This window comes from Gymnoscopelus braueri, assembly GCF_963280865.1.
Source record: "Gymnoscopelus braueri genome assembly, chromosome: 14".
In the NCBI taxonomy this organism is placed as follows: Eukaryota; Metazoa; Chordata; class Actinopteri; order Myctophiformes; family Myctophidae; genus Gymnoscopelus; species Gymnoscopelus braueri.
The window spans coordinates 21,221,059-21,293,147 of NC_137619.1; the positions used below are offsets into that span (position 1 = coordinate 21,221,059).

The following is a 72,089-nucleotide window of genomic DNA, read 5'->3' on the forward strand; positions in this document are numbered from 1 at the left end:
TGCGCGCGCGCGTGCGTGCGTGTGCGTGTGTGTGTGTGTGTTCACACATACACGTACATACACTCACGCACGCACGCACGCACGCACGCACGCACGCACACACACACACACACACACACAAACAGGATGACTCCTCCTCTGGTGTATTGCCATTGGATTCTCTTGTGACGTCATTTTTCGACCCTCCTCCCGGAAATCATTGTTGCCGCGGAACAGGACGACGGGACCGCACGCCACGAACCGCCACTTTCGTTCTTTCAGGTCCAAAACAAACAAGTAGATAAAGTAAGTAATAGAACTTTATTTCGTGTAAGACACTGGTTATTTTTGTAACAATGACAGCAAAGAGCGTGGCTCCGATTCCTCGTCAAACCACTTTGGTTGAAGCCGAAACACTTGTTTTGCGTTCATTCTTTTAACTCTTATCTTTAGGTTGCTAGCAGCAAGCTATCACACATAGCCATACCTCCAATCGGAACCGAGATGATGTTCCACAGCGTAGGCTGCCGTCAGATGACGACACCGGCGAACGGTGGCCAATATTGTGGATTCTTATGTTTTTCCGCACATCGTATCCAAAAAGTAAAGGTCAGCCCCCTGCTCTCAGATGTTTCACGTTTTAGCGGCCAAGAAAATCTAAGCCACGGGTTTAAACAAGGGTTTAAATCGATTTTTGAGTCAGCCTGTGGCCAGTCAACCCCCGTCCGCACACGTTAAGGTTGCATTGGGAGAATATGCCACAGGCTGACTAAAAAAGGCGATTTAAACGCTTGTTTGAACCCGTCACTTACATTTTCTTTACCGCTAAAATATAAAACATCTGAGAGCAGGGGGGGGCGACCTTTACTTTTTGGATACAATGTGCGGTAAAAGGTAAGAATCAACAATATTGGCTAATATTCGCCGGTGTCGTCATCTGCCGACGCTGTGGGACCTCATCTCTGAGCTATTTAGCGGAGGGAGAGCTTCCAAACGGGATTATAGCAAAAGTTCGCTATTGTCTCAGAAAGAACATCCAAGTTGGACGCATATCTATATGTTTTTTACTTTATTATCCCTTGGCAGATAATATGATCGGAAAACGGTCTTATTCTATGAAGATGTCAACAACACCAACACATGGACCTGGGGAGGACGGCTCTCCCAGCAGCTGCAGTCAGGACAACTCACCCTGCAAGACAGACGACTCGGAGGAAGGGGCAAGTTTATTACATGTGATGTCAAGGACCCCCAAATTGATATGTATATGGCTGCGGACCCCCCCCCCCCCCCCATCTGATTTTTTTTTTGTGCCAGGGACCCCCTAGAAGAGAAGATTTGAGTTTTAAAAAATATCAAAATTATTACTTTATTTATAGTTTGCAAAAAAGGCACAGTGTATACAAAAGGATTCTAAAAGGATAACACAAAAAAGCCCATGGCTTATCGTGTATTCAATTCATCGAGACATAAAAGGCCTTAAAAAACAAGGCTCCAGACATCCCAAAACAAACTGGTCCGGCTACTGCTTGGCCTCACACCTACAACTCATCTAACCCCTGCTCATTTTGCTAGGGTGCGATGGCTCAGGGTAGAGGACAGAGTACAGCAACTTGCAATGGGCCTGGTCTACAAGATACACTACACCACAAACAAAGACATCCATGTACCTGTCAAACTACTTAAAAAACGTTAAAGATGTTCACAAACACAACACCAGAGGGAGCTCCACAAATCACGTTCAACTCAGATTTGGCTCAAACAAGGGGTTGAATTCGTTCTACTGCTATGCCACAAAATGTGGAATGCCCTACCAACAGTCATAAAAAAGTGTGAATCCTTACTCTCCTTCAAAACCGCTCTAAAAGAGCACTTATAGGTGGCTGCAATTCAGAACTGGCCCCTGTAAAAAGTCCAAGCCAATCACCTGTGTTCATTTAACTCTGATAGTGTGCAAAAATGCACATTGTATAAAGATCTGTTTGGGCCCCAGGTGGTCCTCGGACCCGACGTTGAGAAATGTTATGGTTAAAATAGAGTGTAGAATAGTTATTGTCATTGTAACTTTAGCAGGTGTTTTGAGCATTTGTAAGTTACACTAATACAAATTTACAGTTGCGTGTATGGTTTTTGTATGAAGCAGACTAGCGTTAAAGACCCACTCCACCAATGTGACTTGTTGATTGGACAACACACCAAGCATGCATATGCTTGTCTTTGATGATTCTTTGATTGTTTTGATTGTCAATTTGTGTGACATCACACCACAGTCAAACCAGTTTTCAGTGAGTGCCAGATTTTGGTTATGAAAAAAACATATTAATGCTATAGAGAATTGCACATTTCAAGAAAGCCACCAGGGCTTTCATAGTTAAGCTTTTTGTGTTTTTTTTTTTTTTTAAGTTAGCGTTTGTGTCAAATGTGCCTTACAGATAAAAAGCTGACTTGATTAACGTTGAAACATTGCCCTGGATTGTTTTTGACTCTCAGATCTCCCTGATCCAGTTCTATCCATATATCCGTTGTGCCCTCTGCTTTGGGTTTCTAATTGATGCCACCACCATCACAGAATGCCCACACACATGTGAGTTTGGGTTATGGGCTTCTTATACCATGCACAAAATAGCACTGTGAGTTTATGGATTTTCTTTTTTTAGAAAGCACAGTTCAAACATACTCCACCCGCTGAGTTAACCCATTAAGACCTGAGGCCGATTCTACAAATGCCTTCTAAACCAGTAGTTCTCACACTTTCCAAGATTTTTAAAAAATGTTCAAAAGTAGCAGATGTACAAGCTTGCAGCGCGGCACGAAGCGGCGCCCTGCGTGAGCTTGTATATCTGCTATTTTTGAATAGCCCAATGCAAATATCTAAAATGACACAGATGGTTTTAATGTACCTAGGCCTGCAAGGGCAACTAACCAAAAAACATATTGAAAATTTGAAACAAGTATTTAGAACCAACCTTAACACATTGATTGCCAAGATCGCATCGATGCGTTCTTTCAAATCCATCGCTTGAATGCCAGCAATTCAAAAGAACGCATTGAATTTTCATTGTTTAATCTGTGATCGCACAGCTCTGTTTATTTCTCATCAGCACTTTCGTTTTCCACTTACGTCACACTCACCTAGAGCCGGATGTAAAAATCTGCTATTTCCACTATTGGCCTATATGTTTTTTATAATCGTAATCAAGGCAACAGTTTGAAATAGTCATAATATTGATTTGAGATCATATCGCCCAGCCCTAAATTAACCCCATATGTGAGATTGCTTGCTGGTTCATATTGGGGCAATCCATTGAGTGAGACCAGACTCTGTGCTAGCCCATTTACAGGTCAATTTATGCATTTGGTCTGCGACCTGTCGACAGCGTTTCCACGAAATGTAAAGAAGAAAGGGAATGTAGTGTTGTGCATCACTGTGTAACTTAGGGATGTCCCGATCCCGTTTTTTTTTTGCCCCCGATCCAATTCCAATCACATTTTTTGTATCTGCCGATAACGATCAATTTCTGATCCTGCATTGAGAAAAAAGAAAGCATTGAAGTTGTCCCGTAAGTTTCTTTTGGTTTATTTAAACAACAGTCCTATCCACATGGCTACCTTTTTATATATGTTTTTTATCACCAAGTCAAATTAGTGCAGCATTGGTTCAAAACGACTAAACTAAATTAATATCTTGGCTTATCTAAGCGATAGCTTAGTGGTGCAGCACAAAATAACCATGTAAACAAAATATTACATTTTAATATCCTGTCTTGAACAAACAAGAATATGTCTAAAACAATTATGTACTCACAAGTACCCGTATCCTCCGTATTGTTCAATAAAAAGCATTTTAATCCGATCGGTGGCCATTTTCTCATAGTTATAATGTATCAGAGTGCAATACACATACTCTGAGAGTCCTCAGCAACACGTTTTTGGTCATTTTTATGTCCCCTTTGGTCATGAATTGGAATTAAATCGACTCTTGTTCTTCATGTCATTTCATTACAGTTTGTAAGAGCTGCATTGTGAAGCACTTCTTTAACAGCAACAAATGTCCAACATGCGGCATCGTGGTCCACCAGACACAGCCACTTTACAATATCAGGTAGGTGTGTGTTTCGCCACAAGTCAAAGTAAAGTAACTCTGAGTGTTCAATTGTAACCAAATGGACCTGGAAGGGTCCATTTGGCTACATTTGTACACTCTCCGAGTTGTGAATGGATAGCACTCTCCAGCCTGTCCAATGCAAAACATCTTGTATGTATTGTTACATACAGACTGGGCAGACCAGGCACTTCTGTTATGATGTTGTTGTTGTTATCATCCTAATTCTGTCTGCTCTAGTAGCTAGGGTTGTGTTTGTGTGAAGCAGAGATTTTGCAGTCATCATACACGGTAAAATCATGAGCGTTAATTTACTCTCTGGGAGTGTACAAATGGACCAGTTATGGGTCCATTTGGTTACACTTGTGAACTCTCAGGATTTTACAGTGTACTTTATGTTGTTGTTCTGTTGCATCCGTTGAGAGAACATCTCCATCGTCAGTGTATCCACTGGATAATGCTCTAGCAACCAGTGTTGTTGCCATGTCTGCTTATTATAAGCTTGGTAGTTGTGGGTTGCATTTTTTGGGGCTTGTTTCTAAAGTGTAGTTGCTTATTTGGGTTTGTTTCCTAATGTTGTTTAAACCAGTGGTTCTCAAACATTTTCATGCCAAGCACCCCCCCCCCCTAAAAAATCATAATATGTATTTGTCCGCAGACCCCTCCTCCTCCTATTTTGTGCCAGAGACCCCCATACAAGATTTGTGTGGATTTGAAAATATTCTTTCCACAATTTTCACTTTTTTTGAAGATTTCTCTTAGAAAGTAGCAGATCTACAAGCCCACAACGTGTCGCACCACTGAAATGGCTATTTTCAAATGGCCAATGTATATAGGGTTAGAGTGCTCATGTGGCCTATAGTCGCTTCTTTTGGGCTCGTTTTCATAGACCTGGTTGCTTATTTCTCTCGCAAAATCTGGCAACACTGCTAGCAACACCACAAGCTGCTGTGACACACACACATTGGAGTCTGCCCCCCTCCAGTAAATGCAACCATACTGCAGTAGCACCCCATAAACAACAGGGATGGATTCATTGTTAAAAAAAGGTCAATTGGGGGGGGGGGGTAAACATGTTTATTTACAAAAGCCGTAAGCATTTCATTCCGAAATCGAACACGTCCAAAATTGAACATTTTACTCTTTTGTGTGTGTGTGTGTGCGTTTCTTTTTGCGAACGCAGCGGAAGGAGGCGCGCCTCCGCGCAAGTGGAGCTTACTATGACACCGTGCTCGGCTTGTGTGTCCGCGTCTCTGTGTGCAGTATTGTGTGCACTGCCTGTGTGCAGCCAAGTAAATGTCCAATATAGACATACCATACATCAAATGAAAGGTCTTTGAAAACTGAACACACCTGGCAAGGTTGCGTTTAAGCCCGCCCCTTGTGTGGGTGAAACAGGCACTTCAAACACTTTGTTGAATTGTTCAAAAACATTCAAAGTTTTTTTTATTGTGAATTTGTATTTTTCTAAGATGCTCCTTTTAACGCAGATTTCTTTTGTATTTTTTATATTTTTTTTTATTGGTTACTTTTTTTTTTATAATAATTTTTTCATTATTATTTAATTTTTTGGGCGTTCGCTTCCCGCGTTCGCTCGTCTTACTTGTCTTGTTGACTATTACAAAATAAGTAAACATTAAATTCTTAATTTAAATTTTGTTACTTTGTGAATAATGTCACACTCTAGTATTTCTGTGTACATGGGTAGATGTGGGTCTAGATGTTTACACCACTGCTGGGATGATTAAAGCTCAGGGATTTACAATACACTCAAGTCTGTAACGAAACTGTCAATGTTAAAACATATTTAATGTGCTCTCCATCTTTTTCAATGCAGACCCGACAGACAACTGCAGGATATTGTCTACAAAATGATTCCCTCTCTGGAGGAATGTAAGTGTGAAATATATGTATTAATTGAACATTGGTATAACCTAGTGACTAATTCATACAGGCAAGATGAGAAACACCATGTGGCTCATAGAACATCTCTCCATAAAGCGATTGGCTATATTTTGCCAGTACACATCATATTTATGTACTACATAATATCTGACTTAGGGACAGTGGTGTGTTCTAGATTTTTTTGGAGGGTATACTATAACTATTCCCCCCCTAGTTCCTCCCACACACACGGCACGCACGCACAAATTCAGCCAGGCCCACTCAGGCCCAGTTTCTCAGTAACACTGAGTACACTTACAATATGCTTTGTACTGATTTTCTACTGTTACTAATGTTAATCACCCTGTAACTCAACCACTTCAAAGCTGCTTCTAGCCTTAGATGCATTTTTTTTTTATTACCATAGAAGTGCAAGGATTGTTATAAATAAATGCTGGTTAGGCTTATCAGATATAATAGCAGCGTTAACACCGAGCATTCCTGTATCTATTACAGAATAGTATTAACTTGGCATTGAAGACACAAACTGTATTAGTAGAGGACCTGGCTAAGATATGTATGCACTTAATTTAGGAGAGAATATCTCAACTGTTCTTGGCTAATATGACGGCAGGGAACAACTTGGGAACTGTGACTAATTCTCTATCCGGGACGAAATACCCGAAAATGACCACGCCCTTTCTAAAATGACCATAACCGGTGCATTACGTCCAACATGGCTCTATCTGCTAAACCGTTGGAGCTACAGATTTACTGACGTGCTCAAAATGTTCAGAATACTTATGTTTAGGGAAACATAGTAAAGTTTCTAATTTGATATTTTCTGACAGAACAGCTACGCAAAAGAAACTGCCAACATATTACAGTCCAGGGCTATAGGAATAATTTTGTGTGAATCAGTCTAGAAGAAGCACCTAAATTGATGTAACCCAGGACATGCTCTAATGATTTAGCAAGGGTACCTGAGCCAGCAATGCTCTGGGTCATCATTGTGGCCAAATCCAATATGGCCAGCACCTAAAAAAGGTTTTGGCTAAAGCTTTTGAACCAGATGAGCTATAATTGAGCAAACTTGATGTCTAAATCATGTTTTTTGACAATTAGAACATGTTGGAATGCTTATCTTTATGACTGGGTGTGACTGGACCTCTATTTTGCCTATTTCAAAGAAATATTAGTTTTGCAAATTTGTTTCACTTACCTTAATCTTTGTCATTTTTGGCAAACTTTGTGTCTACTTTAGGCTTTTTGAGCATTAGAAACACATTGGAATGCTCATATTTATGATTGAATCCATCTAGAGCACTCTGACTTGCTTATTACAAATATGGCCACTATACCAAACATGTTATGTAACAAAGTTTCATCCAGATTGAGTGTATACAGTAGTTGTAGGAATGAGTTAAGATCAAACTGAAGAAAACGATGTAATTTTATCGAAACAACATAATATGACTATAGAATCCAAAGGATACAGCAACAGCCAGTACAGTATGCACATCAATGCTCAGCATAAAGTGAATTAGTCAAAGGTGTATGGAATTTGAACAATATGTTCAAATTCAGAAAAGTGAATTGCTAAACAACAAATCGTTGCTAGGAATGTGTCTTGGTGTTACTACAACAACAGAACAGCTCTGCAATAACTGATACATACTGCACACACGCACGCATGCATGCACGCACGCACGCACGCACGCACGCACGCACGCACGCACGCACGCACGCACGCACGCGTACATTTTATGCTGAGCATTGTTGAACATACTGTATTAGCTGTAGGCCTATCATCATAGGAATTATGATACTGTTAAATCATTCTTGTTTCAATAAAAGTAATCGTAATATACATTGGTTGTTTCATAACATAGTGGCCATATTTGTGATAATCAAATTAGTGTCCTCTAGATAGATTAAATCATAAAGATAAGCATTCAAACATGTTTCTAATTGTCAAAAAACATGATTTAGACACCAAGTTTGCATTATATATATATATTGAAATATGGTTCAAATGTTATAGCCAAAAACGTTGTCAGGTGGTGGCCATATTGGATTTGGCCACTATGATGACCCTGAAGGTCGCTGGCTCGGGCGCCCTTGCTAAATCATTAGAGCATGCCCTGAGTTACATCTGGGACAAACGTGGTGCTCTTAGATTGATTTGCGCAAAAATATCCCTATGGCCCTGAACTGTAATACGTTTCTTTTAGCTGTTCTGTCAAATATCAAATTAGACATTTTACACTTTACTATGTTTCCCTAAACATAAGTATTCTGAACATTTGGAGCACCTCAGTAAATCTGCAGCTCCAACGGTTTAGCAGATAGAGCCATGTTGGAAGTAGTGCACCGGTTATGGTCATTTTAACACATTGGGTGCCAGAGGTTTATTAAAATATTATACGTTGAGTGCCTGCATTTCTTCCATCCACTTGCGTTATACGTTTCGTGCTGTAGAAGCCCCGACGCGGAAGTGCATGTAAACAAAGCGTGCGTGCGAGACGGCGGAGGATCCCGACTAACGCCTGGAACAATAATATTTCCAACGCGATCCTCCATTGCAGCGTGATCGCCGATCGAAAACGGCTCGTTTCCACCACGTTAAAAAGAAATGGAGATATTAAGCTTTTAGTCAAGGAGATAACATTGAAAACGCCGACCGGAAGGATTTTTGACATGGAGCCACATCCAGCCTCTTCTTCTCAGAAACTCCTTGGGTGATGTCAAAGTTTCGTTTTAGCACCCCACGTGGGCCACTCGTATAAAAATAGAATTGGGTCAAAAACGGTCCGGACCGTTTTCGGCACTTCTCGTTTGGATCCTCAAAAACGGTCCGGACCGTTTATGGCACTCGATGTGTTAAAAGGGCATGGTCATTTTCGGGTATTTCGTCCCGGATAGAGAATTAGTCACAGTTCCTAAGTTGTTCCCTGGGGTCATATTAGCCAAGAACAGTTGAGATATTCTCTCCTAAATTAAGTGCATACATATCTTAGCCAGGTCCTAGACTATATTGAAGATTCAAGATTTTGCTGTGCTATGACGCGCAATTTGAATACTAATGAAGTACTCAATTCAGTGACCTACGTTCAATGAAGTGAATGGCAGATCGTTGAAATGTGTGAATTCCTTCGCCAGTAGCCATTAATTATCACCTCAAGAACAATAGCCACACACATGATAAGCCATCAACTCAGAGTTAGACTACTAGACCACATTCTTGCTGTTTGTATTGCTGCGCCCCCCCAGCCCAGCCACTCCTGGGTGCATCGTATCAGATGCGTATCAACGTATCAGATACGCCGTTTCGAACAGTTTTTGGATGTATACGGTGGCGACGGAAAAAATCTGAAGGTCATACGCCGTATACAGCATACCGCGGTAGAACACACCACTGGACAGGGATGATAAATGTAATTGACGATATTACATTTTTTAGCAGATTTGTCAGAGTGAGGACATCAGCTCATACAAAAGGCAGCTCACAAAATGTGTTCGGCTATCAAGTGGGCTCTTGTGAATTTGATTAGAGCATCTAAAAAGGTAGCTCTCAATGTTTGTTCAGGGGACCAGGCAAACTCACAGTAGTCTGGGTTTTCAATTTCTCCATTGTCCTTCTCATGGAATTTGCCTTTCTCAGCCCCTTAGTGTGCAGAAGACCTCAAATGGGTTGGTTCTCAGTGTCTTTTTTTGTTGTTGTTTCTGTATTAGAAAATTCCAATAAAACTTCTTGTTTCTTTTTGCTTTGCAGCGGAGCGTCAACGAATGGTTGCCTTCTACAAAAGGGAAGGTCTGGAGGTGCCAAAATCAGGTACAACAGATGCAGTTCATTGGGTCAAGTTATGCATTGTTGCTCCTGTCAAGAAGCGTTCTAATGGCACATTTGTTAATGTTTGGTCTGTTTTATTGTCTGTCTTTGGTGACAAGGGGCCTTTCTTTCATGCTCTCTGTAACTCATTTTCTCTCTGACATCCATTAGAGGCTACATATTTTCTATTTCCTGAAACTTAAAGGGCAAGACCACTTTGGTAGAGGTTTGGGTTGTGTAGTTACCTTGCCATGATGTAACTCCAAATCTCGACGAGAAATGAAAAATAATTGCTCCATTGATTAGAACTCGATAATTCAAAATATGCTCCTCATTGACTTGCATTGTACAGTGAAAAAGTTCTCAAGGTCACTCTTTCAGCACATAAACAAACGCAAACAAAGTTTATTCAGACAATCTAGATCACCAAACCCAGTACTGTTTGTTTTAAATAAAACTTCCTGTTGATTTAGGCATTTTTATTAGGAAGAAAACCCGGATACGGATCTTCAAATGGTAAAATCAACAGGAAGTTGTCATTTTTATTTAAAAAACAAACAGTACTGGGTTTGATAAGGTTCTATATTGTCTGAATCAACTTCGTTTGCGTTGAGAGCTGTTTAGAGCCGTCTCACCATACAATGTAAGTCAATGAGGAGCATATTTTGAATTATCTATTTCTAATCAATGGAGCAATTATGTTTTTATTTCTTGCTCACCTTTGGACTTACATCATGGCAACTACACAACCCAAACCTCTACCAAAGTGGTCTTGCCCTTTAACCACTTAGATCCTCTATAGGGAACAATCTGAGTTCAGTTGCCACTGTACTTGGACCACTTTTTTCTGTGTACACCAAATCGCCAATCTACAAGCTCACAACGCGTTGCGATGCGTTGTGAGCTTGTAAATAGGCTATTGGTGATGGTTAATGGTGAATGTTACCCCAGAATAGTGCTGCTGGGGTTCAAGTGGTTCAATGTTCTTTCTTTTATTGCAAGGAAGGCATACTACCTTTTGTCTCTGTCTCCTCTTTCTTTCCTCCACTTTTTCTCTGGCTCTCTCTCATACACACTCTCTTTAATCTCTCCACACTCCTGTCCCTCCAGTGACGGCGTCCCGCCCATGTCCCACGGCTCTGAGGAAACAGAAGAAGGGCATAATGATACCACAGACTTTGTTTAGCATTCCCCCTGAGCTGGATGTGTCTCTAATGTTGGAGTTTGTAGGGTGAGGATCTCATATCAAATGTTATCCTTTGTTTTATGCATGGATTAGTTGTACTGTAGCTGTGTTAAATGTTCAATGCCATTTCTAATGCCAGATATAATGCTCTGCTATACTTGAATGTCACCAGTAGATGCCCCTCTTCCCTTTGTAGTGACTTTTCCCACACAAAATGTTAACCACTATAATGACCATTGTTTTGTTTCTAGGGCTGAAAAGGGCATCAACAACTACAAGGTAATGAAGGCGTTTTTTATGTAACCCTTTATATACTAAACGGTGTGTTTGGCTTTTCACATCCTTGATTTCGGAATGCAGGGATCCACCCTTTCTACACTACCAAAACATTTAATTCAGCAAACTATTTGAAACACTTTTGATATGCATTTGATGTATTATCTTGTGTCCTTGTGTACCGGTACTGTAATTCGCTCTGGATTAAGAGCGTCAGCTAAATGCCTAAACTGTAACTGATAGTGATAGTAAAAAACTGTGCCCTCTGGATATTTGAAGATTGCGGTAGTCATTTTTGTGATCATAGTTGTTTTATGATATAATTGTGGACCTGGGGAATCGTTATGCTCCAGCTGAGTGCTCAAGACACCTGGTACTACTGGTTTAGGTCTTAACTAGTCCCAGATTAAGCTAGAATTACACGGACAACAGGTGAATTAAATGAATGTCCTGGTAAAGTAGGTGCAAAACCAGAATCATGGAAGATGGAAACCGCAGTAGATATCACTGCCATTAGACATTTGTTCAGAATTTAATTCATGTGTCGCAGCCCTCCCAACCTCCAAACCAACAGCTCCCCATCTCTGTCTCCTACAGCCCCTGGAGAGGCGTTACGTGCGCGTGTCAGGGGAGGCCACCATTCGTCACGTGGAGCTCTTCATCAGGAGGAAGATGGAGCTCAGCCCCACTTGCAAGGTCGGTTCACATGGGACTTAAAACCTAATCACACCAGGAAGTGACACAGGCTGTAACCTTGATCGTCACTGATCGTGACTGTGAGACAGACACCGGCAGCATGACTGCAAGGGAAAGAGGGTTATAACTGTGTGGGAAGATCTTGCAAGGGAATTATGCAAGGGTGGAAGATTTCCTAAATTAAATATGCTTTTTAAATAGCCAAACATTCCTTTCAGGACAGAACAAATGTAAACTGTTCTCTAGAGGACATGTTTTGTGGAATTTGTGTTTTATGCAAGCCGATGATGGTGCGTAATCTGTGTAACACAAAACAAACAAATTACCCCTTCTAAACTAAACTATATTAGTAGCCTACTAAACTATTAGAGCTGTATTAGTTGAAGCATAATTGAACATTATGCCATTTCTCTATTCAGACACAATGGTACACTGTCAGTGTTGGTACTCCATGCAACACTACAGCATCAACCGGTGTGTCAATGACTGGCATTAAAGTACCTCAGTCCAGGAGCATATTTAGCCGTAACACACGTGATCAGGGATTAAGAGCTTAGACTGATTTCTTGGCTCCAGCCCTTTGCTTCCCCTGCCCTGCCCTTTCTAGTTTAATTTCCTCATTAAATCATTGAAATTCAACGTGGGTTAACAGTGATTATAATAGTTGCTATCTATATTTCTTGTTGCAATGTTATTTGTTGATTTGGTACGTTTTTTTCTTTTCTTTTATTTACAGTTTGTAAATAAGATAATTTAACTTGAATCAAAATTTTCTCTGTGTTCAGGTGGATGTGGTTTGTGGAGAACAGCTTCTGGATCAGTACCAGTCACTACAAGATGTTAAGACCAGCCTAGGAGAGGACGCAATACAGGTGGGTTCTGAAAACCACACACATACATTCACAAACATAGCATCAGTATCCAGAGACCCATATATAGAGGTAAGCAACAATTATACTTCCAGCTCAATTGTTTTGTTGTCCAATTTTATTTTTGTACATTTCTTTCCCCCCAGGATGGCCTTTTGGTGCTTCATTTTGGCCTGGTCCGGCACGATCATCCTTGAAGGGCCTTATGTGACAGGGTCACAGAAAGAACAGAAACTGTTTTAGTGGAATTTTTATTTATTTATATTATTAGCCCTGCTGTCATGCACGGTGCAAAATTCTGTTTCCTGGGTAAAACTATAGCCAAACACTGCTCAAATATTCCGGGCTACACTCCGGTTCTCCTTTCCTTCCAGGTGTGACACCAGGACAGTTGAACAGTTTGACAGTTGAAAAGAGATACTGCTGGGATGTATAGGTTTCATAGTGCCAAGTTAGCTAGCAAGTTGGTAAACAGCATTATGATTGAATATCTGACAAACTGCAGATTGCTGTAAAAATATGTTGTGGGCTGGGATACAATGACCCCGGAAAAGGGGGAAGTGAGTAATAGTTAGCTTGAGCAACTGTGCCACTCTTCTGTTTTTTTTATGGATGGATCGTAGATCTTGGACGTGTTTCTCGCTTTGTGTATGAGAATTAGATTGTGACTTTTATAAGGGCTTGAAATGAAACTGCTACCAGAATACTTCCAGATAAACCATAGAATCCTTTTTGAGTATATAACATGATGGAAGTCATTTCTTTGTGTGATTCTTGAATCTGAAGCGTCAGGTAATATCTACTTTTGAACAATGCTTGAAGTGGATTCATATTACAGTTATTTTGTGTTACTGTATATACCATAAGGATGGTCCACCCCTCAGTGTTTTTGTTTTTATAAATACTGTGATTGTTTCATTGCTGCTCGTGGTACTACGTTTTATACCTATTGATTGAATCATTCTCCTGTCCATAATCACAATGCACCCTCAGGTGTTACTAGTAGTGTGTGCGTGTGTATCAGGCTTAGCCAATTTACTGTAGCTGTAGAACTTTGACAGTACATTTTTGAATTATTTCTACAGTTAAACATGATTATACTCATTGTTATGGGTGTTTTCAACCTATAATGACTGGTATAATTTCATTTTTGAACAACTGAAGACATGGTTTGTGTAGTTTTGCTTCAGGCTACATTTCTGTTAATAATTAAGTGTATTTAATTTGTTTTCGGAGAGAAAGGGCTTTTATTGCTACCAAAGTTGTCTACTACTACACTGTATATTCTGATTTAATTGCCTCACAGATTTACATAAGTTATATTTTTTACAGACTTCCAATGATGCATATATCTATAGATGTGTTTATATGCTTCCTGAGCAAGTGAAGCAAAAATGTAATACCATGTATTTATACATGGTAGTTTGGCACAATTTTCATAAATTTGTTTATGTTAAATAAATGGCTATGCAGATCTTGAGTCATGTATTTTAATGTCTCCATTGTGTTTTAGAGTTCACCGTAAAATCCTGGGTGTTCACTGAATTGTACAAATGGTTCAATTTGTGCCCACAGGATTTTACTGTGTTAACTTTAGGCTCTGATCTGTAGAGAGGCCTACTGTCTGATATACACACGGTGACCTTCAACATGAAGATCTCAAGATAGATATACAGCTAGAAAACATGCCTTATCCAATGTCGGTACACAGTAAAATCCTGATTGTTTAATTAATGATTAATGAAATTATCCAAATATGTAAATTTAACTCATTCAATGCCCAGCTTATTTATGGAATTTTGGCTCTGAGTGCCACAGCCAAAATTCATTGTAAAAAAAAAGTGCTTAGGAGCCGAGATACAGCCTTTTTCAGTAAGAAGTTAAACAAAGTGTGAATGGAGCAGCAAATCTTCAAATCATCATATCCTGCGTTCTGAACATGTTTTTCCAAAAAAAAGAAACGTCCAGTGGCACTCAGGGCTTATATCAACGGACGTCTTAGACGTCCAGTGGCACTGAATGAGTTAATGAACAAAGGATTTTACTTACAACACGCGTTTCACCTGGGAGCTGTCAATGCCTTATTCCTCCCCAAACACATTTGTGTGTTGTCACTGTTGTTGTATCCTACTGGCTTACCTGCCTGTGAGGAGCCCCCACTTGGAGGACGTAGAGAGTCTCTGTCTTACTCCCGCCCACCTTCTGACAGATGCCACCCCAGCCTGTAGGAGTACGTGCAGTGACATATCACGCAGCCTGCGCGGTTTCCCTCCCCCGAGCACAGGCATTCTGTATAGGCGCTCGAAAAAGCCTCATGCACCACCGCGGATTCAAACCTTCAGACTCTGCGGTGGTGGGCAGGTACTTTTACCACTGCGCCAGTCTTGCGCCTGAGCAGCCAGCACACTTAAACCATTCAAAGTTTCTTAAACCCTCTAGATTTACTAAACTGGACCTGAGTTGACTTTGTACTTGGACAGCTTTTTCCGTCCGAAGAGATTTGGTGTAGACTACACACCAAATCTCTTCATCAAAATTAGCCAATCTAGAAGCTTGTAGATCTACTATTTTTGGCTAATGTTCCCCCCAGAATATGAATGCTGGGATTGAGAAGCAAGACACAGGCTTATCCCCAGCTCAAAGGGACCTGAATGTGAACCAAGCCTGAGCGTATACATGTGTCTGTTATAGGCCTATGTCTGTGTCTATGCATTTATTATGTTTGTCTAGTATGAAACTGAAAGCTGTGAAGAACCTGTTGGGCATTTCATTTTATTCAAGTTTCATTTATTTTTATATTTCACAAATGATGTTCAGTCAGTGGGAAGACCACTGGAAATTAGTATTTTATTATACTTTGTTATACTTGGTATGATTTATAAATTGTATATATTTTAGGAATAAAATCAATCGATCAATCACTATACCAATACACATAAATGGATTTAACTTTTCCTTGTGCGATTTAGTAAGGAATTTTCTTCTAATGGCTACCATACAGCATATAGTATATACATTTAAATGACACTGATGTTGACAACAGAAACAAAACACTTTACACACTAAGGTTTTCACCCACAAAAATATAGAAATAAGAAATATGGACTTTATCCTAAATATATTTACTTCATTGTATCATTACAAATAGGCTTCAGTGCAAATCTCCTCCCACACAAAACTTTGACACCATTTAAGGAAATACCGTAAAAAGCCTTCTAGAAACATTAAGTGGTCTAACACAGGAACCAAAATATTTGTTAGACGTCAAAGGAAACATTTGTTTTAGTGTGGCGTATACAGAATACAACACATGTCTCTGTATGAATAGGTCAATGTCTGGTTTAGTAAATAACTTAAACCTAAAGTATGTGGTGAAATCCTCAGTGTTCATTTATCCATTTGTAACTCGTTCAGAAATTACAATGTGTTAATCAATAATTGATCTCTTGATCTTCTAGTCAAGGATGCTTAATTTAGGAAGATACGCCATCCCACGCTTCGGCACTAGATGCAAAATGGTACACAAATGGAAAGATGCCATTTTAGTGTCCGAATGTTCGGAAGATTGTGTGACTTGTGAAGAATGGGTCCAATATTTAGTTCACTGACCATGGAGAGAAATCGGTCAGAAGCTGTGTTCATGTTCAGTTCTCCCATTGGAATTAATAGTCTCCTAAAGAGGCGGCCACCTACGTCACACAGATACGAGAAGTAAAGCAGAGATGGCGTGTCTTGCTGTTCTATTGTTAGTCTCAGCCGTAGTCCTGGGTTTCCAGAAGGAGGCATAACCATTTCCTGTTCTATTTCCTAGCTTTGTTTGATTGGCTCTGCAGCAGATTTGAACCGGAAACACATATGAACGTGTTGTGTGTTTCCCATTCAAATCTGCTGCCGAGCCAATCAAACAAAGATATGGGAAACTGAAATGGAACAGGAAACGGATATGCCACCTTCTGGAAACCTGGGACTACATTTATGCTCAGAGCCTATGGCATAGCTTTGAAACACTGTCACTTGAGTAGGGCCAACGTTTTTATACACTGCATGTTGATGTTTGAAACCTTTTTTTTTCTTCATAAATGTCCCTCTTTCTCTCTTTATCTCACTCTCTCTCTGTCTCTTTATGGCCGTTGGAGTTAACATCTGCCTCTTCATTCTTCTCCACTTTCACTTCAGAAGTCTCCTTGAGGCTCTCCTTCCGAGCCGCTTCCTTCCTCCGGCTCTTCCTGGAGGAAGAGGAGGAGGGGAGGGAAGAGCCTGCTGAGAGGCGGGGCAGGTAGCTGTAGTTGACACCGTGATTGGCTGCTCCATATGACATCCCTGTGCTGAAGTGTGTCTCCTCCCCTTCCAGCAGTTTTCTGAGGATCAAAGGAGATGTCAGGGTGGATATTTTAAATATAACCTGTGCATGAATTACAGGGTTCAAGATTGTGTATTCGATTGAGTTGATTTTATCAGTTGAGCAAGTACCTGTAGGCAGTTATCTCTATGTCTAGCGCCATCTTGACATTGAGTAAGTCCTGGTATTCCCGCAGGTGCTGGGCCATCTCACCTTTACTGTTCCTCAGCTCATTGTCCAGGTGGACTATGGTGTCCTGGAACAGTGAAAAAGAGAAGGGTCAGAAAGTATTGTTAACTCTGTATTTTGATTGATGATGTTACACGACCAGAGTCTTGGTCTACTCAGTAGACCAAGACTCTGATGGATGGGACACGGTTGTGTTTATCTGTGTGCATGAAAAGTATTGAATGATCGGAGATGGAATCACACATTGGGATACTGCTGACGAGGGGTTACTGAGAATCTGAGGACAGACAGACAGACAGACAGACAGACAGACAGAGAGAGATGAGGCGGAAATGAGAATGTGAGAGGAGAGAGAGAGAGAGAGAGAGAGATAGAGAGTAGTGATAATCAGGGTGTCTCACTACAGGAAGTAAGCTGAGAAATCATGACACTGAAACCTGGCAGAGTATAATTACAATATGTTGGTATTAATTGCTGAAACTCTGCATCATACCAGCAGTGACCAAACAAATGAAGGGTGGCGCTGGGGCTTTATGTTCCTTTAAAAAGTAAAGGAACATAAACATAATGGCCTTTTTGGATGGAGGTTTTAATTTTTATTAAATAGGCTAGTTAAAATTCTATATTCTGATTGTAATCGCTGTTATAGTGTTTGTTCAGTGAAAGGGGTGTCCCCATCTCTCCAGCTCTTTAGTAGACACAAAATACATTTTCAGTTTGGTTGCCAATTTCATCCAATCAAGAGAAAGATTGGATGAAATCAAGAGAATCAGAAAGAGAGAGTTAGGTTAGGACTTTGACAGGGGCCATTTTCGAAATTGCAGCCTGAAGGTGTTTCTTTAGGGCAGTTTTGAAAGTGAGTAGGGTTTTACACTCCTTTACTCCTTTTGGTTGGGCATTCCACATTTTAGTTGAATAGCATGAGAACGAGTTCATTCCCTTTGTTGAGCCAAATCTGGGTTGAACATGATCCGTGGAGCTGCCTCTGGTGTTATGATCGTGGACTTTATTTACGTTTTGGAAGTATTTTGACAAATACAGGGGGATCCCAATGTTGTGGTGTATCTTGAAGACCAGGCCCATTGTAAGTTGCTGTACTCTGTCCTCAACCCTAAGCCATCCGATCCAAGCAAAATGAGCAGGGGTTAGATGGGTTTTGTGTTTGAGGCCAAGAAGTAGCCTTACTAGTTTCTTTTGGGATGTTTGGAGCCTTGTTTTTAAGGCCTTGTGTACAGTAAAGGTCCAAGTGCTGTACTGCTATGTTTCCCCTGATTATGTCTACACTGCACTAGAAGTCTAGAACATTACCTTTGGCCTCACAGTGACTTGAGGCTCTTGAAGCTGTTGATTCCTTTATACTGAGCTTTGAATGTAAGACAGTTACAGTTGGCTTAAAATGGACTGCACGACAGTGCACGTAGCGACCTTGGCTCACTGATAGCGTTTCAGCACCATGGACAGGGTAACTAGTAGTTCATGATTCATTTACTGTAGTTTACAACAATCGTTTCAAAGTAGGCTACCGTAATCGTTTAAAAAAATGTACAATGTTCCTGCTTTTACACCTTTTGGATTTCAACTTATTATGTGCATTAATATGTCCTTTTAATAATTTGGCTTTATGCTCATATGAGCAATTGAGCATAATTCGTTAACAGTAGCATTTCAGATGGGTTAATCTTAATTATTAAGTTAGTTAGTTAGTTAGTTTATTTATTTCAGTCATGATTTAGAAAAACAAACAGTTGAACATACAGAATATTTTCAACAATATAATTTTGGCCGAAAAGGTTTGGGCTGAAGCCAAAGCTTATTATGCCCACCTTATTAATATTTAAATTAAATGAATTGTCACAAAAGAAAAGCCTATGTCTAAGTCTATGCTATACACTCAATGACCACAATCCATTAGTCCTTGCTCAGCTCTGGTCCATAGCATTAGGAGTTCTCCTTATCTCCTCACGCTATATCGACCAGAGGAGCTAGGTCTAAACCATTCATAATTTACAGTAGGCTATGGAACAGGTGAAATTACTTCTTTAGGCCTACTACATGCTACAAAAGGTGTGTCTTCTCATGACATGGCGTTTAGCTTACCTGCATGGCAGCTACTTCGGCATTGTGTACGTCCTCCATTTCTCGGATCTGTCGTTCCAGAGATTCGACGGTGCCCTTCAGTGTCTCCATTTCAATGGTCTTGGACTGCAGCTGCCTCCTGAACTCGTTGATCTCCTCCCTGCCGGAGCGCATGGCCTCGTTGCTCCGGGTGGCCTGTTCGTTCAGACTGGCGAACTTGCTTCTGTACCACTCCTCGGCGGACTGGAGGTTCTTGGTCGCGATGGATTCGTAGCTGTGCCGGATCTCTTTGAGAGCTGAGGTCAGGTCCGGTTTGGACAGCTCTACCTCCACGGACGCATGATGTGACGCGGCCTGCACCATTCCGCTCAGCTCGTGGATCTCCTCGTCGTGCACTTTCTTCTGGAAGGAGATCTCGTCCAGCAGGGACTCCACTTTGCGCTCCAGGTCCAGCCGCGCCACCGTGGCGTCGTCCACGTCCTTCTTGAAGGACCTCAGGGTTTGCTCCGCGTCCTCCCGCGCCCTGACCTCGTCCTCGTATCTGATGCGTAGCTTCTGGAGGTCCTCCTCGATGCTGTCCCGCTCCATGAGGATGTGGTTCTTCTCGTCGCTCAGCTCCTCCGCCTGCACCCGGAGATCCCGCATCTCCTGTTGGTAAAGGGCGGCGAGCCGGGATGGCTCGTGTTGTTTCTGTCGCAGCGTGACCAGTTCGGTCTCCAGCGCCTTGTTCTGCTGCTCCACGTTCCGGACCTTGTCGATGAACACGGCGAAGCGGTCGTTGAGACCCTGGAGCTGCTCCTTCTCGTTGGTCCGGTTGAGTTTGACCTCATTGTTGAGGACCGAGGTCTGGGCTAGGTCGAGGCTGTCGCTTGGGACGGGGGAGAAGGACAAGGGCCGGAATGACCCTCTGTAGTAGCCCGAGGACGAGGCGCTGTTTCGGGATGAAGCCAATGACCTGAACCCCGAGGAGGAGGTGGAGCACCGGGTCGAGCCTCCACTCAAGCGCAAGGGGGAGGCTGACAAACGGGGAGAATCTCCGAAAATCTTTCGGTAGGACGACGAGGAATTGTGGTCTCCGTAGTTCATCTTGTCTGTCCTCGGTTCCTCAGGCAGAGATAAAGACTGGGAGACTTAAGAGCTTTGCTGGAGCTTATATACTGACCTGGACCAAACACATTACACTGTAAAATCCCCAGTGTTATTTTAACTCTGAGAGTGTAAATGGATAAATTAGCACAGTGGGTGGGTTTGGCACGGCGTTTTAAGGCAGACTAATATAGCCTACATTCATTGTAAGTAGGCTATAGAGGCTAAATCTAAAATTCCATTGCTATTTTTTTTAACCATGCACCTTATAGCCTATTGACCTGTTTACATTGTAACTACTCTCTTCCCCTGTATGTATTGAAAACTGCAAATGATGGGAACTCGACAAAGAATTTCACCCTTGAACTGTAAACCTGTGAAGTGACAATACAATTGTAATGTTTAATAGCCTAATAGCTGCTTGATTATGCAAATAAAACAACTGCTGTTAGGATATTGTCCAGAATAAATGTTGCGTTATTTCCTGTGCATAAAGCTTGTGTATTTATAGTCCTTTAAGGTGTGCAGTAGGCTAAGTGATTTTATTTTGTTAAAATAAGTGTAGCCTATATACAGCTCAATAAGAGCAATCATTGCTATAGAGTATAGATAGAGTGTTTGTTCAGTAACAGGGGTCTCCCCATCTCTCCAGCTCTATAGAATGAAAATTAATTTTGAGAGATGAAACGAAGAAGTGAACAGACAATCTTTAAACTGGAACAGTGGATATAACATTTAAGCTGATAAAGAGTCTACTCTCCTGCATGCTTGGATGAAATTGAAAATGTATTTTGTTAAAGACCCCCCAAAACTCTTACGGGTCCATTTGTTTCCATTTGTACACTCTCGGAGTTACAGACCTGTAGGGTCCATTTGGTTCCTATCAATCATTTAGCTGGGGAGGGGACCCCTTGTAATCCACTCAAGGACGGGGGGGACCTCAGTCTTTTTCATGACATAGCCTACCTAAGGACCCAGATAACTATTGTATTGAAGAAAGAAAATCAGAAATATTCAGAATTTGCAGAAATATTTGCTATTTTGTTATATTATTTAGCAATTTGGCCAATGTTTGACCAGTTTTTAGAGTTTATTGATTACTTTTGATGCAGCTGTCTCTTTCTTTCTTTTTTTGTTGTTGACATATTAAAAAGGTCCTTAAATTGTCATTTCAATGTCATCATTCTGGGGACTCCCCCAAAGCCATGACCTCCACAGGTTGTGAGAAAATAAGGGCGTGCGAAAAGAAAAAAAAGAGCGAAATTGAGTCTCGGCCACGCCTCCAGATGTCTCTTGTTGGTTCTGATTGGTCAGAAGTGAACCCCTCGTGCAGTCAGTGGCAGCGTTGCCAAGTCCGTTTATTTACCGCAACTTTGCAGAGTTGTTGTGGGGGGGGGGGAAACGCGGTGGCTTCTTTGGCAAATCTAACAAGCCAACATTTCTTTGATGTATATACTATAATAATTCCACATAGGTTTGTGGAGGAGTGTGAATCACATTGACTGACAGAATTGGTCTGGTGTCTACTTATTAAGCCCTGCTCAAGTATGTATGTGTAATGTTATAATAAATAACCAAAATATAAATGGTTATATCACCTACATAGTAATTATAATGATATATGCATCTAATATTTTTTTATTAGGAATATATGGCCTGAATGGCCATATTTTGGGGCTTGTTTTTCTAGGTGCGATGTTGCTTATTTCTCTAGCAAGATTTGGCAACACTGGTCACTGGCCAGACCTACGCAAATTTCAGTTCAGTCGTCTAGGCGCGTGTTGGTGGTAGTGGTAGCACATGGTCTGACGAACAGGTGCGTGTTTAATGATGGAGGACTGGGAAGAAGAACACAAGGGCGGTGGTGGCCCCGCCATCCAGAAGTTTGGCTTCCGTGGGGGTGGAGGAGGAGGAGGTGGGAAGGAGAACGTGTGTTTCGGTAGAAACGTCCCCAGGTTCGGAGGAGCTTCGCCGCCACCGAGGAGCGGCAGCGACGGTCGCCCAGGAGGAGGTCGTCGGGAGTGGGACGACGACGGAGCTTCCGACCGCCGCTTCTTCTCCCGGAGCTCGGACGGTGAAAGCGGCCGAGGAGGAGGCTTTAGAGGAGGTGGAGGAGGAGGCGGTAGAGGAGGAGGTGGAGGCCGGGACCCCCGTGGCGACGGGACCGACTCGACCCCATCGGTTACTTTTACTGTGGAAAATGACTCCGTTGGGAGAGTCATTGGTAAGGTTTAATTTATATACTATGTAGCACATCTACAAACTCACAAAAGTGTTGTGACGCAGGTGTTTTTTGAAGCATCCACTTAAAGTGGAACGGCTAAATGTTAATGCTAACCGAGCTGTACAGAAACAAAGCCTAGTTGGAGAATTCACCTTCAACATGAGGCAAGTAAGGGCATTTGGACGTCATTCGGTAATGTGTGTAGAAATGTTAAGCTTTTGACCACAAAATAAATACTTGTGCTCGTTAGTGAACCGGAATGATTCTAAAATGGCCAGGTGCATGCGCCAATTATTAATTGGCGTAATACCACGCGCGCCCCAACGACTATGCAGAACACCTAGCTGTAGAATACAACTCTCGTAGACGTATTTATGATTCTGACGTTTTCAATCTGAGAGTTGTAGGGTTCACCCCCCATGGACACAGGGACTTTAAGCACTATACCCCGTAGACACTCCAAACATGCACAAATTGAAAATAAAGGTGCTTACCCCCACGCCTGAAATGTTAACTCTCGCTACGGGGTAGTAGTTTAATGTAATAATCCATATCTTTCAATAAAGAAGTGTTTTAATGCCGTCTGTGGCCGATTATGTCGGAAGTTCCCAATCGGCGGTAGTGGCGCGCCCACCTGGTGAAACCCGGAATTACACTCAATGTAAACAGGAAGTAAACGAGGGTGAAAAAATGGCGTTCGGCCACAGACGGCATTAAAACACTTCTTTATTGAAAGATATGGATTATTACATTAAACTACTACCCCGTAGCGAGAGTTAACATTCGGGGCGTGGGGGTAAGCACCTTTTATTTTCAATTTGTACATGTTTGGAGTGTCTAAGGGGTATAGTGCTGAAAGTCCCTTTGTCCATGGGGGGTGAACCCTACAACTCTCGTAGGTTGAAAACGTCAGAATCATAAATACGTCTACGAGAGTTGTATTCTACAGCTACAGAACACCCATGGATGGAGAACACCACGGTCATGTTGGTGCTGGTTGAGGTCCTCATCAACGACCCTCCATCAGGGGTCATCATCACCATGCTAGCTTGTGATGGGCATTTTCATCAATATTTTATTTTTTGCCACAGACAGAAAATAAGTGATCACTAATTTTACCAGAAATACATACTGAACTCCTAATATGATAGTATTTCCGCATTAACCACTGAGCCACAAAGAAATATACATACAAATAAATAAAAAACGATCTACAAGCTCACAATACACATTACATCATATCATGTGGAGAGCTTGCAGATCCGGTATTTTCAAAACATTTCAGAAATTGTTCTAATTATTTATTTAATTACTTAAGGCGTTACCAGGTGTTAAAGAGGTTACATATTCTGAAGAAAACCTTAATACTAAGACTGCCAGGTGGCTATTGGCTAAGACGGGCATTAAATGTGGCATGTTGAACGTCTATTGTCTATTCCATATTTGGGATTTCAATAATTGGGTCATATCAGTTATTAGTGCTTCCATTGCACGTTACATGAGCAAAGGGCCATTTAGGTGTGTTGTGCGTGTCATATGGTTATTATATAGATTGCTGGCTTTTCAGAGGTCAGGAGATCAGTTCTACCTTACCAAACCAAAACTATTTTTTGGTTTGGTAAGGAGCTTTGATACCATTACAGTGACATCTTGATGAGACATCTTCTATCATGATGAGAGTCTTGCAAGACCTTGCATAGTTGTGATGTAAAGCATGTCAATGGGACAATGGAAAAAGAAAGATGAGTCAAAACCATTGTACGGATTATGATTGTGGAGTGTTATTATTGTTATATATTGTTATTTTTGGACACTTTGAAACACTTTCAGTGGTGAAAACCTTTTTCAACAAACGTTACTTGTTGAAAACGTTTACCCTCCTTTGCTTTTGTAGCAAATAGACCCTTCTGAACAGATCTGTTTTTGATCTTTCCCTGCTAAAAATAAAAATGGACCAAGGACATAGACAAGTTTTGCCACGAACACATTTGTCCGTGTACGGACATGTTGATGACCACTGCCCTCCATGGAGTAAAACGTTGACCAGTTAAAATAGTGTCGGTACTCTGTAGGCTTTGAGTATGCTCTTCAAGTAAACACATTGTAGCACCGAATGTTGATTTGCAGCCAGGGTTAAAGCACAGATTTGTACTTAAATCAAATGATGGCGAAAGAGGCCCATTGTGAAGTGAAGACGGTTTCAGTGTTTTTTTTCTGTGGTGACCGTGTAGCCTACCCTGTCCTCATGTTGTGCAACTGTACAAGTACTACTACAGCTATGTGCTTCCAGTGAGTACGTACTATGTTTTTGACAATATTCGACCAAATGCTAAACTCTTAACACTCAACAGGTCGTGGGGGAGCCAAAATTCGTGAACTTGAAGAAGCCACAGGTGCAAGAATTAAGGCAAGTTGGTTCATTTTAACAATATCTGGCCTGGAATGTTTTACAAGACTTGATCGGTTCATCATTCTAATTTGACAAGACTCAGGTTACCAGTTGAGAGAAATTAGACATTACCAAAAAACAAACATGTTTAGGTTCTAATCCTCTGGTGTTTATTTGTAGATTAACAAAGGAGACTATCAGGGTGAGGTGGTCCTCTTCGGTTCCACTGAAGCCCAACAGAAGGCCAAAGAGATGATCGAAAGCCTGGTTTCTGACAATTCAGGATTCGGCAGTGGTAAAATGGAAAACTTCTAAGTTGTTTAGTCTGTTCTCACATGGTCATGAGGGTCATCATGACCCACTGGTTTTGTAGAGCTAGGGGTCGTTGTCATTAGAGCCAGACTGATACCTATATCAGCCATTATTTGACTTTTTGATGACCTAGGTATCTGCAATTATGCAGTATTGCAGCCGATGAGTCCTGATCTTTTACCAATTTGAACCTGGCGTCCCTATTTTGGGCATGTCATTGCCCATCAAGTTTTTCTAAATTGATTAGAATTGATGTTTGCACTTTTTGACAATATCGGCCAAAACATTCTTTCTAAATTAATTTAACAGTTGGCCATGTTTACTGTTTAGTTGTTAGCAGTTTTTGAAATATCAAGGTGGTGGTTACTACAAATGCATCTTATTCTTTTCCTTCTTAACGGCATAGGAGCTTATTGTGAATGGGAAATAACGTTTACTTGCAACAGAGCATAAAATAATCGACTGTACTGAATGATTATTTATGTGCATGTAAACATAGCCATCTGGATAAGAACAGCCATTTCCCAGGAATACCCATCCCTTGTTGCAGCATATGTTCCTGCTTTCTCTAGGTGCAGGTAGAGGTGGAGGCTTTAGTAGTGGAGGAAGAGGAGGAGGAGGAGGAGGAGGAGGAGGCGGCGGCGGCAGGAGTTCCTCTGCCTGGTCGACTGATCAGTTGAAGGCTGCTGATAGTGCTCCGGTCCAAGAGCCCATTGACTGGGGCAACCTGAGGGATAACTGGGAGAAGTATGAGGAGATGAAGTGGGCAGGTGAGGAAACAAAGGCATGTAGTTAATAACTAGCTACGTGTCTTTAACTAAGTGTTATTCCAAGTGGTGCAGGACACTGCAGTTACCAATGTGACTGTTAAAGCTGCAATCCGTAAGATGCACATGGACCTACATGCACATGTCAGTGGTCCTGTGTGTGTCAAAGATACTCTTATTGGTTGAGCAGGGAAGGATATGTTTGACTGTATATCTGGATTGCTGCCTGTATGCTTGTGTAATTATTTTGACCAAAACCATATTATTTGACTGTAAAAAACACTGCTGATATCCTCCTATAATTTGCCAATGCTCTGTAGTGGTAGGTAGGTAGGTAGGTAGGTAGGTAGGTAGGTAGGTAGGTAGGGTGGCGAGACCATCGCCATGGTTACAGGGCTGCCCAGCTGTGGGATGGCCCCGTGAGCTACAGGACGAACTGCCTCCCGCGTTGCAAGATCATGTGCGCATATCCATCCACGGCTGCATCGACCGGGTATGGACTAGTAATGCATAATTGCTGGTTTTCATTAGGGTGTGTGAGATTCAATCACAAAGGTTCTTAACCTGCAGTAGTACATACCGAAAAATATAGCTCTGTGTTTGAAAACCTTCTAATTAACCATCTTCTCTGGTAGTAGGCCTACAGTAGTTTTATGGTATGATTATTTCCTGAATCGATGTCATTGCGGTCTTGTTCAATTACCGACTTACAGTAGTTTTATGGTATGATTATTTCCTGAATCAATGTCATTGCAGTCTTGTTCAATTACCGACTTAAATCTGAACTCAAAATAGGAGTACTCTATACCAGGGGTTTTCAACTGATTTTGACCCAGGGACCACCATCCTGACTAAGAGCAACCTGGGGACCACCACTATTGTGCGTGGTGGGTCCATCATAGACCCACCCCACACAATAGTGGTGGGGGGTTCATGCACCACAGGGAGCTGGAGAAAATAGCTATAATATCAATATAATATCTAATAAAATATAGTGCCATGTTTTTGCACTTTTTCTGTTTTTCATGTGTCTATGAGGTTGATAGAACTTCATTAAGGCCCCCGCTGGTGGTTTTATGGTGTTTCATGTCTTCTCTAACTATTTGGAGTTTTTTCCTGGAGGCTGAAACCGTGAGAGTCAAACGTGCCAATCCAAAAACGGCGACATACTGACGTAACAATGCCCATACCCACCCACCGCACCTCCCCTCATTATCATTGTCATTTATACTACAACCTTTTGTGGGCGGAGCTGCCTCAAACACACGTGTGTGACCATGGCAGGTTGTTCTGTACCTAACTTCTGTGTGACAGCTATCAAACAGTCGTTTCACACTTTGCCCATTGACACGGACAAACGTGATCAATGGCTTAATTTCATTTATAAAGACAGGATTATTCCCTCAGCCCCCTCTACCAGGCTTCGGGTGTGTAGTTCCCATTTTGTTGATGACTGCTTCACCAACTTAGTGCAAGTCAATATGGGATTTGCAAACAGGAAAGTACTGAAGCCAGGTTATATTCCGACGATTTATCCTGGAGACACAGAAAGCAGCACCTCAGGAGCGTTACCGGTAAATTAAAACATCCGCCAGCCCCAATAAAATGATTTAGGAGCATGAATCGGTTTGACATAGCCTTGTGTCTGTGACCTCCCCCACCGTTTAGTTGTGGGATTTAGTTCAGCGTCAATAAGATCGCTTCTGAACATCGTATGGAAAATGTAACGGTAGTCGCGGTAACCTACAGTCGTCTGTTGTTACGACGGTGTGAAGAAATTAATGGATGGGTTGAAACAACCTTTTAAACCGGGGTTTTGTGCCGGTCTGCGACTCTGCGTTGAATTCAACGTGCAGAGACAGTGCTGGTCGTGAACGCGCATCGCCGTTTAACATTGCGTACAGTTAGATCAGGGACGAGCCTCCATGTTAATTCAACGCAGGCTGCCAACAAACTAAGGTTTTAAACGATTGTTTGAGCCCATCGATGCGTTGTTTTACGCCGTCGGAACAACGGACATATGTAGGTTACGGCGCCTAGCTTTAGATTTTTCATACGATGTTCAGAAGGTAAAACATTTACATTAAATCGGCAGAACATACCGACGCGGGCGGGACCAACTCGAGTCATACAGTCTCAGCCAACGTTAGGGTCGCTAGAGCTAGTTCAGTTGGATTAGATACATAGCGTGATTGTTTGTCTATATAATAAAAAAGAGACGAATTATCTGTGCCTCTGCAAACACAAGTGTATTATCAAGGTGGAAATGGCTCTGAATACATTATGAGAGCATCTAGTTAGATGTTTTATATGCATATGCCTACTGTAATATACTGTAGCTTATATTTCCATTTTCTAGTAAGGGGATGTATGGAAAGAATACATAGCCCATTTAAATGGGAATGTCAGGTTGAAGGAATACAAATGCATTGTAATGATAGTAAAATGTGTGCAGTGATGCTATAAATAATGTCACTGATGTAATGGATACCATAGTCATTGTAAGATAAAGTTCTACTTGGATCACAGGATATTGAACATCACCACATCTGTAAGAATGTATGACAACTGATGGTTCTGTTGAAAGGACAACTTTAGTTTTTTTACAACCAAGGTTTATGTAATTAAAGTAAATAAAAGATGAGTGTTAAAATGTTTTAATTTACTGCTTTCTATAGTTTTAGCAATTTTTGCGATCTTTTTTACAGTGGGCGGAGGCATTCTGTCCGGTGGCTAAATATGTATTTTTTTTACACAATAACCCGGCGTTTTCTTTATTATTATTTACAGTAGCTCTTCTAGCCCCCAATAACTCACATCTGGCCATCAAAGAATTTACTTTAATTACAAGCTAAAATATAAACCTTGGTTGTAAAAAAACAAAGTTGTCCTTTTAAGCCTTTTATTTATTCATGTTGCACACATGAGCATTTGGGATTTGAGCAAAGGGTTGATGAGGCTTTCCGGTTATGGAGTAGTTCTTCTTCTTCCTCATCTTCATCTGAACCAGATTCAGGTTCAAACATATATAGCTGTATTTGTCCAATTTGTCCTCCTGCCATTTTGTAAACAAATGGGCAGAACCATGGGCAGTCCTTTAGTGATAAGGGGGAAGGACTAGGACAGGTGGGTGGTCTTATAGGAGGAGGCGGAGGGACTGGATTAGATGGGTGGTGCTAAGTGAAACCAGGTATACTTAATGAACTGGTGGGTGTGTCTACATAAAAACAACATTTTAACACTTACTGTACACTTTTGTTTTTTTGAAAAAAATCCTTACACAATAATAATACCTTATGATCAGGTTTTAGGGTTGAAAAATATCATGGCACTCCATCTTTAAGGATTACTGTGCTTATGGTAAGCTCACATGTCATAACACACACACACACACACACACACACACACACACACACACACACACACACACACACACACACACACACACACACACACACACACACACACACACACACACCATACAGTAAGAACTCCTGTAAGTTATTAAAAGTTTTTAAAAAAAATGATTTTTTTTTATTATGAATGGCCAGTGACCCCCTGCAATACCTCCTCGGACCACCAGTGGTCCGGACCACCGGTTGAAAACCCCTGCTCTATACAGTGTTCTATATTGTTGTTTTTAAAATTCAAAGTGTTGTCACTCAAAGTGTTGTCAGGACAGCATTTTTGTTGCTGCAATGCAGTCTTGTGCTAAATCGAGAGATGGTGAAGTACCTCGTCAGCAAATTTTTAAATGTTCCTCTCAAACATTTGTGGATTTAACCATACTGCTAAAATGGATCCAATAGCACAGCATACACAATTAAATGATGCTTCAACACAGCCAATATTGGGCCTATTGTGATCTGAAGCAGAAATACGTTTAAAATCAAAATGTCTAGATGTGGACGTTGTTGACTCAATAAAGAAAGCACTATGTGCAATGTCTGAATAGAGTCTGATTCCCACCTTATCGGTGTGAAACTGGGACAGCACCTAGCTCAATCGTTGTTGAAAAATGTTCTTACATTTTCCAAAAATAGCAGAAATGGCATATCTACAAGCTTACAACGCATGATGCATCGTAAGCTTGTAGATAAGCTATTTCTGCCATTCTTATATTTTTTTGTAAAAAACTATTAAATATATCGGTTATTTATTTGTATATCTCTGCTGTCACGCAGAAACCAGCTAACTCCAAAATGTCCAAAATTAAAAAAACAAAAAGTGGAGTTGGGAGCTTTTGTCCATCATTGATTAGAACAGCTGAATGGACCTCCAAGCTCACAATGAGGTTGGAGGTCAAAAGGGGTGGAGCCTGGAGTCAGCAAAACCAGCTAACTCCACCCCCCTTTGGTGGAGGTAGCTGGTTTAGCAGAAAGTTTGAGGATCCAATGGAGTTGGCTGGTTTTGTCAGAAGCTCTTTTCAATACTTCTCATTGGTTCAATTTTTTTACCAACACAGACGTAAAGGGTGTTCAATAGCACTGATTTATGGAAAAAAATGCAAAAACTTGTGACGCACCGGACTGGCCGTTTAAGGCTGAGGTGCAACAGTAGAATCCCTTTGTTCTTTAGACGTTTTTATTCATATGGTCAAAAACACGTTAATCGCAATTATTTGTGTTGACAATTAATCGTCAACATAAATATGTAATCGTGAAAGCCCTACGCTCGGGCACAACTCAAGAGGCTCAAGCCTGCTTCTCTCAGTGCACCTGCCTTATTTCAAGTATTAAGTCAACAGAATGTTAAAACACATTCACATATTATCTGCCTGTGCTCCAGCTCCCTTTGGACTACCTCTGAATGACGTGAAAAGGTGTTCCCATAAAATAATTGGCACACTACATATGGATGATATTGGAATAGCTGGTTGCAAAGATGGAGCCCCCATGCGTGCAGACACGCAGGATTGTGTTGACAGATTCAGGCTTACAAATAGGCTTGGAATTATGCACCCAACTTTGTAATTATTGTGAACCTGTTTTACTGTAGACCTTCCACCCCTGAAGAAGAATTTCTACATTGAGTCAGAGATCGTATCCAGTCTCACTTCAGAGGAAGTCAAAGAGTGGAGGTAACTCTGACATAATGTTTGCCTTTGGTATCGTTTTGTGCTACATTTGTTTTCCCATTACAGCATCTGGCCAGCAGGTGGCACCCTTTATCAATATCCTCTCAGCCTATATATTCTAAAATAAAACATTTCAGCATTCCCTTTAATTGACCCTTTCCTAGGTCCCACTCACTTTAGGCAAATGACAAAAGGATTTGCTCTTGGTGTCATTGTTGCACATTTCACAGTGCACTTTGATACATGGCACCAAGAAAAAACGGAATACACACCTAGTGCAAATGGACAATGTACATACTCTGGTGGGCAGTAGTTTGTGTTGTAGAGCTGGACAATATAACATTTACCTCATTATAAATTAGTATATATTTTAAAATCTCTTGTTAAAAATGTTTTTTTGCTTGACACTGGTCAATGTAACTGGAGTTACTCCCCCTTATTGAAAACTAACTCCTGCTGCAGTCCTCGTATCCCATTTCCTTGTTCCGTTTTCCCAACAAACTTCAACATGGAAACGTATGCTTCTCTATTATCCCACAGCCAATGATGGGTAGGTGTTTCATTCGTTCAAATAGCCCATCAAGTAACTGGACAGAAAGTTGCCATGCTTTTATTAGAGACCAAACTAAGACAGTGCTCTGGAATGTGTATATTTGGTCATGAAAAGATTTGATTTGTTGCCTCCATCAATCGATATTTAATGTTGGAGCCGCTATTGTGCTCTCTTTTGCTTGTTGGACATTGAATTGTGTCAAACTTGTACAAAATGCCACCAACCGCTGCCAGTTTTCTGTGGCACATGACTGCGGCTTTGGAGTTCACCATTTCTCCAGCGGAAGAGCGCAATGCAAAACCTGAAAATGCAAAAAATCTAACCTCTTTGTGGGTTAATGTGTGTGTTTCTGACCACAGGAAGGAGGCTAATAATATCATTGTGGATGATCTTAAAGAAGAGGGGAAGAAGCGCACTATTCCCAACCCATGTCGCACCTTCCTGGAAGCCTTTGAACACTATGCAGAGATCATGGAGAACATTGTGAGAGTCGGCTTCACCAAGCCTACCCCCATCCAGGTAGGCCAGGGTGGGCCTTAGTTGGTGTCACACTCTTGTTGACTGATTATGTTTGAATGGCTAATTAGTTGGCAGGCTCATTGAGTAAGTGACTGAAAGTTAGTGGATGACCACCTCTGACCACATCTGACAGACTGACTGATTTGACTGTCAGAACAATACTGAGAGATAAATGGCAAGTCAGGTTTATATTAATCTCTCAAGAACAGATTCTGCTCTGCGTTACAAACAGCAGAGGTCGCTGTTTTTCCTATTCAGTTGGCTATGGGTTCCCAGATTGGGTTTATATGGGAAATAGCCTAGAGTTGGCACAATTCGGTGTCTTGGTTAATGCTAGCTTTGATGAAAAATGCTGACCTGTATGTGGCAGCATGTTTCTTTTCTTCACAATGACTCATAGGGTTCTGTAGAAACAGAAATAACATTATTCTAAGTAAAACCAAACCACAGAATGCCAGAAAATTACAAATCTTTGAGGAAGTCTTCCAGTGACTACTTGATGTATGATTGGTAAAGTCCAATGTTTCAATTGCGTCATCTCAACTGACACTGGCTTTGGTATTTCAAAGTCCAGTGTTTCCCCCACTGCACTATTCATGTTTCATGAACCTGTTCAGCAGCACCATCAGATTGCTTGGTGGGAAGTAGCCTACCCATTGTAGGAAAAAGAAAGTTAACCAAATTTTTTGAACTGGTAGAACAGAGCAGCATCTGGTGGTGTCCTATTGCATAAGGGCACCGTTGTCATACGTTTTGTTTGGGCACAGTGCCCAGGAAACACCTCGGCACAAAGCCAATTGATTAATTCCTACCCTGGGTGTAGTTTACCATTTGTACCCATTGACTGGAGTCACACTTACATCATATCGGCCAATAAATATATTTTTATTGTTATTTTGAGCCAAGTATGTCTTGGTCCTCAAAAGGATTAAATACAGAATTATTAGTGATAAATCTTCAGATATTTGTACAGTGAAAACTAGATTTCAGACTATTGTCAACCTTGAACAATTACTCTCTGAACTGTGCAGGCCTAGAAGAAACAACAAGACCTCTTCATTGTCATCTTGATCAGATAATGGCCTGAGTGTGTTTTGCATCTGTTCCCCTCCAGTCTCAGGCATGGCCGGTTTTGCTCAGTGGCGAGGACCTGATTGGAATCGCCCAGACAGGGACAGGAAAGACTCTGGCCTACCTGCTGCCAGGCTTCATCCACATGGACGGACAGGCTCTGTGAGTCTGCGACCTGTCCCCCTTTGCTGTTCATCACTGGCATTATGCTGCACAGTTGACTTAACCTCTTGAACCCTAGCATCCCTATTCTGGGGGCAGTGGTGTAAAGTAACATTTACCTAAGTACTGTACTTAAGTACAATTTTGAGGTATTTGTACTTTACTGGAGTATTTCCGACGTTCAATACTTTTACTTCTACTCCACTACATCTCAGAGGCAAATATTGTACTTTTAATCCACTACAATTATTTGAAAACTTAAGCTACTAGTTACTTTTCAGATATAAATTATTATTATTATGAAACATACATTTACCACTTTAGCCCTATTTTACACATAGGCTATTTGAAAATAGCCGATCTACAAGTTCACAACGCGTCGCGATGCGACGCGTTGTGATCTTGTAGATCTGCTATTTTCAAACATTTTAGTACTTTTACTTTTGGTACTTCAAGTACATTTTGATGCCAATACTTTTGTACTTTTACTCAAGTAAATTTTGAATTCTGGACTTTTGCTTGTAACAGAGTATTTTTATATTGCAGTATTGGTACTTTTACTTAAGTAAAGCATTTGAGTACTTTTTCCACCACTGTCTGGGGGTAACATTGGCAAAAAATTGCTGATCACAATTGGCTATTTTTGGAAAGTACATAAGAAGCTAAAGTATAGAGGTTTTAAGTGGTTAATTTTATTTGAAAAGTTATTCAGGCTGTCCCTTAAGCTAGTGTTTCTTTTTTGGGGAAAAGACGAATACAATTTCAATTAGTTTCTGTGAACCCCTGGACCCCTTTTGAGAATCCTTGCCTTAAACTACTGCTTTTGTCCAGGACTTGATGCTGTTTATTGCTTAAGTTTTGTTGAAATGGAAACTGTCACCAAGGTCTCAAAAGTGAAGTATTTTCAAATGGCATTTCTGACTTTTCTTGTTTAGACAACCTCTGCAACTTGCCATCTGTAAGTGAGCTAACATGGAAAGTAAGTGTGGTCAGTGAGTGCATGTGTACTCACTACTCAAACCTCTCTGTGCATTTCTGCAGGCCCAGGGCAGAGCGGGGTGGTCCTGGTATGTTGGTGTTGACCCCAACCAGAGAGTTGGCCCTGCAGATTGAAGCTGAGTGTAACATATACAGCTTCAAGGGCTATAAGAGGTACAAGATGGCTAGCAGCAAACCTGCTTCATCACACACACACACACACACACACACACAGTCTCTGAAGTATTGAGTAGTTATTCATAATAGTGATACATTGATGTATCTAATCCATCCATGAAGATAAGGAAAGTAAAGGAGGTATGTTAAGTTACCTGCTGCTTTACTTTACTACTTTTTCACTTGTGCATACTTAATTGTAACATCCCAGTGGCGTATCTATTGATTTTTTTTTTGTCTATTGTCATTTTTTTTGTTAGAAATAGATTTGCGTATTTTTTGTTATATGTATTTGGTTGTTAACCGTCTATGTACATTTTGGTTACAAAACCAGGTGTGGCCCGGATTGAGCTTTTATTAGAGCTGCATAAGCAAACACTACAATAAACCAGTTTCTTACATTAGATGCAAACACGGCAATAAACCAGTTTCCTACATTAGATGCAAACATGGCAATAAACCTGTATCCTGTTTATATGCAAACACTACAATAAACCGTTTTCCTTCATTGAGTCATTATCCTGGCACTTCCTGAGACTCTTGACCCACATTTTCAGTAGGTTGCTGCATTACTAACCTCTCCTACTCTCTCTGCCATGCACCATTTCCTGCTCTCTCTTCCATTTTGATTCAGTCTTTCTCTAATCTCTCTTTGTAATCTTGGGCTAGGCAATATATATCAATATTATACCAATATCGTGATATGAGACTAGATGTCGTCATGAATTTTAGAGACTGTTGCACTGAGGAAAAGACAGGAAGCAGAGCTGGAGGTAGCAGAGACTACAATGTTGAGTTTCTCTGGAGGTAACAAGGATGGATAGGATCAGGAACATCAGAGGGGACAGCATGTTAGATGTTTTGGAGATAAAGCCAAAAAGGCTAGACTGAGATGGTTTGGACATGTACAGTACAGAGGGATAGTGAGTATATCGGTAGAATGATGCTGAGGTTGGAACTGCCAGGCAGAAGGCCTAGAGGAAGACCAAAGAGGAGATGTATGAATGTAGTGAAAGAGGACATGAATTTAGTTGGTGTGAGAAAAAAGAGGAGGCAGAGGGGCAGGGTGAGATGGAGGCAGATGATTCGCTGTGGCGACCCCTGAAGGGAACAGCCGAAAGGAAAAGAAGATTGTCAGAACACTTAATGCTATATCACGATATACAAAATTCCTTTCTGGTTTTAATTACTTAAACCCTATTTTATTTTTATTTATTTAATCAAAAATGTTCAAAAACATAAGGATATTCTTGTCACAATATAATGATAATCCTCATCGAGGTTTTGGTTCAAAAATATTGTGATGTTTTATTCATGTCGCCCAGCCCTATTATCTATTTTCTTTCGCCTGTCTTTCAGTGTGTGTATCTATGGTGGTGGAGACCGGAGGGCCCAGATCGCCAGTGTGAAGAGAGGGGTGGACATTGTGATCGCCACGCCAGGACGACTTAACGATCTGCAGATGAATGACCTCATCAACCTGCGCTCCATCACTTACTTGGTCAGCCCTGTCTTTTGCCTTTGTGTGCTACAGGGGAAGTGCCGCTCCTAAAGCCCACACAGTATTTGTTCCTTTCTATAATTGAGCTACCCAGCAAACACCTGCCTGAGGAGAAAAGGGTTGGGCGTGTGTGTTTATGTGAAACGTACTTGGATCAACTCAGTGTTTTTTTTAAGTGTAAAAAAAGTGAGAGAAATATTTTTTGTCCCCGCTACACATAGTTTGCAGAGTCTGATTCTTCTTTTGGCGAATTCACGCGAATTCCTCTGCGTCTTCCTCGGTCACTCCAGCTCAATCTTCATCATCCTTCTCCCAATAGAAAGCGAGATGTTAAATAATCTGTTATCGTCCTGGAGCTTTAGGTAGCGTCTGACAGTGCTGCGCTAATGTTGCTGTTAATCCACGGTTTCTGGTTGGGATATATTCAAACTGACTTGTTGGATTGTCATCTATGCACTTCTGATAAATCCTGTGTCTGAGAACTCACTGGAAATATTTGCTTGGAGAAAATAAAACTCATTTTTGTGTTAAGCAAATTTTTGTGAATGTTATGTTTTGTCCACTCTTACCTAATAGGTCCTGGATGAAGCAGATCGTATGCTGGACATGGGTTTTGAACCACAGATCATGAAGATTCTGCTGGACATCCGCCCAGACAGACAGACTGTCATGACCAGGTGAAAGTCTAGTCATATGTAATTTGGTTAATTAAACGGGTTCATGGCAGAACAATGAAAGTCATACATAGATTAAAACAAGTGGTGCCAGGCACAACAAATCCCATCCCCCTTTAAACTGAAAAAAACACACCCTGTGTGAAGTGGGCGGTGTCTTGCTAGCTAATCACAATACTAAATGGAGTCGATCAATCATGTACAAAACAAAACCATAACTTGAAAAAAACAAATTTATGTTTTTTTTTCAAGTTATGGTTGCTTATATAGGGCTATGCACATGTGTCATGTGACACTGGCCAATCACAGTCCTGAATAGATTGTGATTGGCCAATCACAGCGCAGGATAATTGTACAAATTTCCAAACCTCACTTTTAGGGGCGGTTTCACTGCCCAAGATATTTGTACATTTTTCCAAATCTCACTTATAGGGGCGGTTTCACCGCCCAAAAAACACTGCAAGTTCTAGCCTTTCAGAATTTTCCACATGAGTTTGACTTTACAATGTCTCTTGCCATGTGACTTTGTATTTGTTGATAATAGTAAACCTGTCTCAATCTTTAACAGTTTTCCATTAAACTCTACCACTCTTCTATGGATAAGATTACACTTCTGTAAGGTTTGTTTTTGTTTACTTTAAATAGTTCGTAAATTAATAATTCATATTTTAATTATATCATAATTTCTATCCTCTACTATTGGGCTGTTCAAGTGCCACCTGGCCCAGCGGGGTGAGACGATTGTCCAAATCATACCTGAAGAACCCCATGATGGTGTACGTGGGGACGCTGGACTTGGCAGTGAGTGGAATGTCATATGTCTATGAATTGAATACCAAGGCCCTCATTGGAAACGAGCCCGCAAGGACTTTTATGAACGGACCTGTTAGACAAAGTATTTTAAATGGAACTGTGCTGTTTTAAAATTTTTGCCTAATAAAATATTCAATCAATCAATCAATAATGTCTACTGTAATTCTATGGAGAAAGAAATGTGCATGAGCATAAATTTTAACTATTGAAAAAAATCCAGTGAATTTAGAAGTGCCATGTTGTCTGTGTAAAGTGTAAAAGAGTGTTAACGGTTTAGGCGTACCCTAAGCCTTAGTCAGTGTGATATAATACAAACAAAACATGAGCTTGTGTTGTCATGCCAATCTGTATTGTATTTTACTTAATATACATTCCTTGTCTCTTGCTGTGTCCCAGGCGGTAAACACTGTACATCAGACTATACTGTTTGTCCAGGAGGAGGAGAAGAAGGCCTATGTGTTTGATTTCGTCAGCAACATGCAGCCAGAGGACAAAGCCCTCATCTTTGTTGGCAGAAAGGTTATGTGAGTAGAAAATGGCAGCGTGACTCTATACAAAAAAAATCATCAATCAAGGGATTCTAGGCAACATTAAGCCTACATTTAAAACATATTTATATATATATATTTTGCATTTTTCCCCTCTATCAGCCACTATATAATGATGCTGGGGTGTTTTCCTGCATTGAAACACAGTCCTCTTTCTGAAATCCGTATTTTCCCTACGATTTATGTTTTGACATCCGGGTATCCGGGACGTAAATGAAACGCACGCATGTGCGCGTCCGTGTCCGTGTGAACTGTTCGAGTGAAACCGAATGGAACGGAGTGCAACCGAGTGACTTACTGGTTAGACGGGGTGCCTGTTGCCTGTTTAGCAAGGGTGGTACCAGGAGGAGTGATGGCGTGTCCCCCACCCCCCCCATGTGTTTTGGAATAGACATGTGGTTGTCTAAACACTCCCCAGACCAAACAGTAGGGATGGGTACACATGGGACAGACATGGTATAATGACAAAAATTTGGGGAGATAAATAACAAGAATTAAATAATAATTTAAAAACCTTTTAGGTTACAATATTACTCTGTGCATTACTTTAACAAAACAACCCGAAATTAAGCACAAATGGACTAGAAATTATACAAAATGGAGTAGGTAGAATAGAATAGAGAATACCACAATAATGTTATTGTTGTTATTAAAATGCTATTCTATTAGACACATTTCTATGATGAAACACAACCAAATCTGCGGCACCCTGTACAAATGGTACCAAAATGCATTGTCATTATTGTGGCTGTTGGCAGCTTAATAAACAATAGATAACAGAGTTTCTGAATGTAACATGTTAATTGACATAGTTACTGTAATAATTTTACCCAGTTTATAAAATAATTGCGTTATATTACTTCATTACTCATGAAAGTAATATGCTTACATAATGTGTTACTTATGTACTTTAATGTGGTAACTGGCTAGTAAATCATTTTGACATGGTTGACAAAATGTCACCTAAGGGAGGTGTGGCATTTGAATTGGATTGTACTTTGCTGTGAGGTGCCCGAAAAACCGACTACAAACAAACAATTACACTGCAAACACTTTGACATTGACTTGTAAACCTGCATAATTTCATGCAATTACTGTAAGTACGTTTTTAGAAAAACCCTATTCAGTTGTTTTTTTTGCATACAGAAATCTCCCAAATATAAAATGCTGTGTTTATGTGACATTACAAGTGTTACCATCAGCCCTAGGACAGGAACTGGGTGGCTCCCTACTTACTTAGTCCAGACAAACTGTCACAACATTTCACGACAGTCACAAGTGTGACTCAGGGAACTCTTTTATGCAAGCCAAATCGAATGGAGACAAGAAGAAGTGCACTTATATGGCCTGATTACATTAACTATAGTCATTTTATCAGACTAACTTCACTCATTGAGACCTCGGTAAACTGGCAAAGCTAGTATATTATAGGCCATTGGAATCTCATTTAGACCTGAGGCCGATTCTAAAAACTGAAGTTTTCTGGAAAATTAAAAAAAATTTGTTCCAAAAATTCACACATTATGTTGCTATATATATATATCAACAGCTAATGTGACACAGAGGTGTTCCTGGCTTGAAAGGTGTAATAACATATAGGTGTTCCAGGTCTAAATGGGTTTTAAACTAAAATATAAATTGTGCAGAACATTTAAGAATGTGATTGCATTGATGTTTCCTAATATCAATAGGCTTTGGCCTGGATTTGAATAAAATATGATGTAACCGCCACAACACAAGGACATTTGTTGTAATGCATGGCGTTTGCTACAGATAGCAATCCAAGATCAATATTCAGAAAGACTTTTAATGTCTACTTAAACTTAACATAGGGAATGCTGACAGTACAACAATATAACCTGATGGTACAACCTGATACATGCATTATCCATCCACCCATCCATCCATATAAAGTACATTATGTACAGTACACATACATAAATACGTCTACATACATACATCACTGCCGGGCAAAAATCCATGTACAGTGTGTCTAAAACGGTTACTTTTCAGGAAATGGAAAAAAGTGTTCCAATGGATCCAATGTAGTTTTTATTTAGTCTCAAGGTGTTTTCATAGGTTAAATATAAAACCCACAGACATACTTAACCACTTTCAACCTGGAATTTGTCGTTATGAAATGTCGTTATAGGCAAACCTTTTCAAACAGCGATGATAGTATACATTTGTCCTCATCTGTCTATCCACCCGTCTGTGTGGTATCACCCTTAAGGTGACTGTAGTCATGCATTGCTGTGATGATGTAGCAGGAGCTGTCATTTCTCTTCCTGTTGCTATGCGAGCCTGTTCGCCTGAAACCCGATCTCCTGTTTGTTGTCTTCTATTTGGTACTGCCATTATAAGCAGCCATCACCGCTAAAATGTTGCCAGTATGAATCAATAGCTGACATCCTGAGATGGAGTAAAGCTAGGTTAAGGGAATATAATGTGGCCAGTGGCAGAACAGAGATGCAACCTTAGATAGCTGTGTGTGTGTGTGTGTGGGGTAGGAGCAAGGGATCATGTTGAGTATAGGCCTGGTTTAGAACAGTGCGTGGTTCTCAAACCTTTTGGTGAACTAGGCCTACAGCAGGAGATAATTAGTAGTACATCTGTTAGGAAATGGGTGGCAAGACCTTTAAATGCATATTGATTAGGATCATTTAGTATTATTGGCTATGAGCTAAAACCACTTCACCCGGTCGAGGGATTTGATATTACTGTGTTGGTCTTAACAGAGCCAAATATATCAGCCTGTTGGCCACAAGTCTGAGTGTGGGAGTCAGCTGAAGTGTGTGTGTGTGTGTGTGTGCATTTCATCCATTGACCATGCACGCACGCACGAGCGTATGACCACGACCACGCGCATGTCGTGCAGGGAATGATTATCGTTTGCCCTAAGCCTCTGAAAAAATCTAGAACACACCACTGCACTTATCGGAGGAGATACATGGTTGTCTATGCTCTCCCAAGGACCAATGGAGGTCGAGTTAGCAGTGGGGAATACTAAGTCATGCAGGCATATCTTGCATCTTCTTGTGTTTAAATTGTCCTCCAGTCCACTCTCTAGCTTGCGACATCTACACATTTTTGTCTTAAAACATTTTGCTATGTTTGCAGGTAGAATCCTTAGTAGTCCAGCATTTCTGAAGTCCTAAAACAAAGACCTTTCAAAACACTGTTGACCCTGTTTGTTGTGAAAACTCTGGCATTGCATTTTAAGCTATTCCAGATGTTTTCTTTGTGAAAAGGTTCTTTAAAATGAAACCCATCTTCAGGTTTAGCACCTTTCAGGAATAATCTCCATCTATACTCGCCTGAAAACACATATCACATGACCATCCATGTACACTGGGCCTGCACATGCATGATACATAATCAGACATATTTGCCATGTTTAGGAGTATAAGATCCCATGCTTTTGGGAAAGTTAGCTAAAACAAAAACCTTTTAAAAAAATCATCCCAACATCTGCTCTCATACTTGCCAGACCAAGATAAATTAGGATTAGGATTCCTAACCATCCTGGCTTTCAACCAGCATCCTAAACATTCAATAATTCCTCTTTGGGGATTTCTGATGCAATCACAAGGATCAACTGGGTGCTTTGGATCAATTCAATTTAAACCGTTTGTCCCTATTTTGGGAAAGTCATTATAGGTGGAAACAGAAAATAGCAGATCTACCGTACATGTCATTATAGGCAATAAAAGTTTTACAATTTTAAGAATTGTGAAAATAGCAGATCTACAGTACAAGCTCACAGCATGTCACATCTGAACCCTGGCATCACTATTCTAGGCATGTCATAATACCGGTATAAATATTTGCCGATATGCTAACATTCAGAGATTTTGTGTAGAGTGAAAAAAGGAAAGGGCCAAGGATAGAGCCCTGCGGTCAACAAAGTAGGGCTTCAGTGGTTAAGTGGTTAAATATTAAATGTGTGTGTACAGTATGTTAGGAAGGACAGTCCTAAGTAAATGTAAAGGTGTTATGTTTGGGAAAACCAGTCCTCTTTTTCTGACTGACCTTGTTGACAGGAGACCCAAAGGGGGGAGGCAGCGGTTGAGAATGACCAGGGAAGAGGAAGACATTCATCAAATATTAAGCAGTGGTCTCAGCAGAAAGAGGGGCTAATAATTGTTTAAGTGCAGCTTTTTAGTCCTTCCTCCTCTCCGCCTTGATTTATTTATTAACCTCAGTTGTATGTTGAGGGGGGCAAAGTCTCCTAACGCATTCTCAAACAAAGTTAACAGAATCTACATAAACTGTGTGTGGGGGGGGGGGGTCTGTGTGTTGAAGGTGGTGTGTCCCTTGATAATGAACAGTATTAATACACGTCATACTATGTGATGTGTATTCCATGCTAGCTATTACTTTAAATTCAAAATGTTATGTGGGGCATCCGGGTGGCGCAGGGGTAAAGTTCCTACTGTGGAGACAGGTTCGATGCTGATGCCCCACCTAACACTGATGCTGCATTAGTGACTTGACACGTTTTTTTTCTTTATTTGATCTCTTGCCTAGAATCCCTTTATTTGAAGTGTTAGCTACGTGGCAGTCTATAGTGTCTTTGCTATTAGATTGGTAATACAAGCCGATTCTCTCTATTACACAGCTTCTCAAGTGGTGTGCTGTGACACACTGCTGTGCCCGCACTTTGCAGATGGGTATACTATATAGAGTTGATGTGACTCCTCTCCTCATTTTGCACAACCTGTTTTCCATGTAGAAAATGCAACCACATGTAGAAAATGCAACCATCCCACATCCCTTCTACTACTGTACGCTAATTATCTTAAACCTTAGTCAAAGCAAATCAACATGCAGGGACTTGAAACGTATTCTTGGCCGAATACAGGTGACGGCCGTCGGCCGAGCACCGACTTAATTCTCTTCACCAGTCAGAGATATTGCATTCAGCCCTGTCTGTCTGCAGCTAATCCTACAAACTACTAGGCAGGTCAATGTTATCCTTGTTGTGCACGCCCAACACTCTCCGCTGACAGTTGCCGACACACTGCACGTAGGAGTACGTGCAGTGACGATTATCACCCTTCCCGCCCGACTTCCCTCTAATTGTGTTAGTGTGTAGACGTTCGACAAAGCCGGATGCACTACAGTGGATTCGAACCCACAACCTTCACGTTGGTGGGCTGGCACTTTACCACTGCCCCACCCGAGCGCCTGACTTTTTTGTCTTCTGGCAAAGATAGATTTCTGTGTGTCTGTGTGTTCTTAGGTGTGATGACCTCTCCAGTGACATGTGCCTGCGTGGTCTGGCGGTACAGAGTCTCCATGGCGACAGGGAACAGTGTGACCGCGAGGAGGCACTGAAAGACTTCAAAGAAAGTATGCAGCAGGAAGACATGACATTCACTTGAAAATTACCAGATTTGAGACTTGACACATCAATTCAAGCTCGGCAATGAGCACAAAATCGCTGATCTGTTTAATTTCTTGTCTCTGCTATTTTATATAATAAAAAGAAGCGGGATAGGATAATTATTGTGTAGACACTGACAATATAATATTTCCCTCAAATATTTATCCTAGTGTTTGCACTTGTGGCCAAGCAATAACCAAGCATCGTGGCTTTGCAAATGAACAGTTATGAGGTTTACATAGATGTGTGTTCTGTGTGCAATGAACGTTTAAGGTCGTGTCCGTATCCTGGTGGCAACAGACCTGGCATCCCGAGGGCTGGATGTTCATGACATCACTCACGTCTTCAATTACGACTTCCCACGAAACATCGAGGAGTACGTCCACCGTGTTGGACGCACAGGCCGTGCAGGGTGAGAGATGGAGCATTGTGTGTGTGCATGCTCCACATTCGCACCATTACTCAGAATTTTCCCAGTAAGGCCACAGTGTCTGCTGTTGACCACCAATCACTATGGGAGTTGGGCTCAAATGCCTTGCTCCAGGGCAGTAGTGGCGGCTCTGGAGAGTGTTGCCCATCCAGATTTTCTTAGCCTGCCAGGGATTTAAACCAGTGCCTGTGAGACCACATACCTGCTTGTCTTGCCTACCATTGTTTGTCAGTGCATTCATTTTTCAATCTGTGAAATTGTGTTCTTGTAGACGTTCGGGAGCCTCCGTTACCTTGGTGACCAGAGGAGACTGGAGGATGGCATCTGAGCTGATCTCCATCCTGGAGCGAGCTGGACAGGTTGGAATGCACAAATTTCTTTGATATTTCATTATATTATTTATATTATTGCTGCTACAATGTCTTGAGGAAACTAGAACCAAACGATTTGACTCTTAGGTACCCGTGAACAAGATGTAATGATAAAGAAACCTTGAACACCTACAGACACACACATTCTCTCCCAGTCCTAATGGTATGCAATTCCTTTTCCAGGACGTCCCCCATGAGCTTGTGCTTATGGCGGAGAGATTTGACAAACACTTGAAAGAGAAGGAGATGAACAACAACAACAGATTTGGTGGAGGGGGAAGGAGAGATGGAGGTGGAGGAGGAGGAGGGGGAAGGAGAGATGGTGGAGGTGGAGGTGGAGGAGGCAAATTTCGGGGAGATAGTTGGTTCTAACCAGTCGTTGGTTTCTTCATGTGAGTGCATGTGTACAGCCACCACACACCACTTCTACGCAGACCTGAAAAAGTATTACATAACTGTTTATTTTATGTTTTATATTTGTTTTATTGTATGCTGTGAGCAGGTGGCAAAGCCCCAGAGCATGTGTTGCTGCATTTTTCTTATTCACAAACAGGGTCATATATTTGTTTTGTGTTATTCATAATGGGAAGGTCCATGTGTGTGTTTGTGTGTTTTGGAACCTTCATTTGTCTTTTACATAAACATTTTATTTTATTTTTTGTTATATAGGAGGAAAAAAATAAGTCCTTGTGTAGTTAGCTTGCATGTTTGAGCAGTTAATCATATGTATTGTCACTGTTTCCAATTGGGAAATTAAACAAAAAAAGAAACGTATGATTTGACTACCTCTCCTGTCTTTTATTTTAGTTTAAAGTGCTTGAAACCAGCAATTAAAAAATCTGCTTTGAAGAAATTGATCAACCATCTGTACTCTACTAGCAAGATAATCTGGAATAGATTAAGTTTATTTTAATAACTTTTGTACAGTAAATTGGTAAATTATACTGTAGAGGAGAAATGTACAACCTAGGCCTCCATAATAAGATAATTGTGAAACTTGGCAATTAATTAAAACAGTTTATTTGGTCAGCTGTTGCTCTCTGCCCTCATCTAATTATACAAAGTTTAACCAGAACAATGTACAACATATGTCCCCACCCATCAGGCTCACAGAGGCACCACATAAAGTCAAAGAGCTCATGAAATACCATTTGACCACTAATGTGGGAACAATATCCAATGAGCTAAAAAGCAATTAACCCCTTGAACCAGAGTGTCCCTAATCTGGCCATGTCGTAATGGACGAACATTACGCACAAATAGAAAAATCTAGAAGCTCACAATGTGTTAAATTGTGATGTGTTGTGAGAACAGCTATTGAAGATCAGCTATTTTCGGTGAAGCAATTTGGTGTAAAGGGAAGAAATGAGGGGGCCAAGGATAAAGTATATAGGGATTAAGTAGTTAATAAACTAAATAAACAAAGCTTATAAGTAATATTTTTTTAAACCCTGACCCCTGTTACCAAACAAACACTATAACAATGAATATCAGAATGCACAGTAGAGCTTTATCCTTTTAACAAAACTTTATTATAACCAAAATATATAATTTACAGCACCTTAGTAATTGTGAATACAATATTAAACAAAACATAAGGATCGTCATTTTAACCATAATTGTACAGTCCTGGTATGATCTCCGAATAATATATTGTCAGTTAACCTGGTAAAGCAGACAAGCCTACAGTAACCGCTACAACAAAGCTTTTCTGCGGGATGGAAGCTATTTAAGGAAGCTGACTGATTTTCAAAAGGAAAGGTCATACACCAATCACCTTTTTATATAGTCCTTTCCTTTATAAATAGCTGGCTTATGTTGTGACCGAAACCACTTTACATCAGTTCTGTGTCTTGGCCTCTCAGTGAATTTTATTTCACTCATATCCTTGTAGGAATGCGATTTTTCATTTAAAATGATGGTGTTTACCTAGACAGAAACGAAATGAATTTATAGAACTATTATGAAGATGAAATGGTAAATATAGTTTTTCACTGCTGTCCTGTTTTTGTTTATTTGTTACATTAATGGTTTTCAAGTTTAAATTAATTACGTGCGGTGCAAGTTAATGCCATATACTGCACCACTGTCAAGATGACTTCAAGCCTATTAATTACGTTAGGTTTATAGAGTACTAGATTTTGTCATTGTGTTCTCAGGATATATGTATGGTTTGGTGCCTTTGGATAAGGTCATAGTGGCTTATCTTTATGGAACAAATGTATTTTTTCTCTCGCTCTCCCTCTCTGCTATATTATCACAAGTCCTGGAAGCAGGATAGGGGTAGCCTGGCATTGGCCAGACTGATAACGTGGATTCACTCTCGTTCCTCCCCGGTATCAGTCTGGACTTTGGTCCATAGGGAGTGAGTATGAGAAATCAGAAAATGATCGGGCCATCAGTGACTGCGTGTCAGCTGCTGTCCGTACAACAGTGAAAAGCATCAAAATCATTATCTGATTTCTCATACTCGCTCCCTATGGGCCGAAGTCCGGACTGATACTGGGGAGGAACGTGAGCGTGAATCCACGTTATCAGTCTAGCCAATGCCAGGCTAGAATATGGGTACCAGCCACCACCACAAGGGTTTTTTATTTGTATTTGATTAATTCAATCAAATCAAATCACTAATTTAAAAATACAGCTCAACTGGTATCGTCACTACCATGCCCATTACAGTACTAATCACCCACATAACATTTGTATAAAGTGTCATGGCGGTGATTATGCCCAATCCTCCAGAGTACGTGGGCTGAGTTGGCATGGATTTTTGCTGAGGCATGCTTTGCAGATGGATTTCAAGGAAAATGAAACTTAACATGATCTACCCACATTCCTTGCTAGTTTCGTTTCTTAAGTGAAAGTTAGAAGTGACATGTATAGGCCTAACCTGGAATCCAGACTGATTCGCTCCCTTCAACTGACACTTTTTTTGTTTGATTAAAAAAACAGGCCTAGCAATTTGATCAACTAATCAGAATTTAGTGGTCAGAGGTCAAGGTCACCGTGACCTCACAAAACTTTTTGGCCTTAACTGAAGAATTGTAGAAAATAATTTCACCCACTCTTTTTCCACCTGTGAACTTGTTATGAGACAATAATCTAGAAGTTGAATAAAACACAAACTTTAATTCTTCTATCACATACAACACCCAGATGATGGCAGTGCCATGAGTACACATTTTCAGCATTGTGGTCCCAGTTGGAATTACATCCCCAATCATGATCGTGTGACTGCTGACACATTGACCTTCACATTCTATGGAAAACTGCTAACCCTGACAACCCCAGGACAGCCCTTGGCTGGCCACAAATCATCATTTTAGGAAAATGGGAAAGCCACTCTCCCGTTCCTCTTTGATGCGCCGGGCAAGGGTGGTGCAGCTTCTAATACTGGGGCCTGAAAACAGGTTCTGAGGGGGGATGAAAAAGTTAGGGAGTTTCCTGTCTCGCAGATGGCCTTCAAAATCTTCCAGCAGCATTAGGAAGCAGTGGCTCAGACGAGAGGCTTCCCAGTCGCTGTCCTTACTTCTTGAGCAGCAGGCATGGAAGAAGGTGGTCTTAGCGTGGTAGGAGCAAAACTTGCCAAAGGAGGAATCCTCCTCCTTCAGGAGTCCCAGCAGGTGTTTCAGAAGCTTCAAACACCCCTTCCTGAAACAGAGGAAAGTAAGTAATTTGACTGTTCCATTTAAACACTCTTTACAACTTCTAGCATTCTTTGTGTTTTATTTTTCAAGTACTTAATACAAATGAAGGGATAACTCCATCCCTTTAACTATATTCCACAGTGTCCTGTTAACCTGAAGGTCAAGGGTTTAATTTCTGACCATCCTTGTCAAAGTATCCACGTACCGTAGCGCTTGTGGCTGTCTATACACTCTGACACTCAACTGACGAAATGGTGACTTGAAATAACGTGTTTATTTAATTCTGAGAGTTCCTAAACAAAATCTTAGTACCTGCAGCAACGTGTTTCGCCAGCCTCACAACATGTCTTCAAAGACCCATGATTATTCACAATTTCCTTTTCCACATGCGAAAAGGAGATCCGCCAAATATCTGTCATTAATGGAAAAAGAAGAGTATTTTATGTCAGACATATACATTATATTCATACAGGTATAAACATTACGGTAGGGTTTACCTTACACCCTTTACACAGTAACTGTGATTCTGTGTGCAGATGCAGACTTCTAAAAAACTGCATTCTTAACTGATTTATTAGGCCTAATGATACACGTATTAGTTGTAAACTGTGATAATTTAGTTAAGAATTTGTTCACCCTTTTGAAAGCCTCCCCAGCAAACAGGATTTTTTTTCAGCTCCACATTCAAACATAAATATTATAGAATAATCTATGGGCTAAAATGGACATACTGATTTAATTTTGATATCAGCTAAATACGATATAGCATTTTTAAAGCCGATATTACCGATAATTATATATATATATATATATATATATATATATATATATATATATATATATATATATGCAAATGCACATGCACATGACAATAAAACAAATAACTTGAACCTTGCACCACACATTAGTCTTTATGAGATCATTACCTATTACCTGTTTTATAGCTGAATCATATTTTATATGAGGAAGGAAGATAAGATATGATCCATAAAATCATAAAGAATATTGGTTTCACAAAAGCTATCAATTAACTGATATTGGCCACTAAAGCTTCCCCTTTTTCTGTCCTTCAATGATGAAAAGCTCTGAGGAACCAGAACCATTTTACTTTTTGTTTCATTTAGGCTTAAGTGAAACTTAACACTTTCCTGTGGTGAAATGGAAGTAACTTAGGCAGAAATTACTTATATTCATTGGAATGCCTTCTGAGGGAGTAGCTTTGGTGGCGTACCTTTAGCAAGTACCCCGTCACGTTCAGCCATACCCCTGCCTTCATGCTTTGGGACGAGGTAGTACGGCCTTTGCTTGTGTTGTCGCTTCACTTTTTTCCCGAGCCAGCCGTCTACCTGAAACCCTCCCTTGGTGAATGCTGGCCAGCTTGTCCGCACTTCAATCCCAAGGACAACATCTAAGGAAATGGGGACCGGTCCGACTCCTGTTATCGCTAAAGTTACTGCTGGGCATCCTATCTTTTTATTTTCAATCTCCACATCTGCAAAAATAAAGAAGTGACGAGAAGTAATTGGAGCATTCTGTTGACAATGGTTAAGATGCCTGCCTCTGGAACTACAATGTAAGCTGCTGGTTTAGGATGGAGCATCATCTACAGTACTTTACTACATTACATTACTCTCCTGTTGTTCAGTGGACTGAACAAACACTGACCTCTTTGACAACTGTTTGTCATGCTTTTCAATGATTGGATTATGTTAAAGCACTGATAGGAACATTGCCATATAGGGTTCCAGTGCCTGCAGGATGAATGTACACATTTGTCACATTTATCTAAGATGTGTCAGTATTCCGCTGTGTTACATTCTCCCCTGTTCAAAAATGTCCATCAACCTGCCATTGAGCAAGGCAGTTAAGACTCAACCACTATAGTGCAGTTTCTGAGTGGGAAACAGAACACTGCCTTTACTTTAATGTTTTAAGGTGTGTGAATATTTGTAAATGTACGAATACAAAAGTGGTCCTTTGACGGTTTGATAGTTACTCACCTTTCATCATCTTCACACATTTCTTCACTTCTTTCCTGAAGTCATTGAGCATTTCATAGGCAGATAAAGTGTTGTCTTCTAGCACGAAGCCTTCCAGGGAGCTCTCTCCACGTTTTAATGCCACCCTATAAAACGCCCCATCATCTCCAAATGGTTGGATGTCCACTCGGTCAAGGGGAACGGTCATCATCACATCAAACTCATCCGGATTGGATATCTAGACACACATTAAAAACACTAAATTCAGCAATGTGGAATCCAAAGTCCTTAACTATATCCTACCATAAGTGCCTATATTTCTAACACGGGTGGCCCCAGAGGGAACTGAACCCCTAGTCATTGGAGTGCTGGTGTCTCGCACAAGCCATTGAGCAATACAGAGAATGGAACCTCAAACTCTGGTGTTGTACATGCCACATCATGCAGTGACTTACACAGTTATAGCAGCAATTAAGCATACAATAAATGCCATGTAGAGTACAGTAAATGACAGAAGATGACACGTCTGTGGAAGGGAAAGAATTCCGGTTCGGGTGACTCACCTTCAAGTTCTCATAGTAGCTTCCTGTGCGCAGGTCACTTATGTCTTTGAAAGCCTCTGTGTTCTTTTTCAAATGATCCATTATGTTCTTTATGATGTCATTGATGATGCTTGCTGCCTCTGACCTCTCCACCTTTTTGATCTTCAGATTGTTCAGGGTTCGTTTAAGGACTACTTCAACGGATGGCATAGAATCCTGTCTGATGGTCCTGGGTGTCTTTTGCTCCTTGCAATTGGGTGTCTCCTTTGGTGATTTTTTGCTCTTGGCAGCACATGTTGCTGTCTTTAGTGTAGCCTCTACTTTGGCACTCCCTGCTGGCTTCTCCTTATCAATGTGTTTTGCGGGTTTCTGCTCCCTCTGTTTTGGTTTCTTATCCTCCTCCAGGACTTGACTCTTCTTTTCCCTCATGTCGCCTTTCCCTGAACGCCTGGATGCTCGTTTAGTCTCCACAGGCTTACATGCCTCAGGAATCCCTCTGCCAGTCATGATTTCGCAAAGAGAGAAATGAAAGACCTGTCAGCTTTCGCGCCAGACAGTTAAGCAAGTCATTTCCTTGTTCAGCGCTGGAGTGTACGCCCCCCCCCCTTCTCCTCCCTTTTATAGCTGACAACACAATTTGAGGAATGTTACACAATGGATTAATAGATTCAAGAGTTGCCCTTCTGATGTATATCATAGACATTAATATATTTAAGATCTTACAGGAATTTGAATGAAAGGATTTATTTGACAGTCTGACACAAAATTAGGCAAGACTTTACTTAAAGGTCGGGTCTGTAATGCATCATAATCGCATTTTATAATTATAATGCGCTTATAAGGCATGTAACATATACAATATACAATACATATACAACTTATAACAACGTTCTTCTTCTTTATGGTAAGACTCTAAAGTCTTAACATAAAGTCCTCGGGAAGTTCATGGATGATAAGCAATGTCAACAGCCCAATTCCCCAATGAACAGCTACACCTTGTGGATACAGCAGTATACTGTATGTAAAGATAAACTTGCACATAATTCACCAATTCACTCTACTAACACTAACTGAGACAGCTTTGGTACTACTATACTAATCAACCTCTGAGACATCTTGTATTGTATTGTCATGTAACATGGTACGGGTCCACCAAACATTGCCAAAGTAGGGGGAGACCGGGGTCAAAAGTAACAGGGGGAAAATTTAACACACTCAATAATTCTAATCAGAAACAAGCTAGAGCAGTGGTTCTCAAACGTTTTCATGCCAAGGACCCCCCAATTGATATGTATTTGGCCACGGACGCCCCCATCTGAAATAGTTTTGTGCCAGGGACCCCCAGAAGTAAAGATTTGAGTAGAAAAAAATCTTTAAAAATATATATATTCAAAGATATGCACACATTTTCAAGATTTAAAAAGAATAGCAGATCTACAAGCTCATAGTGCGGCACTCGTCTGTGCTAAATGTAAATTAGTGGAATTCTGACAGAAGATTGAAAACTCACTTGAGGAAAATGGGAAAGCCACTCTCCTGTTCCTCTTTGAGGCACCGGGCGTGGGAGTTGCAGCTTTCATCACTTAGTTAGGCCTGAAAACAGGTTCTGAGTGGGGATGAAAAAGTTGGGGAGTTTCCTGTCTCACAGATGGCCTTCAAAATCTTCCAGCAGCATTAAGCAGTGGCTCAGACGGGAGGCTTCCCAGACGCTGTCCTTATACTTCTTGAGCAACTCCTCCCTGAAACAAAGAGGAAAGGAAGGAAGTTGACTGTTCTAATAGAACACCCTTTACAACTTATAGCATTATTTTATTTTTCATGTAGCCTACTTGATAAAAACAAAGGGATAACTCCATCATCAATTCAACTATCTTCAATAATGTCCTGTAAATATTATGTTCCCATGCTACATTTTCAGCTAGGAAATGTAGTAAATTTGAGGTCACGGGTTTGGTTTGACCATCCTTGTCAAAGTGTCCATGTACTTATGACTGCCGATACACTCCGACACATCTGATGAAATAGTACTGTACGTGTGTTCAGTTAATTCTGAGAGTGTAAATATGTTTACACTCTCAACGTGAAATTAACACTCAGTATTTGGTTAAGCAGGGGGTTATGTGAGGAAACAGACTCCTACACTTTGTGTCTAATGAGCAATTGTTAGTGGTTCAAATTCCTAAACCAAATCTTACCTGCAGCAGCGTGTGCTGCCAGCCTTGACCCATGGCTTTTCAAAATGTCCTGTTCCACATGGGAAAACATCTGTCATTAATGGAAAAGAAAGTACTCTGTCAGTCATATATCACACAAATCAAAGTATATTATTTATTTGTGTGATGCACTGTATATTTTGGAATTTGAATTTGATTTAAATATTTCTACTTGGCCGATGCCCACATGAGAACGCAATGCCCCTCCAGTTATGTATACCCGTTGTACCCATTATCATAGGCCAGTCTATGACGTCATACTGACGTCCTATTGAAGGCTTCAGGGATCTCCATATATGGGCATAAAAGGGACACAGTCAGACAGACAGACAGACAGACAGACAGACGGACAGATACAAAGATCTCCACATGGGCATAAAAGGGACACAGTCGGTCAGACAGACAGACCGACAGACCACCAAGCTGAAGTCTGAGGAGAGACTTCAGCACCATGGATAGCACCTAGCCTTTGTCCAGCTGATCGAAAGGAGGGCTTATTGTTTCAGGGAGCACACCTGCAGAGGGAGGAGCTTTTTAAGCATTACATTTTTTGGGATTGCCTAGTTTTTTTTTTTGCCATTGTGTCATATTATAGTACTTTGACAGTTTTAAACCTTTAGTTGTTTAAGATTATTGGATCAGTTTGATTTGACAGCTGTTTTTGTGTTTTATTGAGCTATTTGAATATTTTTTAGCACACCGGGGGGCCTATTACACGAAAGGAGAATTAAATAAGCCTGGATTTAAGTCAAATCCAGGTTTGACAAAGTCTGGTCCGTACAGCCTGGTTTATTCCGTTCCATGAACGCAAGCCAGGCTGAAAAGGAGCGACTTTGTCGAGCTAGACCTTGTCAAGCCAGGCTGTGTCGAGCCAGGATGGTAAAGCCAGGCTTCACGACGTATTCCTATAAAAGACCATGAAAGTCGATAACAGAATCCTTGACCAATCATGGAGCCCAAAACCAGAGCGGCGTTCTTCTCTGTGGCTGAACAGCAGGGTACTCGGGGAAAAATCTCGGGGGAAACAAGTTAACAACAACACTACACACACTGACTACAAAACTGAAAACGTTAATAAAAAATCACACCCAGTGTGAAGTGGGCGGTGTGGTCATCACAGTGGTCATCATAGTGATGGAAGCTCACTTAAAAAAAAAAAAAAAAAAAAAAAGATTTTTGGAAGTGCATAATCCTATTTATAGGTTATTAATGTCATCATGTGTCTCGCTAGCCAATCACAGTGCTGAATAGAGTCAGCCAATAGAGTCAGCCAATCACAGTACAGCTAGGGCTCTACTAATGGGCCAATCACAGTGCAGGAAACTAATACTAATGAGGTGTCCCAACCCCACTTATAGGGGCGGCTACACCGCCCAAAAACAATATGCAAGTATAATCAATCAATCAATTCTTCAGCGGTGGTCTCTTCATGTTGTAGTTGCCAGACCCAGGGGGTCGGCCTACATGAGGCTTTGTCGGTCGGTCGGTCTGTCCCTCTTTTCCTACCCAGCCAATCAGATGTTGGCATGACGTCACCTCGACGTCACCTCGAGTATTTAACCACTATAGATCAGTGAAATTATGTTTTGATTATTTAAGAAAGTTATATTATGCCTAAATATAAGCCAGAATTTGATATTTGTGTGTTTTCACCAATAAAGAATGGTTGTACCATGTCAGTGACCTTTCCATTAGATTCCTGGTGTAAACATTCTATGAAAAAGTGGGTTTATTTGTCTTTGTACGTTGTCTGGTTCAGATATGAAAATGCCACTCCTGTGGACATCAATTTAAGATGGTCACCAAATGAACCCCATGGGACATTAGTTGACCTGGGCAACAAGAAGAAATCTTAACTAGACACCATAAGGGTCCTAAAAAACATGGGGTAAAGTAGAATACACCTTAAGTATTTAATACAAGGATTAATATAGATATGAATGTGAAAATTTTCTGTTCGTTTTTTGCCGTTTCTGTCCTGAAATAGAGTCAATACCTGCTTGAATCTTAATAATAATCACTAATGAATTCCTTGGGTCAAAATTATATATAGAAATGTGTTCATTTGTCTCTGTATGTTGTTTACTTCAAGAGTTATGGTATTTTCTATTGTCTCCATAGTAGGGTTCGGGTTGGGAATAGGTGTAACAAAGGGTTGAAATGAACGCCATGGGACATTATTTGACCAGGGCAACAAGATTCAAACTTAACTAGACACCTTTAGGGTCCTAAAAGACATATGGTAAAAAAGAATACACCTTAAAAATGTAGTACAAAGAGAAATATAGATGTGATTTCAAAATATTCTGCTATTCTTTTGCTGTTTCTGTCCTGAAATAGTCAAAATGTGCTTGAATCCTAATATTAACCACTTCAATGAATTCCTTGGGTCCAAATGATATAGAAAAATGTGTTCATTTGTCTCTGTAGGTTGTTTACTTCAAGAGTTATGGTATTTTCTGTTATCTCCATTTTATGGTTTGATTGGGAATAGGTGTCAGAAAGGGTTAAAATGAACCCCATGGGCCATTATTTGACCAGGGCAACAAGAATAAATCTTAACTAGACACCATAAAGGTCCTAAAAAACATATGGTAAAAAAGAATTGTGATTTGAACATTTTCTGCTAGTTTTTGGCTGTTTATGTCCTGAAATAGAGTCAAGATGTGCTTGAATCTTTATAATGTGGGACATTAGTTGACCAGGGCAACAAGCAGAAATCATAACTAGACACCTTTAGGGTCCTAAAAAAACAGGTTTAAGAGATGTGTTTTTGGGGTGCTCACGGAGCCTCGAAACTGCCCTACTACTAGGGGTCTGGCACATCCAGGTCTCCTGGTCTAGTTCTTGAAGGATTCCAGTTAATTCAAGCCCTGCTATTAACATCGTCATGTTTTGTTTTGTTTTGATTTAACCGCCACTAGATGACGGTGACGAGCGCAGTATGACGTAATGTCTCTCAAAGATAAAACCCCAACTAGTCCCTCTGTTTCTCGCCGGGCGCAGTGGCGTGCGCCTGTAATCCAAGTCACTGGGAGGCTGAGGCTGGCGGATCGTTTGAGCTCAGGGGTTCTGAGCTGCAGTGGACTATGTCGATCGGGTGTCCGCACTAAGTTCGGTATCGATATGGAGCTCCTGGGGGAGCCCGGGACCACCAGGTTGTCTAAGGAGGGGCGAACCGGCCCAGGCCGGAAACGGAGCAGGTCAAAGCCCCCGTGCCGCTCAGTAGTGGGTTCGCGCCTGTGAATAGACACTGCAGTGCAGCCTGAGTAATACAGCGAGACCCAGTCTTTTTTTGACGGTGGTTCTCAAACCTTTTTTTCTAAATCCCCATAACGGTTGTCAAAGTTGACCCTGTCAAATGGAAACTTGTCTTCACGGGTCCATTTGGTACCGGTATTCCAGTCAGAGTTACAGACCTCGAAAAGGTCCATTTGGAACCCCTTCAACTCTAGGAACCCTGAGCTGAGAGTCCCTGGACCCACTTTGACAACCACCGTTTTATGCCCCCTTTTCAACAAAGTTATTTTCAGTCCTTGTTGACAATTATAACAAGTTTAATAATAATAATAATAATAATAATAATAATAAACTTTATTTATATAGCACCTTTCATGACATAAATGCAGCTCAAAGTGCTTAAAAGAATAAAGCAGAAGTGCTTTACAGAAAATAAAACACAATTGAACAACAAAGCGGAAAAAACAACTGAAACTATTTAAAACAATGGCATAAAGATGTTTTAGTAGATGTATGCTTGTCTTAGCCTCTGCTGATACATAATATACATAATAATACAGTACAGATTTCTGTGAAAAATATGAAGATTCTGAACGGTTTTGTGTTCAGAATTATACTTATTTCAAATATATAATGTAAATAACCATATAAACATGTTGTGGACTGTATGGTCTACACCGCCTCCTATTGGAACAGAAGGGTAAAACAACAGACTTGAGATGTATAATGTCCCTAGCTGCCCAGTGGGTGTCGCTATTTAACAACATATCAAGGTGGGCTTTTCACAGGCAAGGTTCTCTTCCACTCTGTATACTGTACACTACATGTTATACATCAGGCTGATACTCTTCTTGCACTTTAATGTCTATATTATAAATAGTACAGCTGATATGCTCATTCACCAAAAGCCTAATATCTCCCCCAAGGGGGAATGCCCAAGAGAATAGGATATGCAATGTATGAGAATACACAGGACCTCAATGGAAATAAGCCCTGGGCTTATTGGGTTATCCTTTTAGCATTCGTTTGTATAAATCTGTGCCACCGTGCCTTTTTGCCAGACCCAGGGGGTCGGCCTACATGAGGCTTTGTCGGTCCCTCTTTTCCTACCCAGCCAATCAGATGTCGGCATGACGTCACCTCGACGTCACCTCGAGTATTTAACCACTAGGGGTCTGGCACACCCAGGTTTCCTCCTGGTCTAGTTGAGTAATGAATGGCTCAAGCTGCTCTCAGAGACCCTTTTATGCCAGGTGAGTACAGGTGATGGCCCAGACCCCCACCCCTGGCACTCCTGGTACCCCATGACACCTGATTCGGATGCTTTCAATGCATTGAATGGGACATTATCACCTTTTATTAGACCATTGAATGGGCGAAGTAGGCGACATACTGACCTACCCGCGATTTATCAGACCATTCATTGTGTGTTATCAAGACATACTGACCTACCAACGGAGATGACTTAAATAGTTCAGTTCGGTTTTGGTTTTGGTTTCGGACCATGACGGAGGCGCGCAGTCTCAGGCGAACTGGAACCCCGTGAAGGACCACCGAGGGAGCTAAAGCGACCGAGTTGCCGTCCTGAACGGTGTGACGTTCGCCTGAGCCTACTCAGCGCCGTTGGAGTTATGTACTGATAGGCACAGTGACAGAATCGTAAATTATGTTGTGGGGACTGCTCCGCCTCCAAGTAGGTCAGTAGCTCCTGATTACGCCCAATGAATGGTCTGACAAATCGCGGGTAGGTCAGTATTACGCCTACTCCTCGCCCATTCAATGGTCTGATAAAACGTGATAATCTCCCATTCAATTCATTGATAGCATTCGAAGCTTGCATCCCTATGCCCAGCCAGCACGCCCACGTGGGACCCATATGGGCCCAATGCGGGCTACTTGGGTACCAAGTGGGCATGGGCTTGAACTGGGCAAATTATGAGGGTCCCAGGTGGGCTGCATGTGGGCTAACTGGGCGTGGGTTGGAAGTGGGCAAGCCCACGTGGTTCCCGCGTGGGCTGCATGTGGGCTAACTGGGCGTGGGTTGGAAGCGGGCAAGCCCACGTGGTTCCCGCGTGGGCTGCATGTGGGCTAACTGGGCGTGGGTTGGAAGCGGGCAAGCCCACGTGGTTCCCGCGTGGGCTGCATGTGGGCTAACCGGGCGTGGGTTGGAAGCGGGCAAGCCCACGTGGTTCCCGCGTGGGCTGCATGTGGGCTAACCGGCATGGGTTGGAAGCGGGCAAGCCCACGTGGTTCCCGCGTGGGCTGCATGTGGGCTAACCGGCATGGGTTGGAAAGGGGCAAGCCCACGTGGTTCCCGCGTGGGCTGCATGTGGGCTAACCGGCATGGGTTGGAAGCGGGCAAGCCCACGTGGTTCCCGCGTGGGCTGCATGTGGGCTAACTGGGCGTGGGTTGGAAGCGGGCAAGCCCACGTGGTTCCCGCGTGGGCTGCATGTGGGCTAACCGGCATGGGTTGGAAGCGGGCAAGCCCACGTGGTTCCCGCGTGGGCTGCATGTGGGCTAACCGGCATGGGTTGGAAGCGGGCAAGCCCACGTGGTTCCCGCGTGGGCTGCATGTGGGCTAACCGGCATGGATTGGAAGAGGGCAAGCCCACGTGGTTCCCGCGTGGGCTGCATGTGGGCTAACCGGCATGGGTTGGAAGCGGGCAATCCCACGTGGTTCCCGCGTGGGCTGCATGTGGGCTAACCGGCATGGGTTGGAAGCGGGCAAGCCCACATGGTTCCCGCGTGGGCTGCATGTGGGCTAACTGGGCGTGGGTTGGAAGCGGGCAAGCCCACGTGGTTCCCGCGTGGGCTGCATGTGGGCTAACTGGGCGTGGGTTGGAAGCGGGCAAGCCCACGTGGTTCCCGCGTGGGCTGCATGTGGGCTAACCGGCATGGGTTGGAAGCGGGCAAGCCTACGTGGTTCCCGCGTGGGCTGCATGTGGGCTAACCGGCATGGGTTGGAAGCGGGCAAGCCCACGTGGTTCACGCGTGGGCTGCATGTGGGCTAACCGGCATGGGTTGGAAGCGGGCAAGCCCACGTGGTTCCCGTGTGGTCTGCATGTGGGCTAACCGGCATGGGTTGGAAGCGGGGACGCCCATGTGATTCCCATGTGGTGTACATGCTGGCTAACTGACATGTACATATGGGCTAACTGGGCATGGGTTGGAACACACACACACACACACACGCGCGCACACTCACTCACTCACTATAAATCGAATAATGTGTAAACAGATTTGTTTTTGTTTTTTGTTTTACCACTGCCAAACTAAACACTAATGCCAAAAACAGCCAATATACAAGCTCACAAAGACGGACAAACTATTCAACCCCATTTTAAGTTGTACTATATCTTCCTCTTCTACCCCAGATTTTAACCCAGTTTCCTGCACAAGTGCTGACATATTTTACCATTAAGATAGAGCCTGCCTGTTCAGGGGATGATTTCAATCTTGACCATCAGGTCAGAATTTGTGTCAGATCCTGTGTCTAGGTGAGACATGACCTTTGACACAATCGAAATGTCTCAATAGAAGAGCAGGGAGACTAAATGCAACCACCCCAATTATATATATAGTATAAGTTATATTGTATGAACATACTCTACCATACAGATTGGACATTACATTGTATTTTTAAGTATTTAAGTATTTGTTTTTATTTATTAGAGATGGCCATGGCAGGTTAACTGTTTAACTGTTAACCGTTTAACTGGTAACCATTAAAAGGATCCCTGGCTAATAAACCAATCAGATCGGCTATTTTTGGCAAAGAGGTTTGGTGTAGAGGGGGAAAAAAGAGCAGACCAAGTACAAGTTTACTAAGGGTTAAGTGGTTAAAGCCCAACTCACTTTTTCTTAGATTTTAACAAGTATAAATGTGTCGTTTGTGTCAAACTACATTTGTATTATCCTGTTCAAGTCCAGACTAAATCCCCTCCCCCTGACTGCCTGTTAATGGCCCTAGCTGAGTGTGACCCTGTGGGGGTCACACACAGATAGCAACAATGGAACAATGGGTATTCAAATTATCACTTCAAGGCATGCCAGACTAGTCTGGGTTTGGAGGGGTGGGTGGTTTAGTTTATTTATTTCTTTAAAGTTTAGTTTTAATTTTTTATTGTAATATGGATTTTTTTTTTTAAATAGCCGACCTACAAGCTCTTTTTCAGATAGATTGTTTTAGTTAACTTTGAAAATACACAATCCTGTTTCAGTTAGTTATATTTTTTGTAAAGCCTTGTTTCTTGGCTTAGGCAGCAGTGGGGACACACATATCTTCCTTTTAGAAAGACAGAGAGTCTTTTTTAAAACATAATGAAAACAAGAAGTACAGTTGGAGGGGGTACAGCATTGTGTTGAACAGAGCTGTGTGTGTGTGTGTGTGTGTGTGTGTGTGTGTGTGTGTGTGTGTGTGTGTGTGTGTGTGTGTGTGTGTGTGTGTGTGTGTGTGTGTGTGTGTGTGTGAGAGAGAGAGAGCTCGGGTGTTCATTTAGAAAGTCGAATGTTTACATCAGCACAGGTTATGTTTATAAAGGCTGGTGATGTTTGCTTTAATGCAGTATTACACACTTTACTTAAGACAGGCAAGGCCATTGTATTTAGTTTTCAGTTAGTATTTTATTGTTATTTATTTATTGTTTATTTGCTCAGGCATTTCTAAGGACAGCTAAAGGTCCTGTTTGCTTTGGGTCCTAAAGGCCCCCTCTGTTTGTCCACTAAATTCAAATTTAAACTGACAAAGGACTCAAGGAGCAAAGCAGAGAGGAGGATTGCCTTGTGATGGATTTCTGCTTTCATAACTAAGTAAGTAAATATTTAAATGCAGTACTGATCTCTTTAAGTAGTAGATTGTGCATTACTCTGTTCTCAAGCTAAACTTTATTTTCATGCTGTTTTATGCTGCTCAGTTTGGGCATTCTTCCTGCTTGTCTTGGTGAATCATTGTGTGTGTGTGTGTGTGTGTGTGTGTGTGTGTGTGTGTGTGTGTGTGTGTGTGTGTGTGTGTGTGTGTGTGTGTGTGTGTGTGTGTGTGTGTGTGTGTGTGTGTGTGTGTGTGTGTGTGTGTGTGTGTGTGTGTGTGTGTGTGTGTGTGTGTGTGTGTGTGTGTGTGTGTGTGTGTGTGTGATTAATTTTCCTTTATCTGTCTAACTTTAAATGTAATTTGGCAACACATTTGATGTATACCAGTAGAAGGCATGCCACAGCATATACAGTAATGGAAAGTTTCATAATTCTATAATTTCTAACTGTTGGCTTCTTGTCATTTCTATTAGGAGGACTGAAGAACACAAGGATGCAGAGAAGGCTCTCTCCAAGTGGTTCACTGGGGCTTGTGATAGAGGTGGAAACAGAGTTTGAGCTCAGAGACAGCTTCCACAACTGGATGATGCACCACCCTAGTAGACAAAGTCTCTGTCTCTCTTTCTCTCCCCTTAGCAGCACAATACTTGGTTGGTTCTGTCACTGGGGATTTAAACAGAAAGGCTCAAGAGACACCCACGTACACATAGGGCCCAGATTCATCTGCAACATGAAACTGGATCTCAGAATCCCTCTGCCCTGTTACATGGACAATGGAAGTTTTTGATGCACCTCTTATACACTATTTATAAATTTTTTGGACCATTTTTATTCTTATATTTTGTTCTGTTAATAGTCTCTGTGGAGCATTGTCAGAATATTATGTTGCATTTTTGTGATTTTATGTATATACTGTATGTACACTTGCACGTTTAATGTGTGTGTCTTCTCTTCCTGCACCTTTACACTACTGCTATATTTATTTCCATTAGTATTTTCATTGTATTTTCATTATCTTGTAATATTGTTTTTAATAAATTTGTCAAAATATATATTGTCTATTTTCATCCTGGTAAAACTGAAGACGTGTAAAATGTTATACCCAATTTGTATTTTAGGTGTGTTTACAAGAATTAACACGGTTCATGTTTGCTGCTTAATCTATTTTATTTATATTTAAATCTTATTAGGACCCACGTTGGAAATCAAAGGAACCATTGCACAAACAAACCCAGTTAGGACCCACCTCTGTCCCATATAGACTTGCCTAGTTGGGGCCCACCTGGGGCCCAGGTAGAACCCACCTAAAGCCCACATGGGCATCCCAGTTGGGACCCACCTCGGTCCCACATAGACTTGCCTAGTTGGGGCCCACCTGGGGCCCAGGTAGAACCCACCTAAAGCCCACATGGGGCCCATGTGGGGCCCAGGCAGAACCCACCTAAAAGCCCACATGGGGCCCATGTGGGGCCCAGGTAGTACCCACGTAAGGCCCACATGGGCATCCCAGATGGGACCCAAGTGGATCCCGCTGACATGCCGACATGGGGCCCATATGGTTTAGCCCACCTTGAAACCATAAGGGACCCACCAAGGGCCCCGGTGGAACCCACCTAAAGCCCACATGGGGCCCATGTGGGGCCCAGGTAGTACCCACCTAAAGCCCACATGGGGCCCAGGTAGTACCCACCTAAAGCCCACATGGGGCCCATGTGGGGCCCAGGTAGAACCCACCTAAAGCCCACATGGGGCCCAGGTAGTACCCACCTAAAGCCCACATGGGGCCCATGTGGGGCCCAGGTAGAACCCACCTAAAGCCCACATGGGGCCCATGTGGGGCCCAGGTAGTACCCACCTAAAGCCCACATGGGGCCCACGTGGGGCCCAGGTAGAACCCACCTAAAAGCCCACATGGGGCCCATGTGGGGCCCAGGTAGTACCCACGTAAGGCCCACATGGGCATCCCAGATGGGACCCAAGTGGATCCCGCTGACATGCCGACATGGGGCCCATATGGTTTAGCCCACCTTGAACCCATATGGGACCCACGTGGGCGTGCTGGCTGGGTGTAGGCGAGGGTCGCTCTGCTGAATGGATACGGTGGTGATTAGCTGCCTGCCCGCGTGAATGGACGATATTTTCGTCCATGGACGATATTTTCTTCTCAATATCGGTTTTCCCTTTTCTCATTTCAGCCATAGTGATCTTTGCACATCGGAATATGACTTTCATACAGAGTGTTTCAATAAATGTATTTATTTTTTGTACATGATTGGTTGACTCCATTCAGTATTGTGATTAGCTAGCAAGACACCGCCCACTTCACACTGGGTGTGATTTTTACAATGTATTTGATATTAACTTTATATTATTTAATAAATTGTGCATTTCATCCTATATTTATATTGGGGGTTCCAGGGGGTCCCCAGCTAAATGTTATTATTAAATATGCCTCTTTTATTGCTACTTTTAACTTTTTAATGGATCCTATGTAAGTAAAGCCTGATAAAAGTGTCAAACACCATCAAACTCCCAAGATCTACTCTGTTAAAAATGTCCTGGGGGGGGGGGGCCCAGCATGGTCAGCGTGGGATTCGAACTTTGAACCTTTGGTTTATAAACCCTTGACTTTATATCTTGAGCCACGCTGGCATGTACGATGCAAGTGAGAATGAAATACTTAACCTTGTAGAATTTAGATAGTGAAAATCTGCCAAATGGCAGCCTTAAACCCCAAATCTAACAATTCACTAACACAGCTCTTGTGCCACAGAAGCATGGAAGATGAAAGTGCGAAAGAAATACTTAACCTTGTAGAATTTAGATAGAGAGTGAAGATCTGTCACAGGGCAGCCTTGAACCCCAAAATGCCTTTTGTTTACAAATCAGTGACATAGCTCTCATGCTACAGAAGCATGGAAGATTCAAGTGAGAACAAAATACTCAACCTTAGAATATAGATGGAGAGTGAAAATCTGGCAAATGGCAGCCTTGAACCTCTAACATTTGATTTACAAACCACTGACACAGCGCTGATCCCACAGAGATATAAAAGATGTTTATGATAACTAAATAACCTTATAAGATTTAGATGCAGAGTGAAAGTTTTCAAACAACTGGTGTCAAACTCAGAACCTTGTGTGAATACACACCACAGACACATGGCCTGCGCTACAGCAGCTTGGGAAATGCTGGTGACAAAAAAATACTTAACCAAATGCAGGCTAGACATTTTCCAAGCACTGGCATCAATTTCTTTTTTGATTTTCTATTGATTTTTTTTCTCTCCTCCCATTGTTTCAGATTATGATTTTGATTTGACAGCTGTTCTAGTTTAGGCAATTGATTTATTTGAGTTAAGGTGTTTTTTCTTTCCCATCAGTATAATTTGATGTTTTTTATTGAGGCATTTGAACCAGTTTTGTTTAATCATACCAGGTTGATATCATAGTTGTTTTTACTGTTTACTGAAGATTTTCCAAGCACAAGTTCTGCTTACAAATAACAGAACCAAGAACCTTCTGCTTACACTTGACAGAAATATTCTGTGTGCTATAGAGACTTGGATAATTCAACAACAAAAATGAAGCCATAACATTTTTGCCATAATTCCTCCAAATATTCTGTCAATATTGACTAAAACCAGACTTTCTAGACTAGGTCCTAAAAAAAATAAAAGTATGCAAGTAACTTGTATGTTTATTTTAAAATTATCAACTTCAGTTTTGTCTCTTTGTCTTGTCAATACATCTACAGAGCTGTAACCAGATTTCCTCACATGATGTGTAACAAGGAGATTAACAGGATGCCTACAATTTGCAGTGATCCGCATCCCTGATTTGGAGAGGTTAAAAATAGACCAATCTCACTCTTGTCACACCAATGAAACTAATGGCACACAGTAAAACATATATATTTTTTAAACTTTATTGTTTAAAGTTGGTACAAAAAACAACATTTAGGCCTACTTGAAACATTCTCAGCTTTTTGCCATTGAAAAGGACACTGCAGCATGGGAGAGGAGCTCTAGAGGAGAGGATGGGTGGGGGTGAAGAGCTAGGGTATAGCTACGGTAAAGGTTAATTTATACTTCATCGTACGAATGTATCGCTTATAAAAAACCTGTTATTTAGGGCAAGCAACATCATGATTACGATGAAGTATGAATTAAGCATAAATGTCTTTGTGAAGCAAGATCACAGAGACAGAAAGTTTCAAATAACAGTATACAGACAAGAGTAAAGCCCTTTCTCGCGCATTTCCCCCACTGTAGAGTGATAGACATGGTGTCTTAGACAAATCTCTCTGGTTAGCTCAGAGTGGATTTTATCAGCTATGGGAATAGAGGGAAAACACAAAACTTAAATAAAGACAGACCTTTACTGGTGAGGTATTGTCAGAAGACTTTAGCAGTGTGTGTGTGTGTGTGTGTGTGTGTGTGTGTGTGTGTGTGTGTGTGTGTGTGTGTGTGTGTGTGTGTGTGCGCGCGCGCTAACATAACTAGATTCAAAATAAAGATAGGTGGGTGTTTGTTTGCAAGTCTTTTTCCTTTTTCTCCCTGAGGTGTTAAGTGTGTTGCTGTCAGAACATTGGTGGGGTTATTACTTATCAATGAGAATGTATGTATCTATTTTGTACAGAGAACACATAGACAGTAGAGATGGACAGTGAACACACACCCACACACACACACACACACACACATAATACTGTATTCATACATTCATTTCATAGAGTATCCCTTACTCAAAAAACATATATAAATTAGCACCGCACACACACACACACACACACACACACACACACACACACACACACACACACACACACACACACACACACACACACACACACACACACACACACACACACCTACAGTATAAGCTTTAGACAACTCATACATGATCCTTGAACAATGCATTCTCGAGCCGATTCTGAAAGCTACTTGAACGTCTGAGCATGACTTTCAAAAAAGTCTTAAGCAAGGTTGTGTGTCTCACTCTTACTTAGTTGTATATGTGGTCATTAGTGGATATACCATGATTGTGAAGAATATGTTGCATGTACACATGGGGGGACTGAATTCTGCACAAGACATGATGACCAACTTACCTGCAGTCTGTGCACAGTAAAATCCCAAGTGTTCTTTTGAACTCTGAACACTCAGGACTTTGCAGTGTGGTTTATTTATTGCTGCTATGGATTGCGTTGCCAAGTCCCCCCTCCCTCCACACACACACACAGTACAGAATGTGGTGCCATTTTATAGAGATAGTGTTTTGTACTTAAATAATGTTCTGTTCCGTTCCCATTGCTTCTTGTCGTTTTAGTGTAATCTTTGTATTTGTGCACTCTTTACTGGACCGAGTGCTTTTGAAAATATAGTCTCCACACAACACTACACTGAAAAAAATTATGAAAAGAAAATCACAGTACTTTATTGAAGTTGAAGATCCTTTTTAGGTGTTTTGTCAGGAACAAAAACAAAAAGTTACTTGGACCCTGATATATTTTCACCCATTGTTTGCGAAGACAACACAGGTGTGCATTTAATATTGTTGTGTTAAACACACTTTGGAATAACTGACAGGACTTGACCTTCTTGACTGTGTTTTAACCTAACCCGACTCCGCCAGATGGAAGAAGCTTGCGACACACATTTTGTTTCACAGCCTAACTTCCGTCTGAGACCCCGGTAGCAGAATTGCTGCAAGACGGCGATCCCTTTTTTCAAGCTACTTGGCAGGTGATTGGATGGGACCGTCTGTCTATCACTGTCTATCAACCAATCATAGTGACGTGTCTACATGACGTATAGTCAAGATCCCGCCCCTAGCAGCCGCTGATGTAGCTCTACTCTCGGAGCGATCCCAGATGGAGGCTGTATTGTGAACCTGTTAACTCTATACCGCCACCATCTGGCGGAGTCAGGTTCGTTTTAACCGTCTGGGAGTACCAAATGGGTCGTTATGGGGTTCGTCAGTTCAGACAGTTAGCGATGAAGTCAATCACGTCCCTATAATAATTATAATTTGAGTTATTCTTTCCTGCTTTCGTCTAAACATTCTGGAATTCATTGTACTATAGCACTGCATCTCACATCCCTACCTGTCTGAAACCTTAGAAGGCAAATGAGAATACACACTTGGAAGTACAACTGAAGAGTGCATTTTGTACAAAAGTCCTTATATTACCTTACCAGCCACAGGTTGGGTGAACTCCAAAATACATACAAATTATCAGAGGAGTGTGTTGCTAGTTCACTTCCTCTTCTGCTAGGACATTTACTATCCAACCGAGGTCTGTGTGTGCGTGTGTGTGTTTTGTGTGACATTAGGTGCAAAGCTAGTCTTAGAGCTGAAAGAAAGTAAGCTCACTGTGCACTCCCACAAAAACCTCATACTTTGCCATGTAGATGTCAGACCTGAACTTGAACGGGAATCTCAGTCCACCTGATTGGTTACATACTCAGATGACTCAATTTCCCACAATGCCAGAGGGCATCCCCATTTTAAATTCTATTGCTTTGAATGTGAGAGGTTGCAGTAATGCGTTATGGACAGAAAAGAGTGGAACTCGTTAATACACATTACAACTACACAAAGTGAGAGCACACCAGACAAATAGTCTAGAGGTATAAATATGAGAGGACAGGACAATGCTACAATCAGACAATAAAACATGGTTTGAGAGGTGGACTTTTTTTGGGGGGGGGGCAGAAAAAAAGACAGAACATAAACCAGTGGTCCTCAAAGTGGGGTCCAGGGAATCCCAAGGGGTCCTTGAGGGAGGCCCAGGGGATCCCCAGCAAAATTAGTTAATACAGCATCAAAACCAGTTTAACCAAAATATATATTTTTTAATTTAGAAAAATGTTAACACCACAAATCTTCTCTTTTGGGGGTTCCTGGCACAAAATATTTTCAGATGGGGGTCTTTGGCCAAAATCGTGTTATATTATATCGTATATACTTTGAGGGTACTTGACATGAAAATGTTTGAGAACCACTGACGTAAACTCCATCTGATATTATAACGTTTCAAATAAACTATGTTCGAGGTTGTGTGTCCACTGGAGTGTTTTGCTCTATATTTTTCACTCTTTGGCAGGGGAAGCATGTTTTTAGCATTCACAGTGCCAGCGCTGAGGGCTGCGTTTCAAAAAAGGATTTGTATTGTCGTTTAGTCATAACGACAGCTAAACTACTTTCCACAAATGTCTGTTTAGTGCTGGTAGCGTAGGAAATAGGTGCCAAGTGGACACAGAACCTGAGAGTATTGAAGTTAGGCATATTTGAATGACAGACAACCTCTCTTAGGTGGGAAAAATAAAGGATGAGGCGATGGTTTGTGGGCCATAAATAAACATCTTTGTTTAAGTTAGCTCTTATTAGATGAACTGTATACAGATGTATATATTGCAACAATAAAGGTGAATAAAACCGTAGTTTTGCATACGGTATATGTTAGTAGTATAGATAAATACTGTTTGTCAAATGTCCGTTGCCAACAAAACAAAACAAAAAACATAAATTCTTCACCCAGTCAGCAGTGTTCTTTGTATTTTGTTGAAGCCTTTTTTTTGTGTCTCTGGTTTTCACATGAAAATATAGAAATCTTTTGTTCTTTTCATTGAAAAAGCAATATAAAGGTCACTTAAAAATGAGAAGCAGAAAGAGAGAGAGAGAGAGAGAGAACAGTAAAAAATAATGCTTACAAAAGAACAGAAAAGTAAAGGGGGAGAATAATAATCGATCGTGTGAGCGACATTCCTCTGCTTGGTGAATCCAACAAACCCCCCATGCCCACCCCCCCCCCCCCCCCAACACCCACCCAAAGTTGTTACCCCCCCATGGACCACTGCTAGTCGAGGGGTCCCTGGAAGATGAGTCTGATATAGCCCTGCTCCCCACTCAGCTGTTGGGCACAGAAGGGGCAGGCTGCATGGAAGGTGTGCGTGCCGTGCGGCAGAGGGATCTGGCTCCAGAAGGTCGCCGTCTTCTCTGAACACACGTGGCCGCATGGGCTGAAGGCGTGCGTGGGCGGCGCAGCGTCCAGGTAGAACCCGGCCTCGCAGCCCAGCCACAACGGTACGTACGGCCCCTTGGTGCGGCACATGGGGCACTCGCGATGGCGGCCCTCGCGGCCCTCGCGCTCCTCCCTGTGGTTGCCCCAGTTGTGGTAGCCGTGCACGTGGCCACAGTACAGGTACACCCAGGGCTGCTTCTCGTCGGGCGTGTCCTTGCGGCGCATGGAGGGGAAGGCCAGCGTGTTGAAGCCCACGGGGCACTGGGGGCGGGCTGCATTGATCTCCTGACGCAGAGCCTCCAGGTGCTTCACGGTGGGCGTGCGGGACAGGCCCTCGGCCGTGCGCCACAGCAGGGTGGCCCCGCACAGGTCGATGAGCGAGCCATCCACTAGCTCCTGGCTCTCCGTCTCAACCTGGACAAGGAGCGATGGAGAGACAGAGAGAGAAAGAGGGAGAGAGAGAGAATCATTAGAGGGATGGTTTCGTAGTAGCTAGGCGATTAGATAGATATCTAATGTCCCGGGCACAAATATTGAAAAGTTCTCGAGGACCCCTAAGACAAAAATAAATGTAATTGAACTGAACAACAATGGACCTTTTTAGACCAACTACAGCCCCGCCAATCAGAGGCGTATGTGAGTTTTCTTGTCTATATTTTTTTATTTTTTAAGAAATAAAAGGTCTCTTTTGGATATGCAGCTCACATTCTTTTGTAATGAGACAATAAATACTTTACTGCTATTTTGTGCACATAGCCATGTCTCCCTATGGTAGTGATGCATTATCCACTTTTTCCCAGTAGGTGGCAGTCTAAGCCATCCTTTTTTATTCCTCCCTACTAGGATGATGTATGTGTGTGTGTGTGTGTGTGTGTGTGTGTGTGTGTGTGTGTGTGTGTGTGTGTGTGTGTGTGTGTGTGTGTGTGTGTATGTGTATGTGTATGTGTATGTGTATGTGTATGTATATGTATATGTATGTGTGTATGTATATGTATATGTGTGTATGTGTGTATGTGTGTATGTGTGTGTGTGTGTGTGTGTGTGTGTGTGTGTATGTGTGTATGTGTGTGTGTGTGTGTGTGTGTGTGTGTGTGTGTGTGTGTGTGTGTTTGGTTTTGGTTTTGTGAGAAAAAAAACGTGAACAGCAAATCAGAGACAATGTAAATTCCGGTATTGTGGCAGTAGTGTGAATCCTAGCCTTGTCACCATGTACTCAGACTGACTGGGAAATTCCATTTAAAAACAGGAGCAAAGATAGAGGGAGATAAAAGGAAGACATCTAAAAAATGTAATATTATATTGAAGGTACTTCTTTGTTGTTGTTAGTACAGTGTAGACAACAAACAGAACATGATAGGAAGTGATATTACAGTTGGTATACACACTAGCTGGTATACACACCCAACTAGTAGTATACACACTAGCTGGTAGTGATGTGCGGGTCAGGTTTTTTCATGACCCGCCCCGCCCCAACCCGCCACGGAACCCAACCCGCCTCAACCCGCGACCCGCGACCCCATATAAATCTATGGCTCAACCCGCCCTGCGACCCGCGGTGGGAATATAAATATATATTATATAGCGCTCTTTTAAGTACCCAAAGTCCCTTTAAATGTCTACAGTAGCACAACATTGTCATGGGCTGAATAAACAAGCATGTTGTTCAAAATAGGGTTTTTTTTTTTTTTTTGCGTGTGAGAGCGGCTGACCCGCTCACCCGTAGCCCGCATAATTTCCTCTGAAATCCTGACTCGACCCACCCGCGCCGCGGGTTGACCCGCGGGTCCCGCGGGTTACGGGTCGACCCGCTCATCACTACTAGCTGGTATACACACCAACTAGTGTACACACTAACTGTCTGGTACTCACACTAACTACTTGACTAAGCTTTTAACAGTTACACAATGAGAGAGAGAGTGGGGGGGGGGGGTCTGTTAGATAGATAGCCAATATTATCAGTACATTTTATTTGTAGAGCACTTGTCAAAACTGAATTACAATGTGCTTTTACAACCAGTAAAAGACTAATAAAAATAAAATGAAGTGAGAAAACCACAAAGAGAGAGGAAAGGGGAGAGTAAACAAACTGCAGGCTTACTCCCTTATTGGGATTACTCATGGTTAGAGCTGAGGTCACTGATGCTGGGGACAGACACACTACCCAGGCTTACACACACACACACACACACACACACACACAAGCCATGTGTCTACTGCCTGACTCTTATGCTTGACGTGATTCCCCTGAGATTTTATGTGTTTTTTTTTTACATGGATTTAACCACATGGACATAGCGTCCCTATTCTGGGCATGTCAATATTTGGCAGAAATAGCAGATCTACAAGCTTCGTGATGAGACACATTGTGATCTTGTGTAGATTTAGCCTGAATTTTCATTTCTTTCACTCCATTATTCAGTCTGAAAGCCCTCTCAGTGCAGCCGTTTTCTGAGATGGGGCGTGGCCAAAGTTGGACTCATTGGCCATTGGTTCATACTGGATTATCCCGATCCCGATTCGCCTTACAGATTTTCAACCGAGAAACACCCGCCTTCGACAGCGTCACCAGACCCTGAATGCGAGGCTAGCGATTCAGTGGGTGGAGCGAGGCTAGTCAGATTGGCTATTTTTGGCAAAGAGATTTGGTGTACAGGGGAAAAGGAGAGGGCCAAGTAGAGGGGTTCAGAGCAGGGGTTCTCAAAGTGGGGTCTGGGGCCCCCCAGGGGTCCTATAGGGACTTCCAGGGGGTCCCCAGCTAAATTAGTTAATATAACATCAAAATCAGTTGAACCATTTTAACCCTATATACATCGGCTATTTGAAAATAGGCGATCTGCAAGCTCACAACGTGTCACGATGCGACACGTTGTGAGTTTGTAAATGTGCTATTCTTCAAAATGTCCGTTCGAAAAAACTAATGTTTCCAATATTTTGGAAAACATTTTAACGACACAAATCTTGTATGGGGGTCCCTGGCACAACATATTCTCAGATGGGAGTCTGTCACCAAAAACAAACAAAAAACACTGTGCTACTGGTTCAATACCAACATGAGCAAGATGTCAGACCTGTGGCTTTCGTGACAGTACCATGTTAGATGTCATACACAAAGGTTATGCATTAGTGCCACACACACACACACACACACACACACACACACACAC

General features: G+C 41.7%; 5 protein-coding genes across 11 annotated transcripts in view; 2 read left to right on the forward strand and 3 right to left on the reverse strand.

The window, feature by feature from the left end:
* Positions 1 to 206: 206 nt before the first annotated feature.
* On the forward strand, positions 207 to 14,304 carry pcgf6 (polycomb group ring finger 6). 2 transcript variants are annotated; one of them, XM_080449989.1, is made up of 11 exons: positions 207 to 285; positions 1,066 to 1,199; positions 2,470 to 2,563; positions 3,985 to 4,081; positions 5,919 to 5,974; positions 9,741 to 9,800; positions 10,908 to 11,028; positions 11,235 to 11,262; positions 11,857 to 11,955; positions 12,741 to 12,827; positions 12,971 to 14,304. In XM_080449989.1, exons 2-11 carry the CDS (start codon positions 1,071 to 1,073, stop codon positions 13,019 to 13,021), a joined length of 822 nt encoding a protein of 273 aa, XP_080306115.1. In that variant the 5' UTR covers positions 207 to 285; positions 1,066 to 1,070; the 3' UTR covers positions 13,022 to 14,304. The 2 variants fall into 2 exon arrangements, with proteins under 2 accessions (XP_080306115.1, XP_080306116.1); XM_080449990.1 differs by having other exon boundaries at positions 224 to 289; positions 1,101 to 1,199.
* A 2,622-nt stretch (positions 14,305 to 16,926) lies between these two features.
* Positions 16,927 to 20,514, reverse strand: inaa (internexin neuronal intermediate filament protein, alpha a; the record flags this gene model as incomplete). The annotated part of the gene is made up of 3 exons (XM_080449630.1): positions 16,927 to 17,182; positions 17,295 to 17,419; positions 19,450 to 20,514. The coding sequence occupies 3 exons, from the start codon at positions 20,512 to 20,514 to the stop codon at positions 16,927 to 16,929; spliced, it is 1,446 nt and encodes a 481-aa protein (XP_080305756.1).
* Positions 20,515 to 22,344: 1,830 nt separating this feature from the next.
* On the forward strand, positions 22,345 to 44,841 carry ddx43 (DEAD (Asp-Glu-Ala-Asp) box polypeptide 43; the record flags this gene model as incomplete). Its single annotated transcript, XM_080449631.1, has 15 exons — positions 22,345 to 22,695; positions 25,308 to 25,422; positions 26,012 to 26,017; positions 31,205 to 31,286; positions 32,196 to 32,355; positions 33,470 to 33,588; positions 34,630 to 34,740; positions 36,103 to 36,244; positions 36,821 to 36,921; positions 37,632 to 37,719; positions 38,128 to 38,255; positions 43,525 to 43,634; positions 43,942 to 44,080; positions 44,370 to 44,457; positions 44,653 to 44,841. The coding sequence occupies 15 exons, from the start codon at positions 22,345 to 22,347 to the stop codon at positions 44,839 to 44,841; spliced, it is 1,929 nt and encodes a 642-aa protein (XP_080305757.1).
* Positions 44,842 to 47,578: 2,737 nt separating this feature from the next.
* cgasa (cyclic GMP-AMP synthase a) lies at positions 47,579 to 51,199 on the reverse strand. The gene is made up of 5 exons (XM_080448778.1): positions 50,659 to 51,199; positions 50,117 to 50,333; positions 49,348 to 49,608; positions 48,429 to 48,528; positions 47,579 to 48,120 (listed from the first exon to the last, which is right to left on the reverse strand). Exons 1-5 carry the CDS (start codon positions 51,142 to 51,144, stop codon positions 47,787 to 47,789), a joined length of 1,398 nt encoding a protein of 465 aa, XP_080304904.1. The 5' UTR covers positions 51,145 to 51,199; the 3' UTR covers positions 47,579 to 47,786.
* Positions 51,200 to 68,737: 17,538 nt separating this feature from the next.
* Positions 68,738 to 72,089, reverse strand: part of LOC308099860 (E3 ubiquitin-protein ligase pellino homolog 1) — a 59,007-nt gene continuing 55,655 nt past the window's right edge. For all 6 annotated transcript variants that reach the window (XM_080448694.1, XM_080448693.1, XM_080448691.1 and 3 more), the window contains one exon: positions 68,738 to 69,339. In XM_080448694.1, coding sequence (XP_080304820.1) covers positions 68,761 to 69,339 — 579 coding nt within the window. In that variant the 3' untranslated portion in view covers positions 68,738 to 68,760. The remainder of the gene's footprint in view (positions 69,340 to 72,089) is intronic.

Coding starts and splice junctions, on each gene's coding strand:
- pcgf6 (XM_080449989.1), top strand. CDS start 1,071: ATGATCGGAAAACGGTCTTATTCTATGAAGATGTCAACAACACCAACA. Junction 2,564..3,984: donor CACAGAATGCCCACACACAT/GTGAGTTTGGGT, acceptor ATTTCATTACAG/TTTGTAAGAGCTGCATTGTG. Junction 9,801..10,907: donor TCTGGAGGTGCCAAAATCAG/GTACAACAGATG, acceptor CTGTCCCTCCAG/TGACGGCGTCCCGCCCATGT.
- cgasa (XM_080448778.1), bottom strand. CDS start 51,144: ATGACTGGCAGAGGGATTCCTGAGGCATGTAAGCCTGTGGAGACTAAA. Junction 48,529..49,347: donor TGACGGGGTACTTGCTAAAG/GTACGCCACCAA, acceptor CATTAATGACAG/ATATTTGGCGGATCTCCTTT. Junction 48,121..48,428: donor GGCGAAACACGTTGCTGCAG/GTACTAAGATTT, acceptor CCTCTGTTTCAG/GAAGGGGTGTTTGAAGCTTC.